Source organism: Osmerus eperlanus, chromosome 1, assembly GCF_963692335.1.
Source record: "Osmerus eperlanus chromosome 1, fOsmEpe2.1, whole genome shotgun sequence".
Taxonomy (NCBI): Eukaryota; Metazoa; Chordata; class Actinopteri; order Osmeriformes; family Osmeridae; genus Osmerus; species Osmerus eperlanus.
The window spans coordinates 15,419,689-15,480,636 of NC_085018.1; the positions used below are offsets into that span (position 1 = coordinate 15,419,689).

Below are 60,948 nucleotides of genomic sequence, written 5' to 3' on the forward strand. Positions count from 1 at the left end.
GACCTCTATTGCTGCTGTCCACTCCTCGGAATCTCTACTCTTTGTAGTTGGAGACAAGGTAAGCATTGTCTTAAAATCAACATATTAAACTATAAACTTTATTTGTGTATAATTTTGTCGGATGGGTTATGAAGACATGGAATCCCATACAGTTTACACAATCATCAAACACTGTAAAAATCAGTTTCCTGTCTTATTGTGTGACAGATGATCCAGGTGCCTCAGCGAGGCCCAGGGTGCCAGCATTTCCTTACCTGTGCCATGTGCCTGACAGCCCCCAAGTTCATGGGGTGCGGCTGGTGCTCTGGAGAGTGCTCTTGGGAGAGTGAGTGTCGAGGTCGCTGGAGGAATGAGTCCTGTCCTCCGGGTATCACTGGGGTGAGATGTGCTGGATTGTTTTTAATTCAAACGTTGTTCTTGTTCCTGTCTAGTAAAGTTCCTTCTCTGATTTATCTGGAGTAGTTCTTCCCAAGGACAGCACCTCACGATGGTCAGACCGAGCTCACGGTTTGTGGCTGGGAGTTCCGGTCACCCCAGCGTCCTACCATAAGCTCCAGAACCCACCAGGTGAGACTGGGACAGACAGGCTGCGCCGTGCTTTCTCAGAAGAGCAACAGCACACAGTGAGTACATCAGAGGTCATACCGTAGATACCAGATAAAAACACCCTTGGTTAGGTCCTGAGATCAAATGTATTTGGGAATGTATTTTCTTAACAATAGCTATATTTTTCCAAAGATGAACTTGGAGGAGATATGAAGATACTCTGGAGTTGGACTAATTTAATCTTCATGATTTTAGTTCCTCGTTATTGTTAGGAAAGATAGTCTGGCTAAATGAAGCATTTTGATCTTCCAGGTATAAGTAATGCAGCAAAAAGGCTTAACATTCCTTTTGGTTTTATTTTGAATCATGAATCATTTGCTTTTGCTTTCACTTCACCTTAGCCTGGTGTGTAAGATCCGCTCCGGGGAGATTGAGCTGTCCAAGCCAGTCAACGTCACTGTGGAAGTACATGAGGGCAAGGTGGAGGGGCGTTATTCCATTGACGGAAAAGCGGAGATGCCTGGATTTACATTTGTGGTAATGGGGTTGACACTCAATTAACTGCCTTAATCAAGGCAACCTTTTTGAAAAGTGCAACATAAATATACCTGGTGATATCAGTGGAACACAGCGTTGTTAAATACATACCTATACTTTGCAACTTCTTGAAGTTGACGTGGAATCTCTTTGCTCCCTTTATCAGATTCCCAACATCACTGAGATCCAGCCTAATTATGGTCCCCGTGTTGGGGGAACCCTCATCACTGTCACTGGTCCTCACTTGGACGCTGGGAGTTCCAGGAAGGTTACTCTGAATGGAGAACCCTGTCCCATAAGGAGGTGGGCTATTACTATTACATCATTTACCATATTCCACGCCCTACCGATTTAATTAGAGGGTTTGAAAAATGTCCCAAGGGGAGAGATTTGTCCTGTGTAGATCCAGGCTTGTCCCAACATGTGTTACCACAGACATCGTACAAAGAGTATGAGGCTGCTCAGTCTTCCAGTGAACCCTTCAGTCAAAGAAGGTGCTGTTAATGGAAATGTTTTCATGAGCAGATCACTGCTGTACTGCTCTTTGTCAACGGTTTTGTGGTAATCCATACCAAACATTCCTTTTTTATGTTCACATCTATATAGTATGTTATTCATTGTGTAAGTCATCCTCTTACACCTCCACTCTCCTTGACTAATCTGCAGTTTCACCGTGCCTCGAGGCAATGTGTCCTCCATCATCTGTCTGTCCCAGCCCATCTCAGAGGTCAGGGATGTCCCTCTCAGCGTCTTCATTGACAAGTCCCCAGTTCTCACCACCAAGGTGTTCTACTACAGGGAGAACCCAGAGATCACAGCTGTCCTGCCAGACTGCAGCTTTGACAGGTAGGTCTAATCATCCATCTACTGAAGCTGCCCTTCACTAGCTAAAGAGGATAGCACTAAACTTGGGTGTTCTATGTTGAGCTGTTAAACACAATACTCCGTATCCTTTTGTACTTTGTTCTGTGAACTCCAGGGGGTCAAAGATAATCATTGAAGGGAAGAACCTGGACTCTGTCTACCGCACCATCATCCGTTTCAAACCCAATGAGAGTCACCTGAAGCCTGTGATGACGGTGACAACTGTATCTCTTTTTTGACACAAATATGACACAGATATCAAAATTAGCGCTAGCAAGGAATTACTTTAACGTGGCAACAGCCCGCAAATCCCTCTCAAAGGGATCATTGGGTATTTGCACCTAGTATGCGTCCAGTTTGTTATTGTTTTAACATATCAACTATATTATGACATGCACATATTGTAAGTACACCCACATTTCCAATCCTATGCTTACAACTTTAATTTTGTTCCAGGAGTGTAAAGGCAAATCAAAGCCCACAGAGATGGAGTGTACCAGCCCTGCCTTTCCCAGGGATGAGCCAGAGGAGGGGGAGCTTTCCTTTGACATGGATGGGGCTGTTCAACTCTGGAACAGAGAATTCTCCTATCATCCCTATGGAAAACCCATACCGTTTGAAACAGAGGGGCATGTGCTTAGTTTGTACCCTGGGCAAGATGAAGTTTCACTGCATGTAAGGCCACCTGTGCTATTGCAAGGGTATAGTTAGCACCATAAGTCCTTGGACAGTAACACATTTTTTATTTGCGTTACTTTATGACTTTCTGTCATTTAGCCAACTAAGAGCACATACTGTCCAAGAGTAATTTAGAGCAGCTGAATGTTTAAAGACAATCCTTAAAGTATATGAAACAAAGGATTATTGCGTTATTCTTTATGACGTTAAAATATAAACAATGTTTATGACTTTTGAAGCTTTCAACTCCCAAATGAAAGCTGACAATCTGCACTCTCATTGTACAGACCCTCAATACAATTAAAGGCAGCATTATACATCTTTAGATAGCATGCCCATACATCTTTTTATTCACAGCATCAAAAACTCAACCTTGTGAGTTCCTGCATGACCATCACCATGACAGTGGGAGGAGTTGACTGCGGTGCCAAAGTCCTGGACAATGAGATCACCTGCAGGATCCCCAAAAATATGACCATCCCTAGTGAAGGGCTGGCTGTGAAGGTTAGTATAACCATGGAAGGATTTCCAGTAAAGAAAATGTAATATGACCTATCTGCCAGATTATGATTCTATAATTGGGACATTTCAGTTGAAAAGGAAACATCATTCGTAGGCCTCCTTGCTGCAATCAGGGCTGAACTGACTCAAACTCTCTTATCTCCTGCAGATCAGCATCAACGGGGATGTTCACAACGTAGGGTCAGTTGTCCTGGTCAGCAACCACTACATGGCGGGCATTGTTCTGGGGATCCTGGGAGCCTTGGTGGCAGGAGCTGTGCTGGCCTTTGTTGTCATGAAACACCTGAGGAAGAAGAAGAAAGGTGGGGTTTTCTCTGGACTCTGGGTAGAGTAGTTTGCACAACCTCAAACAGGATGTAAGCTTAACTAGCTCTTTAAACTAGGTAATCCGTAACCCCCCCCCCCCACCTCCAACCCCCCAAATACACACACACACACACACTCACACACACACACTCAGACACCATACAAATATATTCACAGCCCAGGATAGTTCTAATGAGAAAATTTTCTGCTATGGTTGATGATTGAAAGCTGTTGTGAAACCTCTCAGCTTCTATGGTGGAGACCCGCCTGGCCCATAACTCTAACCGCTCTGGAACCAGCAGCGTGGAGCTGTCACCAGTAGGGGACTACAGAAGAGGTGACACACTGGCAGGATAGAAAAAATATTATAATTTACGTTCTAAATATATTCCATCTCAATGAAAGTGGATACCATTTGAAAATGTTACAAAACTGAACACACTTCATTTTAGTGGTTCCAATCCTAGGATCTGTCATTCCAGTGATGTCTCAGAGCCCCTCCACCACCCTGGGGGTCCCGGTGGTGTTTCCCAGTATGGGCTACACTGCTGGCAGCATGGACCCCAGCCTCACCCCCCTCATGACCCCAGAGAAGATCTCCATCACCAGCTTCAGGCCAGAGCTCCTGGAGGAGGTGAAGGACGTGCTGATCCCAGCTGAAATGCTCATCGTCCAGCATCACCAGATCATTGGAAAGGGTGAGTCTCAGCTCCATCGCAGGCTGTGAGGAAAACAGATGGGAAAAAAAGAGTCTCTCTATAAATCATGATATGTTTTTCACTGTTCTTTTCATCTCTCCCATCAGGTCATTTTGGCACGGTTTACCATGGCTACTTCACAGACCACAACAACAGAGAAATCCACTGTGCTGTTAAATCATTAAACAGTGAGCATATCACACCCTGATGACAATGATTTACAATGTTCTTGAGCTTGTGTCCCAGGCTATGGACACTAGTTTATATGACCGTTGGGTAAACATGAACCAAACCACTTACTGAGGAAACAGTAGTTACCCTTTTGAGTTTGCAACTATGATCCACATACACACACATCAAATACTGCATGTGTGTGTGTTACCAGGAATAACAGATGTGGAGGAAGTGGAGCAGTTCCTGAAGGAGGGTATCCTGATGAAGGGGTTCCACCACACCAACGTGCTGTCTCTGCTGGGCATCCTGCTGCCTAAGGAGGGGCTCCCCCTGGTGGTGCTTCCCTACATGAAGCACGGGGACCTGCGCCACTTCATACGCTGTGAGAGGAGGGTAAAAAAGTGCCTCCAGTACAATTTTAAACATATGTTTGAATACAAAAGTGCAAGGTTTGACTTAATCAGAGCAATAGGGCTTGGAATTTGTAAAAAAAAAAAGAACAATCGTAGTAATGGGTGGTTCCGACATTGAACTCTGATCTTTACCACAGCACAACACATGGGTTATTTGGCGATATACCACAGCCTTTCATGGTTTAATGCTTTAATATCTACCGAATATTTGACATGTTGCTCAATATTCTTGCACTAGAACCCCACGGTGAAGGACTTGATTGGCTTTGGCCTCCAGGTGACCAAGGGGATGGAGTACCTGGCGCAGAAGAAGTTTGTGCACAGAGATCTGGCAGCACGGAACTGCATGTGAGTGCAAAAGTTGGTCATCACCACATGAAACAGCATTCAGCAGTTAGTTATTTGCCACTGGTTGAATACAATTATATATGCCACATATTATCATCAATTGAGTTGTGTTGTCAATGTTCAAGTCTATATGTAAAGGGCTGAGATGGTCTTTGGTCGGTAGGTGTGACCATAGATATATATAAAGACTAGATGTCTTACGACGGAGTCTAGAACGTCCGCACATGGCGGCCATCTTGCTACAGTCAACTCGCTCACCCATAACATTGTGTTGATGCTACATGTACTTTTTAAATGACCATAACTTGCTCAATTTTCAACCGATTTTTCAACGGTTTGGTTTGTTATCAATGTCAGAGATGTCGTTATGCCACTGCATACTTATGAATAATTATGTTATTTTTTTAAAAATAGAATAGAAGTATGCAGTGGCATAACGACATCTCTGATGTTGATAACAAACCAAACCGTTTCAAAATCGAGCAAGTTATGGTCATTTAAAAAGTACATGTAAGCATCAACACAATGTTATGGGTGAGCGAGTTGACTATGGCAATATGGCCGCCATGTGCGGACGTTCGACTCCGTTGTCCGGCAACGCGGACGAGACATCTACCCGTTATATATATCTATGGGTGTAACACTAATCTCTCTGCTGCCCTTCAGGCTGGATGAGTCATACACAGTGAAGGTAGCAGACTTTGGCATGGCCAGAGATGTCTTTGATAAGGAGTACTACAGTGTTCAAGATCACAGGAAGGCCAAGCTACCAGTCAAGTGGATGGCAATTGAAAGCCTGCAGACACAGAAATTCACCTCCAAATCAGATGTGGTGTGTAACTCAATCAAGAAGATTTTGGGGGGAAAATACAGCATTGTATATCATTGCAATATATTTTCCTTATGTGTGTGTTGTTGCAGTGGTCATTTGGTGTCATGATGTGGGAAATGCTCACCAGAGGAGCCAGCCCTTACCCTGAGGTGGACCCATATGACATCACACACTACTTACTGAAGGGCAGGAGGCTGCCCCAACCACAGTATTGTCCTGACCCCCTGTAAGTAGGGCTAAAGATGACTATTAATTACCTTTTAGCCTGTACACACTTTGTTCCAGCTCGATAAAGTATTATAAAAAGATATTTCAGAATATATGTATTGGATGAATGTACACAATTCTCATTTAATACAGTAGTTGTTCCGGAAACAGAATGTTAGAACATACACGCACAGGCATGCGCGCACACACACAACACACACACACACACACACACACACGCACACACACACACACACACAAAGAGTAGCATTAATACCAGTGAGTCAGCATGTTTTTCCCATCTCAGTATCAATGATAAATCCTACAGTGTCTTGCCCAATAACACAGGAAAGATAGATGATCCATTAGAAATGAGAAGTGGATACTTGAAGCCTAAACTAAAATATTAATACAATCATTAACAATATAAATACACTTAAATGACAAACACTTATAACTACAAGCAAACTGCATAAAAGTGTAAAAAAACGTATGTATGTACTGATCCTAATGAGTCAAACCTGCGCTTGGCTTGGATGTAATTCCTGTCTGTGCAGCACAGCAGCTTTTCCTAATGCCTTGGGGCCTCCAGAAGTAGCCAAGCCTGCCACCATATTAGGTCGTTTTTTCTCCACTGGAAACAGATGGCACTGTGAATCGATTGGTTTTATTGTTGAGATGCAGCGAGCATACCATAGCTGAAAAGTATAGAGTATACTTAAATCTAATTTAAATGCATTAAACGAGACCTCAATACATTTTAATTACACATGTATCTTTTTCTACACAATTGGAAGTGTACTTTACTGATGTGGTAAATTAACATACATAATGACAACTTTAATATAAGTAAGTACAGTATGTTTGTACTTATTCTGTAGTTATACTTTAAGTGTAGTATTTATTTTGCTCAGGTAATTGTAGGTAAAAGTGGAAACAAACATGTTCCAAAATATTAATTAACTCCCTTTGTTATTTCACATAACTACATAATTCAATTTTCTTTGCTAGCTTACAAATCTCTTCCCCCTTTCCAGGTATGCAATTATGCTAGAGTGCTGGGACCCTGACCCAGAGAGCAGGCCCAGCTTTACTACTTTGGTTGCTGCTGTTCTTACCATATTGTCTGGCCTCGAGGGAGAACACTACATTAGCCTCAAGGTTACCTACGTTAACCTGGACCAGCCCCGGCCCTACCCAGCCCTCACCGAGTCTCCTGACGTGTCAGAGTCTTCTGCAACTGAAGACTCTGGCTCCATCTCCTCATGAGAAGACACCTGCAGGTGTAGAACGGTGCTGTAGCTCAATAAGGTTTGAACCAGTTCTAGAGTTACTGGGCAGTTGTTGTCAATGTTTGTGAGTATGTGCAGCCAAAGCATTGTGGCAGTTGGGCAGCAGTACAGCTTCATTGTAGCTTGGTGTTTCAATCTGCACTAGGCTTTTATGAAGAGCAGGAACTCATTTCATAGTGTCCTCAAAACCATGAATATATTGAATGTGCTGTCTCTATGTTTTCTCTTAATTCTCTTGAGATGTAGTGATTGATTTCTGTATATTTTGGATCATAAGAAATGTACCTATATGTCTCCGTATCTGATATACTGTATGTATCTGACACCACACTGTTACATTATTGTATGCCCAGCACAATGTATTTTAGATTGACTTTAATAAATTAAGATATTTATTTGTTCATAGACTTGTCATTGTGAGAGTGGAGTAAATTATTTATGTAAAAGCGTTTTGTTTTACAATTTCACATTTAGTTGACAGGGTTTAACCAAAATGACTAAACTGGGGCTCGGTTATGAAGCGAGCCTTCCACTAGAGGCCAGTGCCTTATTAGGTTTTTCACTTACAGTATGATTGGCTTAAGATACCAACCAAGGCAGTCCTAAACCCATGGTACGTGACTCCAATGTTTTCTGTAGATAATCTTATCTAATATTTTCTATGTGTTATGCCGCTAGTCTTCAACATGCAAAGCATCCCAATGGTATTAGGTTAAACCTAATCAGTCTTTATTCTGAGGTTACAATCTCAACCCATAGGTAGGAAGAGACTGGCACCATACATAAAAACCCTCCTAGACTTAAAAAGAGGATGCTGACCTTTTAAAAAAAGTATCAAAGTTTTGAAAACATTGTTTTTAGGAAGCTCAGAAGTCATACAGTACACAACAATCCCACTTCCCCCGTAAATAAATCCCAGACAAATAAAACCAGAGGGAAATACACATCATAATGTTCCATGCTGCCAAAAACAAAAGTGAATTCTCACATGGTGGGAGCCTTTGATTCATATATATATAGAGGGAGAGATAGATAGAGAGAGAGCTTTCCCATTGTCAAAGTATACGAGAACATCCCGTAGGGCAAAAGCCAGTTTCACAGGAGTGGCAGGAAGAGAAGATCTCCCTACAGAAGCTCTCTGCCTGTTCTGATGCTGCTACCCCTGTGAACTCAAGTCCCAATTCTTACCTGTATGGCTCTCCCTCTTGATCTTTCTCTTGGAACCTGAGTCACGTTAATGCTGTCTCTCTGAATGTTCCTTTATTTTGTTGCGGTTAGCCTCAAGTAGGGCACAGTCATGAGTGCCTCCTATGTGGAAACAGTAATGCAGGAAAGGTACTTGCATTGTACTAAATAATACACATAAATATTAAAAAGTGTCAATGTTTATGTTTAGTATACCTCTGTGAGATGTTGATAGCTTTGGTAATGGTATCATGATGATGATAATTGCAACAGTTATTTTGTTGTTTGAATCCCTTTGTAATTTACCTTCCTATAACTTTGTCCAGATCATTATACCATTCATGTTCTGGTGTTGTGGTGTTGAAGCAGTGTATGTCAGTGATGTAGTCTGCCTGTTGACAGTGTTGATCTGAAGCATCCATCAGAAGCGCAGGCCCCTGACAGAACATGCCCAGCTATGCTGACTGGGGCCCGGCCAGATGAGAAGAATGCACACTGTTGTTAGGTCTCTGTCAGAGTTCTTTATGTGTAGGAAAAACTTTACTCCCCAGAGAGATCCAGCCTGCATCTTTAATATAAGCCATGAATAATTGACAGATATTTTTTGAAAGGGGAGCAGAAAAATCAAAATCTTTTCTCTCCAGACGGTGTTGACCGTGGATTGGAGATTCACTTTGACAAGCTGATATTGGTCCATTGTCTAGGAAGACAGACTTGAAGTTTTGCGATGTTAAAAGCTATTGATTTCACAGCAACATGCCAGAGTTGTTTCACCCATGCGGCGTTGAGGTCAAGAAATACTGTTTTGTTTTGTGAGATGTTGGGGAAAACATGTGGAAAGATGTAAAGAATCCGGAAAAAATTAATGGTCTCTTCCACCTTATGTATTGAAAAAACGGAAATGTGTGCCTTCAATGCCGATTCAAAGAGAGTCAAATTAAAACGGTCAAAGTGTCACCCAACACCTCAACATCTCTTCTAATTTATTTGTCTTGGATTTACAGTAATCTCTGACTTAAGCTCTGTCTACATCCAAGATGGAGGATTGGGACAAATGATTTCCTGCCAACATTAATCTTTATCAAGTCTGGTAGGGACTGCACACTTGTCCCTGGGTAGTAGTAGATTGTAAACAATACTGTGGAGGACTATTCAGGTGTGTTCTCACCTCAGCTGGAGCTTGGGGGGTGTTAAATCAGTGGTGTTGGACTTGCTGTAGACGAGCCCAGGGAACTTACTTACCTTACTGTCAAGGGATCTGTGCTGTTGGACAGAGATAGAAGCTGAACAGTTGGTAGACAGAGGGCACTCACCTTGCACTCAGCTGACCTGAGTTTTACAAATAAATGAAATATCTAGACAAAACTTCCAGATGCTCATGCTCTCTTTATGGAAAAACAAATACATTTTCTAAAATATTTAAATACTCCAAACGTAATTACTTTTGTGAGATGGATCTTTGTGATTAGAACATTCTTCAAGGGAGTCAGATGGCTGAGCGGTTAGGGAATCAGGCTATAAATCAGAAGGTTGTGGGTTTGAGTCCTGGCCGTGCCAAATTATGTTGTGTTCTTGGGCAAGGCACTTCACCCTACTTGCCTCGATGGGAATGTCCCTGTACTTACTGTAAGTCGCTCTGGATGTGTGTCTGCTAAATGCCTAAATGAATGTCTTCATTACAGGACTTGTGATAAAGAATAAGTACAGTTGTCCTTCAGAACTTCTAGACATAGGAACTGAAACAGAAAGAAATATGGAATATTGTGCTTTGGAAATACACTATCGATCCCTAAAACATTGAATTTCCTTGAGAAACTAAAGTATTGAAGCACAGATCATGTAAACAATACTAAAATGACTATGAATGAAATCAACACAAATCTGTCCCACTTGACCTAAAACTATAGTGGGACATGACATTTTCATTTTATACCACAGCAATGGCTTGTGTCCAGATGAATCAATGTTAGTAGTTGTGGTTTCTCATCCTAACCTGGTCCTGACTGAGATTACATATACATTTCTTTGATCAGCTCCCTGGACATTTTGATCAAGCATTCTCATTATGGAAGTCAGTGGTCCCAATGATTGAATACGATCACTGAAACATGAAGTATTATGCAACAACAACAATCAACAAAGAGAAAAACTAGAAGAGCTTTTGTTGTACGTCTCCACAAAATATATTTTTTGGCATTCATGAGGAACCTATATTTTGCGAATGAATTGTAACAGGTTTAGACTGTTACTTTTAAGGGGAGGGATTTTGCTTGTTTAGACAAGAACAGATACCCTCCTGGTAATTTATCTTTAATTTTGCACCAAGCACATCTTCATGGCCTAATGCTAGGATGAATGCCTTCGGACCATGCAAATGATTCAATGGCCTCTTCATTCTTCTACATCGTGGTCATACTGCACACAAATGATTTATGAATCCAATTAGTACAAGATTTAACATGAAATCCCTGTTTTAATAATATACAACCTTTTAATTTAGTAAAAGTCTTACAAAACCTTCAAGCCAATCAGCAAGGTACTATTATCCTGAATAATTGGGAAATGAATGGTGTTCATTTGGGAAAAACACAGAATCTCAGTCATCGAGAAGGACATCCATATAGTTTGAGCACTCTACCAGTAGACTACCAACAAAAGGAAAAGTTATGAACCTGAAAACAAGTACCTGCAAGGATTCAACGTTCAAGCCTCACACAGTTCCTTTCCCAATTACTTATTAATGTGAGAAAATGATTGTTTTATGTTATGGTCTGCGATATCTTACAGGTTGGAATAGAGAACACAATTTTCCACAATATCCAAAGTATAATTTTCGCATCAGTGCCAATGGGCTGTATTTGTGGATTATGTTAAGAAATGTCTGCACATCAGCTGAACTATTGGATCTGGGTTTGTTACAGCTATTTGCATGTAGACAGTTAGTGTATGAAGCCACATTACATTATGCTAAAGTCAGCGAGTAGATGCGATTTTGGAGGCATTGGGCCTTTTTATGATGTCCAAGGCTCGTGTTTGTCTCCCGTTGAGACAATTTATATCTGAGATGGACTGCTGTTAGATTTAGGAAATTGCTGCTCAAGCAAGCACATTTATCATCAAGTCTCTGTGTTAATTTATTTTAGTGCTGAGTTAGTTGACAACTACAGAAATCAACATAACTCATGTATATGGGACTGGACTGCCTCTTCAACACCCTCCTCTTACTCATCATGATCAATGACCCACCACCAGGCAAACAGAGACCAGTGTAATATAGTATTGCAACATTCTTTAGGGTTTCAGCAACATCATGCTGACATTTTCTCTCCCTCTGCATCAAAATCCATTTTTAACCATGGTATCTGGCCTCGCTGCTGCTTGTCAAGTGCCCCGGCCTCCTGTCAGATTGTGGGCTTGCACAGAGGTATAATAGCTCTTACTGCTGTTATGTGGATGTAGATGTGTTGGAGCTGCCCACCTGTCCTCGACCATCTGTGGAGTAGCAGCACTGGGTGACCGTTACATAAGGCATTCAAACCATCACATCCCACCCTCATTACTACCGTATGGCAAGTCCCTCGAAATCATACATCGCAGCATGATTTTATATGTAAAGTCCTACTTTTCACAAACATTTGATGTGTTTAAGCTTTAGGCCGTTAAGGTAAGAGTGACAGTATTTCCGCACACAATTTGAACGTTCAAATGCCTGTGTTAGAGAGGGTGGGAGAAATTGAGAGACGTTTTTGTACATTTGCATAATATACATTATGTTATGTAAATCTCTTTATCCTTGTAATGCAGACCTTTGGTAAAATATTCTCTCCCGATCTTCTAAATATCACATGAGAGTTGAGGAGGTATATAGAAAAGTAGTCAACAACATTATAAAAACAAACAAATACTGTACATATAGTCACCTCAATAAACTGGAGCCTGAAACAGTCCTTCCACAGAAACACTGAAGATAGAGTAGGTCAAAACACAAAATTAGGTCTGGCTTATGGGTTTAATAATTGACAGAAAAGAAAGCAGAGAAACATATTGCTGGCACAATAAGGAAAATGAGGAGACAACATTATTTTAATGTGAACACTAGATGACAGACATTTAGATGGGCTTGCAATGTGGTTGGGTCCAGGACTACTGCAGCACAGTGCCTGCCTGACACACTGGCATGCAGCAGTCATGTCCAGAGCTTTGGAACAGCCAGGGAGCTGTGCCTGGCAAAGCACCCTTAGAGCCCTCTGATACTCTCGCTTCAGTGAACGCAGGAGGGTTTTGTGTAACCTCTGGCCAATAGCTCTCAGTAGAAACAAAACGAATATACTATATTTGTAACAATTACATTTGAATTCCTTCAATTAAGCCACGTGGTAGTGATCCAGCTCTTCCTCTGAAAGATACATTAACCTATTATACATGTGTCAGTGCTTGGCTGAATGATTTGGGACAGCCACATTTTCCATCTGTCTTTGAAAACAAGGATATCAGGTCACGGTTAGGGTTGGTATTATATAGGACATGTACCACTGGTTTCTCTTGCATGGACGGGTCTATTTTGCAAGGACAGGTGATTATCTAAATAAGAACCCAACCAAAACAAGCCCTAGTTGTAATTCTGGTAATGAGAGGCATGTGGGTGGAGGCTTTACTGTAGGACACTGTGTCATGCAATTTATCAGGGCAGAAGCTAAGACCTTTAAAGATTTATGCATGGCCTTTGAACAGAAGGCCAAACATCCACTTCTCTTAAAAAGATCAATTATGATTAATGACTTACCTAGTTAAAGGCTTTTCTACTTCCAACCTGGGCGCCAGTTGTATATTATAACGATTAACAATAAAAGACAATACCGTATGTATGACTGCCAAGTTAAAAACAGGCGAGGTCATATCACAGGTGAAATGAGTTACATGTTAGAGCCCGTTCTGTCTCTCCCTGTTCTGATGAGGCTGGCTCTCCCTGTCTCAGTGTCAATCTCCCCTAACGGAGCTAAATGTTCCAGCTCCATTGACACCTCGCACCAAACGCTCTCACCTCTCATTTCCCACTGAACATCCCCTGTCAATCACACAGCCCATGAGGAGGCAGAGAGAAGCTCAGGCTGCCAATAGCACCTCAGTGTAATCCCTGATCTCACCCACGTGTTGCTCTGAAACTCAGACAGGAACCAATAGGAGTCAAGTGGAATTTCACACACCTAAACAATGTGGAGTTGTCATGTCATTGACAACCATGCATAGTTTGTTTGGATTTTTGAGATGTTAGCAAAACAGAAATAGTAGCAAGGAAATCATCATAACCCTATACACCCTCCACTATTTCCAAAATGCCTTGTTACCTATTCCAGAATTAATACGTAGCATCTGGTATGTAATACTAAAATGTAATACAGAAAATGATTTTCTAAAGCAGGTCAAATGAAAGCATTTGAACAATATTTGCTTGCAGAATAAAGGAATCTCTTACCTTTTCCATTACTCTAACTGTATTCTAGGAAACAACTAAATTGCTCAAACTTGGATGATGAAGTAATTTAACTGAATCTGATGCTGCATACAAGGTTCACAAATACATGGATTACATCTATTTCTCATCAGTCCTAAGAATAATTCAACATTTTGACATTTCTAACCACAATTACCAACTAATGAAAATCTAATCATGTTTGTGTCAGCATACACCATTCAAATAAGGTATTCCCCAGACATTGCATCAATCATTTAATTAAACACATTTCTGGGCATAATCAGATCTAATTGCATAGATCTAAAACATCCTCAGCCCTCTATTTTGATTACTGACGGCTCCTCCTCGTTCAGCAGTTATGGAAATAATGGTTATAGTAATGTAAACAGATGGAGTGTGATTGTTTTCTAGAAAGTAAGACATAAGTGTCACTGCATGGAGAGTCATATCATGTGACTATGTATGGAACAGCCCAGCGTATGCAGGGGGGGTTTCGGGGGGTCTGACCCCCCTAATTAAGACTTGGACCCCCCCAAAAGAGGTCAAAACAACAGGTTGGGGGAATTGATACACGCCCTGGAGAAGAAGTTGACCCCCCGATTGTCATTTTATAATTCGCACTCTGAGCGTTGTAAAAATGGATATGTGCTTGTGTGCTCAGGGGTAGAACTGCACTGAACTGCATGGTGAGTGTTGTTGTGCAGATCATAGATTTCTTATTAGAGTTTTCCTGGGTTTGTTAAAGGAAATGATACGTTGGGGGCAATTAGATGTTACAGTATTTTGAAACAGCATTGTTGAACTTGTGAACCACTAGCGAATGCAAAGCTTGTGTCACGCCCTCCACTTCCACTTCCTCCTAGTGGGGGCCAGTCTCTCCCCTGTCTGTGTGGTTCCAGGCTCCGGTATTCCAGTCTGTCTTTTCCATCTTACCTGTCAACCCTACACACCTGCCATCCATCACTTCATCAACCCAAGAGTATTTCAACCCTGGTGTTCCCTCCGCTCACCGCCAGATTGTCTGCTATGACTACACAGTCCATCCTGGTCTGGTCATTCGACTTAGACCTAATTTGCCTATTGAAATGGGAGTAACTTCTTTTTTGGTTCAGAGATTCTCCAGCTCCAGCTACCCTACCCTGCCTGCCTGGTCGCTCTGCCTGTCCTGCCTGCCCTTCCTTGTCCACCTGGTCTGTCTGTTCACAAAAAAAACCTGAACCTCAACGCTGTGTGTCTCGGCTTGTGTCGTGCGTTTGGGTCCACTAGCCAGCCCTAACAGCTTTATCCAAATAGAATGATTACCACCCATTAAGAGCAAACACATGTAACATTATACATTACAACCCTATAACAAATGTCATTTACACAACTTTCATTTTTCCTGGTTATACATGTATCATCATACAAGCTGTGCTCAGGTAGGTAGGATCTGGAAATCCCCTTAGTCTGTTGGACAATGCTATTTTAAGACAAAGATATATCAAATAATGCAAATGTATCTAATCAGTGGGTATTCCGATGTTTGCCAAGACATCAGTCTCTGTGGGATTTATAAAGACATTCCTATGAGAAACTGTTCCACAAACACATCCAGACAAGATAAGCTCTTTGTGGGAAATGTAGGCTTGGTTGGCAGATCACATTTTGGAATGAGGGTGCTGGTTGTCTCCTGTCCCTAAAGAACAGCACACTGTGAGAAATCGCCTGGACTTGGTTGGACACCCAAGTCTCGAGGGGAGGTCTGTAAATACACGGTGTCTGCCTGAATATGTTATCAGTTAAAAAGTTATTCATACCACTGTATTCACCAAGATGAAACATGTTTTGCATCCATAGGAGGATGAGATTTGTATCACAGTGTGCAGGATATATATTCTTGCTGTGGGCCTATTATTCTTCCAATCAAATTATGCGAACTGATATGGAAATGTTATATTCAAATAATGAGTGTTTTTTTTCTCAGGATGACCCAAAAAAAGGAAATGCTGAAACAGCATCCTCAGATTGAACGTTGTAAAGTTCAGCACCATGGACAGCACCACCCATGCAAAGCAAAAGCGAGTGTAGGGAATTTGTTATTGAGAACCGGGTTTTAAAACTGCCCTGCAGATATTTTATGGATGCACAAAGACATTTAATGTGCTTTCCATAGACTTGACTCATCTGCATATGCCACTACTAAATGTATTACATTTCCTTCCCAGTGCTTTTATTGATGCACTCTGACAGCCCAGACAAACAGTGACTGTGTCCTAATTTATAACCTCTTCACCCCTTATTCACCACTCCTTCATACAGATGGTGTTCTTTTGGAGACAGAAAAATTGTCATAGTTGATGATTGTTAACATGAGAAAATATGTAAGAAAGGCAACAGCAACCCTGAATGAAAAAAATTGAAAAGCACAGTAAAAATAACATCGTTTTGCGAACCGTATATATTATATACCGTATATATATAACAGTATATAGTAGAACCATACATAGTCATCATGGAAAAATAATAATCTACTGCTTTTTTCATTCATCAAGTACAATGTTTTAGCAATGTTGACATGTCCCAATCCCACGCCTAGATCCCATACCTCATTCGCAGTGTACAAGAGCACTGTTTTTTTTGGACTGAAAGTTTCTTTCAATTCTAAGTGCCTTCAAAGCCATTCTAACCTGTTTAATCATGAATCAATTGAAAACAATGTGTGCTGACATAATGATACAGCCACACCCTCACTGTGATAGAGCATATGATTGGTGGGAGTTCAGTATTGTAGGGGTACTGTTCATCTAGGCAAACAGAATATAGGTCGTCTCCAAATGTCCAAAGCTGTCACTGTGGTACAATGGAGATGTCAAGACTTGCCTTGTTAGTTGTATGTGTTTGGGAGCACACACACAGTGGTCCACAGCAAACCATATGACAGGCCTCTAATGAATCCCAACCATGTTCCCTTTCTCTGGGACCAGGAGTCAGGCAGTAACAGAACCCAGATGAGCATCCTGGTGAAACGAGCAAGAAGCCTGAATGAAATGTCTTACCTGGATGTTATCAGGCTACTGTGTACACTGAAGTGACATAATCAGTTGTCACGCTACGACTGTCTAAGCTGCAATGAACGCAAACCCCTTGTTTACTGTTTACTACTTGTTTACAGCTATGGGCAGTTAGTCAGGCAGCTGAAATGTAAGAAATGTTATCAACTAGAATAATGATGAACATGTATTTAGTAAAAAAGGCTATGTAAAACATTCAATATCGCAAAGCAACATCTGTTGACTAAATAGTGAGCTTTTTGATCTAATCCTCCTCACGACCTCCTTAAGCATACAGATGAGACTGGAAGAAGAAAGACTGGAAGAAGAAGAGAGTTCATTCCATGCTGCCATCTCTGAAAAACACCTTCTCCCCCTGCCTTCTGCACATTATCTCTCTTCGTGAGCACCATGGTGAGAAAAGGATGCAACAGCCCAGTTCATGTGACAGAGGGGTCACCATGAGTGTTGCTGTGGAGATTTTATGCAAAATCACAATATGAGTGGCTGTACAGTAAATGTCCTTGATTACATAAATCTATTACACGACTCTAGCCTTCCCTGCACAACACGATTTGTTTGTCTCTCAACATGCCCTTATTGCGGTGTGCCTGTTGCCAAGGTAACTGCTGTTTTCACATTGAGGATGTGTAGGTTGCCAAAAGAGTGCCAGAATTCGGTTCAATATGGATAAACCAATTCCTTAAATTGTATACATTGCATCATAGTTTGTTAAAATGAATGCACTAGCTTTTCACTTGCAGCATGAGCATGAATTTGGTTGATTTATTTTTACTGGTGGGATTTCTCCTTAAAACTTATCAAAATGGTGCTCTGGCTTATGTGAGAGGAATAAATGTTGTGAATAATGGATTAGGATCAGCATGAAGAGAGATATTGTGTGCCTGGACAATTTCAACTGCAGGCAAAATCACACCTTTTTTCAAATGTTTATGTTACATAAGCTTTATTTGGCAATTTTTCACACAAGTACATTTATATTTACATTTATTCATTTAGCAGACGCTTTTATCCAAAGTGACTTCCAAGAGAGAGCTTTACAAAGTGCATAGGTCACTGATCATAACAACAAGATAGCCAAAAAACATTGCGAGTAGCCAAAACATGAAGCACACATTTACATTTATTCATTTAGCAGACGCTTTTATCCAAAGCGACTTCCAAGAGAGAGCTTTACAAAGTGCATAGGTCACTGATCATAACAACAAGATAGCCAAAAAAACATCGCGAGTAGCCAAAACATGAAGCACACATTGTGAACAACCAAAGTAAGTGCCAAAGGGAAGAACCATAAGAGCATGTAGTTAAACAAGTTACAATTAAACAACATGAACCGCTATAAGTGCAAGTGTACCTGTGGAAAAAAGCAAGCAACAATAATAAAAACAATATATCACAGCGAGTACAAAAATTTAAATCAGTTACCACTAACCACAAGAGCAACAAGTCTCTAAGCAAGAGTCATTGTGATCCTTGAGGAAACTAACATCGGGTCAGGCGAACCATTCCTAAGTACCGTTGTACTCCCGGAACAAGTGCGTCTTGAGCCTTTTCTTGAAGGTGGAGAGACAGTCAGTGTCTCTGATGGACACATTGTGAACAACCAAAGTAAGTGCCAAAGGGAAGAACCATAAGAGCATGTAGTTAAACAAGTTACAATTAAACAACATGAACCGCTATAAGTGCAAGTGTACCTGTGGAAAAAGCAAGCAACAATAATAAAAACAATATATCACAGCGAGTACAAAAATTTAAATCAGTTACCACTAACCACAAGAGCAACAAGTCTCTAAGCAATAGTCATTGTGATCCTTGAGGAAACTAACATCGGGTCAAGCGAACCATTCCTAAGTACCGTTGTACTCCCGGAACAAGTGCGTCTTGAGCCTTTTCTTGAAGGTGGAGAGACAGTCAGTGTCTCTGATGGAGGTGGGGAGTTGATTCCACCACTGGGGGGCCAGACAGGAGAAGAGCTTGTGTTGGGACCGGGCGGTCTTGAGCGGTGGGACCACCAGGCGGTTGTCTGAAGAAGACCGTAGGTGACGGGTGGGGGTGTAAGGCTGCAGGAGAGACTTGATGTAGACGGGTGCAGTCCCGTTCACTGCTCGGAAGGTCAATACCAGGGTCTTGAATCTGATACGGGCCATGATAGGTAGCCAGTGGAGAGAGATGAGGAGCGGGGTAACATGGGAGCGTCTGGGTAGATTGTAGACCAGGCGGGCCGCTGCGTTCTGAATCCTCTGAAGAGGACGGGTTGCACATGCTGGGAGACCAGCGAGCAGCGAGTTGCAATAGTCCAACTTGGAGAGGACAAGTGCTTGGACTAGCAGCTGGGTGGAGTGCTCAGACAGGTATCTCCTGATCTTCCGGATGTTGTAGAGGGTGAATCTACACGACCGGGAGACCGCAGCAATGTGGGCCGTGAGGGAGATGCTCAGGCTTGCAGCTGTATGAAAGTATTCAGCTACAATATACATATTGAATTTACTTTGGAGACTTATCAGACAATTGCAGAAAAACAATAATGGCATATCAACTAGGCATTATACTGTTGGTTAATTATTCCCATCCTAGATTAAAAGACAAATAAATGGGGGCTATCTACCCTACCCAGCTGAAAGGAAAACAAACTGAATCTTATTAAATATCTTTGCTGATGCAGCTGTCAATCATACTCTGATCAGAAAGTCGTGGACTAGGGCCTATGGACCAAACCAACATCAAAGTGCTCCTTACCATCAGCAGAGCAGTGATTCACTGAATTATTCAGATCATTCAGGCCAGTTTAAACATTAATGGGCGAGTGGGAGTACCTCTTGGCACTTCCCAAGGGAATGACACAGCTGAGGGGACGCTCTAATTGCTAACTCCTGTCCAGCAGAAGTCTTTAATGAAAGAGAGTAGAGAAAGTTGTGGAGCTTACCTAGAGATCACGCTGCCTGACCTCGGGAGAGTGCAGGAATGAGGAGGTCAGACTGTACAAGTCACACTGAACTTGCCATACAGTAGGCATCATCAGTTAACAGAGCATGGGGCACTAAGAAGGCAGTGACTGCATTTTGATCTCACTATTAAAAAGCAAAGGCAGGATCTTACATACTATTTGTGTACAAATTATTCCAGAGCTAAAGTTACAGAAACTATAAAAAACATAACTTATGACAGAAGTTGGATCCTACAATGCTTCAATGCTACAATGATAGCTATAAACATAATCCATTTCTTAGCTGAACAAAGTGTTCACTACCACATAGAGTACATTTGTTTCATGCTTTTTAGGGGAAGATATCCTCAGTGCTTTTAAGCCTGGATAGACGAGGAAACAGGAGGTAATACCGCTTTAGGGAAATCATAAAAAAGAAAATATTTTTACCCATGAAATATTTAAATGAGACAGGAGCACCAAAGTAGTGGGAGCATACTTGAGGAGAAGCAGGAGTGCACAGGTCCCTGTCTAATCACACTGCTCATTGCAGATCTCATGCAGACATCAGGGGAATTGGCTGCTGGTTTTCATTGGGTTGTGTATTACATCAGTGTATAATCTATTCCCCCTTCAATCAAAACAGATTGCCCACATATTCATCGCAGACAGTAAGTGATGGTTGTAATTATAAAATATTTATTTCAGTTGGTTCACAATTAATATAGAAATGTCTATGTTGCTAAAAGGTAGTAGTTGTTCACATTGACTCAGCCGTACTCTGTATATTTTAAACATTTTATCAACTTCCTGGTGGATAACAAACATTTAATCAAGTCTCTCTTCAGACTCTTTTCCATGGTGCTCTGTGTTGCTCAAAAGAACCACCACCCTAACATCCTGCAACACAAAAGGTTGCAACACCACTATCATATCCAGCAACATCCCCATTAGCAACACTACCACCACATCACCATCACTGACACCACCATAATCACCACTGCATAACACTGCTATTACCATGATCACCACCACATTAACTACCGTCCATACAACCACAATAAATACCAGCATAACAACCATCCCCATCACCTTTCTGCAACTACCACCTAACCCATCACTCCTCACCGCCTAACACAGTACTTACTGTACCAACCTCCCCACCACCTCTCCATCCATGGATCTATCCATGCATCACAATTCAACCCTCCCCCACTGCTCTCTGCTCACTTCTGAGCTCACACACGTCAGCCATTGCCATGGCAGTGAGTGAGAAGTATCCCATTTACAGAGCGCACACTGCGGGGAGGGAGGTGGTCAACTTCCTCCCAATCCTCATCCTCATCTCTGCAGGCTTCAGCCTGCCTCTCGGGTCAGGGTGTAGTAGCCACTTTATTATGCAGTTCGAAAGGAGGGCTCTCAGGATCTGAGGATATCATCATTGTCTAGGGGACACTCCATGGCAGTAAATCACACTAGATTCTAAAGGTTATTCAGCTAAGGCACTTGAGGCTCTTGACTATGCATGTGCTAAGGGAGAGACACATTGGTAAACAGACATCCCATATATTGTACAGTATGCTGTGGTGTACTACAACACAAACTAGTTTGGCTTTTCAGTTGTGTGATTTGCTATATGCAGAGTTTGGTTTTCATCTAGACTAGAGTTTTCAGTCTAAGCCCAGTTCACAGGCCAAAAAGAGACTTATTCATGGTGATCAACTATTCTGTAAGAAGTTCTGTGTTCTGTCTTAGTAACTAAAGATAACTTAAGGTACAGTTGAGCAAACAGATGATTGGATAGTTGGTCGCATTCTCATGTCTTCATAATTCCAAGGACGAAAAAAAACTACTTCTCAACGTATTTACATGCATTTGCCCTGTCTTTCACCTATCAAAAGATATCCCACATTCACATTCACACTCTTCTATTCAGCACATACAATACACCAGAAACAAAAGTTCAGGGCATGAGTGCTTTCATACTGTCATGGTTTGGAACTGGTCAGGTTACATCTCCTTAACAATGCAGTAGTTTGTGGTCCTGCAGTGTGTACTTTACGAACAGTTCTAGCTGAAAAACAATACATTTGAATACATTATGGTTATCAGTTTGGAACATGCACCTGGAATAATGGAGGCATTGGACACTGGTTAAGTAGTCATGCATATGTTAATCTGGGATTTAGGGCGCGTTAAGCATTATTGTCAAAATGTTTCTCCAAAAGAAGGAAATCAGAGTTCCTGTTCCAAGCAAATGGACTGTACCATGTCTGCTGCCAAGAATACCCTGATATTTTAATGAAGCGCAAAAAAGGATTAAATTCAGAACAACAAATCAAATGTGAAATCAAATTGAGCCATGCAATTTTGTAACTATTGTCCATTGTCTTTATATAGGCTGGATGTGTAGCTGTGTTTTTCCACTGCCTTCTCATAACTATGGCAACCCAATACAGAGACTAGAGAAGAGTCTGGGTCTGTAGTGAGAGATATATAGAGAAAGAGAGAGAGAAGTGGAGAAAGAAAGAGACAGTCCATCTTCCTAGTCAATGGAAAGGCTCTTATCTCAACAATCTCCCTTATCTCCCTGCAGACGATCTACCCACGAGCTAACGTCAACAGCATCTCACCACCTACCAGCTGCTTGTAATGCAGACAGTGTGTGGGGAGCAGCGAGCAGTGGGGATGCTGGGCCAGTGTATTTCACATATCCACTTTTGCCTTTAAGTCAATCAATTCTTTACTTGCCACCCAGTTATTGTCCAGGGGTCACACAACTCCTCTCGTTGTTGTCTGTTGGTTCCAACCCTGACGCTGCTTGTTGTTGTTGTTCATCCAGATGCCTGCTGGTGTGACCCTCTGCACCTGCGTCACTCATTCTTCCTCTGGGTATCCCTCCAAGGTTTCCTCAACACTATACTCTGCTTGTTGAGAGATGTAATAAGATTCAACCGTTGATGCAGATCTGAGCTCATGTGGGGAGCAGGGGGTCCCAAAGCCCAATGAGGTTGCTCCTCAAAGTACCAGTGACATTTCTGCTATAATACCCCCAGCATGTCACTCTCCTCTGGGACTGTTGGGAGGAGGTCTGTCTGAGCCCCAAGCCAGGTTCCCAGTGCCATTGCTTGCATGGTTGTTTGTCTTGGTAGGTCACCTGAATTTGGTTGACATGGTTGACATTCTGCAGTTAGTTACTTTTAATAACTAATTAATAAATAAAATTACTTTTAATCGTTTATTGTATTATTTTGCAGAATTGCTTTTGCCATTAGTTCTGTTCTACTGTGTCTTTAATGTTTGCAAGTCTGTTTTACTGTGTGTTATTTCTCCATTTAATCAGTTTATCATCAATATTTCATGCTCCTTTTCTAGTGTTAGAATGCTCCTCTATGAGAAGATTCATGTAATTTGTTCACACAATCGCAAAATCTATGAACACTAGAAACAGTGAAGAAATGAATCTATGCCATGTTATAAAAGGGTGGTGGAGATGTTCACTTTTGCAGCTGGAAAGCCTGGGGCCTGTATTCCATGGTCGATGGCCAATCTGCGAGGAAACATAATGGATGGATGACTCGTCTAGTCCTCCTGTAGTTGTACAATTCAATTCAACGCTTTTATGTGGATTGTACTGTAAAGTACTGTGTTTGTATAGTACAGCAAAAAGTCTGCATGTAACAATAATACTGTTAGGACTAGTATTGAGTTGATCTATTCATCTTTCTACATTCATTTCAGAAATTCATCCTCTTTTACAGTGTAGTTCCATACCTCCACAGGGGAATGCATTTTAATATGGCCAAAGGGCAATGTATTGCAATCCATTTGAGACATTATAATAACACAAATAGTACGTTGTGTTTATACACCGTAACACTTTTCCAGATGCTCATAAATAAAGAGAGAGAGAGAGAGTGAGAGAGAGAGGAAAGAGAGCAAGACAGTAAGAATGAGAAAGAGAGTTAGAGAGAGAGATAGAGAGAGAGTTAGAGAGAGATTCAATGATGGATGATGTTGAACTGGAGCGTGTGAGATAACATTCCCTCTCTGGTCTAAACAGTCTGCATTATGAATGGTTTTGTTCTGCACACGCGTAGGTTGTTGATCCGAACATCCTGAGCGATTTCCATCTGTACCAAAACCAGGACCTGAGAGACAGACGTTTTTTCGTTCATGACTGCACTCTTCAGTGGAAGGCACACTATAAAGTTTTAATAACCTTCAGGTTGATTCATTTGTTTATGTTTATGTCCTGCACACTAGCAGTGGTTCATTTGGAGGGGCATAGTTCACAGGTTCACACAGTAGAATTGTATTTTGTGAATTAAAAAAACTCAGTATTGGATTGTCAGGATGCAACCATTTCTTAAATCTCTTTTGAATTTAATTTGTATTCAAATACAATGTATAAAACCCTGGTTCCTGGTGTTTAAGGGCATGAGACCACACTCACAATATTTTCCTTTTGTTCTCTTCCTGAAGCAGCTGTGCTGTTTGTGTGTGTGTGTGTGTGTGTGTGTGTGTGTGAGAGAGAGAGAGAGAGAGAGAGAGTGAGTGTGCACACACACACACACACAGCGTGAGCAAGACAGAGAGAAAGCAAAAGAGAGAGAAAGAGTGAGAGGGACAGCCACAAGGCCTGTTTGCCAGTGGGGAGTATGTTAAGGTCCAGCAGATCCCTGTGGGATGTTATTGTGACAGTCACTGCTCTCCCATGGCTGTACTACCAGGCCTCTGTGTAGTAACTCCCTCAGGCTATCAGTCACTGGGTGTCTCTGGGTGTCTATCACTGCTTTACTACGCCCATGAAGGAATAGTCACAGGGATGCTGTTGGATGGCTTCATGTGGTTACAGTATACAAGAACATGTCTGTGCTTCCTGGCTACACAGGACAAGGATAACCATAATCAGTGTCACTGGATGTGAATCCCTACACACAGATGAGGTACTGTATGGTCTAAATAAAGGTGTAAATGTGAGCATTTGGAAGACAACAATCTATTTAAATATACAGTATTATGAATATATCAGTATACTCAGCATAAGATTCATGCAGAAAATTAATTTGTTGATAGCCCGCTACAGTATGCTTGTTGTAACCTTCTACATTCCCTGGCTTAGCCTTACATCTCACAGGCCTAAGGCATGGCACCCTCGCTGGGAAATACACAGCTCAATATATCATGCTCCAAGCTAATGTAGTTCTGTTTGAAATGGGCCAGACGAGGGTTTTTAAACATAGCATGAAAAGGTGGATGTGTTTGACTGAGAGCTGAGAGGAAGGCACAGGATCTGCTTATCCTGTGTGATCCTTTTGCCCCTCTGTCCATACGCTGGAGAAACATAAGAAATATGGATGATTGTGGTGTGAATATGCCATTAGGTCAGAGGAATTCTATGAGTTGTGTGTGTGGGCAAGTTTGCGACTTAGTCTAGGAGACCCTAGAGACTTAGTCTTGTTTTCTTATTTTGATTCCTCAACTGCTCCCTATGGGAATTGGATGTGCTGAGTAATGAAGTTTTGTCGATGTGCGAGCAGGACTGCATCACAGACAATCTGATTGGTATTTGTAGATATCACTTTGCAGGTGGAAGATCCACTTCATGTCGCTATTGTGGAGTGAATACCAGAGGAATGAAAGATGCCAATTCATTTTGAATTCATTATCTCAGAGAAATTGCATTGCACTGCTTTTCTTTTGTTGAGTGCCTGCATCCAAAAGCTGGAGTTGGCGGACAGAATTGGATGGGGTGGGGGAGAAAGGGATTTTTACTTGTGAAATTGGATTTACTTTCTTAGTTCAGACGTTACCTTCAATATATTCAATATTATGAGCTCACACAAAGTGGCATTTGCACTACACAATACTATACAGAAAAAAAAATGTATTTAAAAAATATTTACCATTTATGATGTGTATGTATGACATCATTATATCACTGTGAAAATAGATTTGATATAAGTACTTTGGTATACATTATATTTGCAGTAACGTTTTAGGACTTTATTTTTTCAAAAATTTGAAATGTATGTAAAACATGTCAAGGCTCCTGTCCTTATTACCATCAATAATTCTGAATGGAGCCAGAATACCTCCAGTAATCACTGTGGGTGTTGACAGTGCATGTTGGGAATGAGAGATGGTGTTGAACATGTGCTGAAGCATGAGGAGGATGTGGAAGATGATGACGATGAGATGCTGATCCAGCCAGTCCTCGCTCCCAGCTCCTTCGCTGTCACCCGTATGCTGGGCCTTATGAGCCCAGGAGATACCAAGCCTGTCAGTAATCACCTCAGCACACTGAAATATTCATGGCTCTGTCTTCAAGTAAAAACAGCTGAAAAATCCAGTTTTCCACCACAGCTTCATTAAATGAACAAGTGACAAAAGGAGTGGGGGTGGCAGTGGAGAGAGGAAGAGAGGGACAGAGAAAGGGAATAAAGAAAGAGAAAGCTATTGCGCTGACGGCGCATCGTGTAGTATCCTTCCACTCAGAGCAATGGTTGGTAATTAAAAGAAGAGTGGCTGGTCCTAAGGTCAGATCTCTGGCATTCTCTCTAAGCTTCCCCCCTCAGCCAGCACCCTCCCTCAGAGATGTCAGAGACCCATGGGAGGGGGGACTCATAATTGCAGCTTCTGTTCAGTAGCACCCTGGAATGCTGCAAAGACCTGGTGTCTCTACCTTTCCATGACTCCAGGGGTAATAGAGCTGTGATAATAGAGCTTCCAAGAAAGGGAAAAAAAGTGTGCAAAGTCTTGACAAAACAAGGTAGAGAAATGACTGATAAAGATACTGTATCTAAAAACACAATTGAAAGTGTCCAAAGAAAGGTACTGTAAAGGTGTTCTCTAAAATCCTTTTGAATCTTCGAAGACATTGCAAGCTCAATTCCTCCTTTAAAATATAGACCTTAGTATCTTAGAATAGAGTTAGGGAACGCATGTTCCATTAAAGCTAAGTAAGTGTTTCAAATAAAGAGTGAAATGATAATCAGATTGTGGGAGGGTAAAGGAACGGTCACGTTCAAGTAGGCAAAGTATTTAACAGCATTATTCTCTCCCTGCCCTCCCCCCCTCTTCTTTCTTCCCCATCCTTCTCGCTCTCTCTCTGCGTTTTCATTTGCCCGCTAGACTCTATGCGGCACATTGCACTCACCCCTTGTATCAACTGTACATGGGTAGTTTGCTGCATGTAAGTATGTATGCAATACACCCAAGCACTTTTAGCCCAGCCAAAGGTAATTGACAGTATCAAGCTAATTATTTTGACTCCACATAAATCTTAGGTTTTAAATTATGGAGGTTTGTTTAACAAAAATGCAATGCATAATGATGTAGGGGCATAATGATGTGGTTGTTAAAAAGATGTCCTTTCTGAATCGAAAATACCACTACCGTTGAATTTGAAATGTTCAACATTTTCAACCACATTACTAATGCTAATCAACGATGACTGGCAAATGTGAGCCATTTTGGTAAACATGGATTTAACATTTTCCGGGGGAAGATGATTATGCAGCCATGTTGTGATAGTGTTTGACAGCCCACAAAAAACAGGAGAGTTGTTTAGTTCAGTTCTCCAGGTTTCCATGGTTGCATCAATAGAGAACTGTCATCTTATCAGTGAACACTGCACAGCTGAAGCTATACGCTATTTCCTGTTTACAAATTCAGTGCCACCTGTGATGATTATGACATACATCCAAGGTGTAAGACAGACAGATATCTAAGACTAAATGTTGTGCAAAAGGGAATGTCATATATAATTCAGCTGATGCACTTTAAACTATTTATATTTTACCTTTCGATGGTTACATTCACTTTAAATTAGATGGACTCTTCAAAATGACATGGATTTAAACTGACAATACAATACCAGTAAATACAAGCGTTGGGAGTTTTTTGATTTGCCATTAAAGAGGAGAGTAATGAATAAACCATGTTAGCGGACGATTTCATTGGGTCCACTGCTTCCACGCTATACTGTCAATGCTAACATTCTTTTGTTTTAAACCCACTCCTTCAATCTGAATATTTTTACCTTTGGCAAATAGTTCACAATAAGTGTCTCTTTTGTTGTCAAATCAATCAGAAATAGTTATCATGTAGTGTAATTCTGAGTCACACTTCATCTCAGATACCTGTTCAAGTCTTTTAAAATTCCTGTCAACAATTTAGAGCTGACATTCACTTTGTTAATGATGTTAAGAACATTTATTCAGGAAGCAACTGAACACTTGAAACTGGCTTAGAAAATATGTTGAAAAAGGGATGTGGGTGCTGTCATCAGTCCATGAACACATCTCAAACAATGATTCTGAGGAAGACAGAAGTTGTTGCTTAGACGAAGATATAGTATGACTTGACTTATAGATCGGACAGAACATAATCACAAACAAGAAGTACACTGTAGCTTGCAACATTGAAGAGGAACATTTTTCACAGTTTATCTAATCATCCATGTGTCTCTGTAGCTGATGTATGGTGATCATTTTACTGCCTACTTACAGCCTAGCATCACCTAGGTGGGTGCTTCACATTGAAAGAGGTGAGATATCCCCCTCTGTGCTTTGAGCAAGTCTGGAAAGGCACCAAATAAATGTGATATCATGAAGGTATAATTATTATTATCACTGTTATTATCATTTGTTTAATACATTTGGACTTTTTCTCTATTGTCCCACCAGGAACCAGGGCATGATTGTAGATACATTTTGGTAGGAGGAAGATTCACTTGATGTTGGCACAGTAGAGTGAAAATAGTTCCTGGCTTGTGTGCAGCGGGATGGCATCTGGTGATTGGCTCATTACCACATGCCTGACCTGCTCCTTGCTCCAGGACCTATAAATGGTTGCCACCCACCCAACATCAGGCATCGCTTCAGGGCCCAACTCCCCAAATGGGACCCACAGGTTACTGCTCTTGTTCCTCACTGTTGTTGACCCACTTGTTTGTGTGAACCCTCATATTTGGCTAAAGCCCTTGAGGAAGCCTCTTGTGAACCTGGCCTGTGTTATTGGTTCACTGCTCAGAGGCCACATCTTTGGGCAAATACATTTTTATAAGCATTATTTGAACTTGGTAAAGCATAATTGGACAATCATACTGTGTAATGGCTCTCCACAAATGCTCATCAAGACACTTTTCAATCTAAAAGTCATGAAGCATGGCATCTATTTTGTTCTGCTGCATTGACAAATTGAAACCGGCTGCATTTAGAAAAAATCAAACTGAATTTCTTTACTTTTCAATCTGTCACTTGCTATTTCTCCTCTCCATCCTCCGGGAATGTGGCTGCCCAGTCAGACTGCAGCGAGGGGACATGTTCTCTTTCCATCACATGGGCTGTCAGTAGTCTTGTTTGTGACAGATATTCAGAATCTCCAACCAAGAGACAGAAACCTTTAGGAAGTGAATGTTAAACACCGAAGCAGCTTCAGGGCGTGTCGACATGTCGACATGACCACAGCTGGTTCTTTGTCCCCCTTCCCTGCAGACACTGTCTCGGGCTCAGCCTGACTCTGTAAACTTTGAGGTATTTCACAGTAGGCTCATACTCCTGTCTACTACTATTACAGTCTGTTTAAGAGCCAGATAAGAACTCCACTGATGTTAAAATACTGTAGTGCACAATCGGGCTCTCTTTGTTTTCACCTCTGTTGGTGTTTATAGCTTTGGAGATTCAGATTGGCCAGCTATGGGTAAATTTTCCTCAGAGGAAATGACTTTTGATGTATATTATGTGATATTTTGTATGTGTTTTGGCTCATTATTACCATCTTGTGTGTAATGAGGACTCTTGTTATCACCATTAGTATTATCAATATCATTGAAGCAGCCTGAAGCTTTCTGTTTCACTGAAGATGGATATTCATCCTCACATTTTTAAATCTCAGAGGTTTAGACAAAATGATCTTACTGTCATATTTCTGGTAATCCAGAAATAGCACATGGAGTCTTGACAAGTATTGTACCCATGTACAGTACATTTGAAGAGATGTGTAAAGAAAGAGACCAAATATTGAACGGTATGCAAGCTCTGGCACTTGGCTGTATGCCTGTCATTTTGAAGGCCAGTAAGACCTCCATCTTTATGTTCAATACAGACACAACATATTGATTGTAATTCAAAGAGATTTGATGAATAGCAATGTCCACTTTGATTCAAATATTTTATACAGTATTTTACAACAAAATGAAACCCTTAGGCTTGATTTGTGAACTGACGTCCTCAACCAAAAACATCACTGCCCTTAGTTAAAAAAAAAACATAAACAGTAGCCATACAGGATTCTAAATTCTCTAAAAGCCATTTGTAGGTTTACCTATAGAGGGAAAAAGGCCCTACCTCATGTGTTTATATGTGTGTGAGAGTGACTTTAGTAGCATACGTTCTTGTGTGCATGTGAAAGATTGAGAGACTGAACTGGAATTACTTCAACCTGATAGCGTAAGCAGAGCCAGAGGAAGCCAGAGAACAGTGGGAGGCCATCACATGTGGGGGGGAACTCTTTTACAAGATTTCATTAAGTAGGCAAAACCAACCGCAATGGCTTCATGCCTCTGCATTTAAGCAAAACAACATCTATCATTAAATGTAGTGCAGAACAGTCCACTAAGCCATAACCAATTTACCAACTAATTAAAAAATTATTGCTAGCCAAGAATGACAACAAAAACTAACACCATAGCTTGCCACCATACTTAGCAACAGGAAATGAAAACAACTGTATTGTTTGTCTCCACAAAAGAAGTGACATTTCAGGACTGGTCAGCTAGCCATATCAATGCATTTTTACTCGTTAGTAGGTTGCCTTGTGACCAATCCAATATCAGTAAATATTGTAACTTGTTAAACAATTTTTATGCAGTTTTTGAAGGTCAAGAAATTCCAGGGGAAGCACTGAATACCAAAGGTTTCTCCATTTCTGACAAAGGAATCGACGTGCAACTCAAAACTCCACAGATTCTACTCCAGCTAAGTCTAGAATAGGCTTCCAAGGTCTAGCTCTGACAGTGCAGTGCGATCAGCTGACTATTGTGCTCAATAAGCCAAGGAACCAGGGTCCATCTCTTCCAAGACGGCATCAATGGTGCTGAAGTAGTCTCCACAGCTCTCCATGCTGATGAGCTGTCTTACCCCACACATCAATGATATGAGGTGGTATGAATCGTTGCTGATTTGTTGGCTTGCTGCATTGCAGTTGTTGGTGGATGCGGTCCAGAGCTCAGCAAACAGGCTTTATTCAAAAGGGGTCAGTCCCTTTTTCTCTTCTTAAACAGTTTGAATGATGTGTTCAGAAGCAGTAATGTTGTACTGCATGTCCAATAAAAAAAAATGCTTAGTTCTTTCATCTACCGGAGATGGCCTTTACTGTCAGTGCTGATCCATAGGCCAGAGTGCTGCTTGCTTCTGTCCTTTAGATCTTCAGGATGACTGTAAGTGTGCTTTTGCTCTCTTTAGAAGTTACAGGTTTTTGCAAAACCTTGTTTGACCCAATAGTGTTAATCTAATATTGCAATAATCCAAAGGTGAAATATGAATCAACATTGACACATAATGAACATCAAGCCCGTACTAGGTACTCTAACCTGATACCATGTACTTACACAGTAATGTATATTTTCTAAATGCGGATTGGATATTTCAGCCAATTCCCAATGTAATCTCTCTAACCTTCAGCCTATGAAATGTTTGCTATTTTAACGCATACAATTTAATTGTAATTCAATAACAAAAGTTTTCTTGTAACTGGTTATTCTGAAACGCTCATATAGAAGTCTTGATCTTCAAGCAGATAAGCATAGTATTAGCATTCAGAGATTTCTTAAAAATAAGGATGGAATTATTTATCCTCTTCTGCTATGGATGTTTAGTTTAGGTATTTACATAAGAGGCTTATATTTGTCTGTGTCATGGTTTCAAATCCATGGAAATACCTTTCCAGGAAGAACACTTGTAGAAAACCCTGTTCTAACCTAACTTTGTGGTTCTTCATAAAGAACTGTAGTCTGATAAAGGAAGTAGAAGAGAGAAATAAAGAAAGCGCACATGGGAGAAGCAGTATTTTTGTTTAATTTATGTTAGGGTCATGTACAAAATACAGCTAAATGTGTTAAATACTGCACATATCCATATTTGACTAAAATGTTGTTTTTCTATGAAAGTGAGCTGGTAAATTATAAAAGCTCTGCATAATGATCTGACCTCATGCTGATCTGGCTGCAAAAGCCTTTACAGTAAGCAGGCATTAAGTGTCACAAGCACACCACAGAATATAGAATACACCAGATCAAACATGGTATCAATTATATTGCTGTAAGATACTGTAAGTATGCCTTTGAAACTATTTGGGTTTCAATATTTTGGTCAGCATAATTTCTGTGCTCATGAAGCAAGCTGTTCTTTTCAAACAACTTGCCAGTGATGTTAGATTTACAGTATGTGTGCATAACTTGAGGCTCTAAATAATGTGATCAGGAAAGCTTTTCTTTGTCATCCCTTTGTAATGTATAAATACTGAAAAATAACCCTGTGATTGCTTGTTGCCATAGAAACCCAACACTGGATCACCATGGTGATGCTTCAAGGCCATTAGTGCCATTGTGATGTCACACATTTATGTCAGGCAGCTCAATTTATAAAAGCATCCCAGTACATGGTAACAGAGGCTATTACATGGCATGGCAGCACAAATTATGGCACAAACTGTAGGCATGATATAGAAATATTAGACAAACAAAGGAACATCTGACCACAAGCTTTCATATTGTAGTGCACCTGACTTAATAATGGTTGGCAGTGAGGACTTCATGGAAAATGTGGCTATTGTAATTGACCCTGGATCAGGCTATACCAGAGCGGGATTTTCTGGAACTGAGAGGCCAAAAGCTGTGACAAAATCACTTGTTCAAATGAAAATGATGGACCAATGTTATTTTGGATTACAAATTCCCGGCAAGGGCTCAGATAACCTCAGTCTCAAGAGTCCAGTCACCAATGGAATTATTACTGACTGGGATTGCACAGAAAAGCTTTGGAGTCACATCATTTATGAAAAGCTGCAGGTGTGCCCCAAAGAGCATGGCATTCTGGTCACCGATCCTGCATTCTCACCCATCTCCAACAGAGAGAAAATAGCTGAGCTTCTCTTTGAGAAGTTTTCTGCCCCAGCCATGTATGTTAACTACCAGCCAGTGTTATCCATGTACTCTGCTGGACTAGTCACTGGTTTAATAGTGGACTCAGGTGCTAGTAGGACCTCAGTTTCTCCTGTCTGCAATGGGTACTGTTTACCTCATGCCACCTTTCACATGGACCTCGCTGGGCAGGCTATATCAGACTATCTCAGTAAGCTGATTAAAGATCTTGGCTGTGGCTACATTTCCTGTGTGGAGGAGATGAAGAAGAGCTGCTACATTTCCCAGAATTATGAGACAGAGCTGAGGGGAGAACTGAGACGCCAACCACTAGACTATCAGCTCCCAGATGGCACCACTTTCAGCCTGGGGGACGAACGCTTCCTCTGCCCTGAGATCCTCTTCTGCCCCTCCATTGCTGGGGTGTCCAAGCCCGGGGTGCACGTCATGGCAATGAACAGCTTGCAGAAGTGCAACCCTGAGTGGCGGGATGCCTTGATGACCAACGTAGTGTTGTGTGGAGGCTCCTCCCTGTTCAGTGGGCTAACAGAGCGTCTGCAGATGGAGATGGAGAAGTTGGCCCCGAGGGATTCCGGGGTCAGAGTGATGTCAGGTCCCCATCAGGAATGTTCCTCCTGGGTGGGGGGCTCCATCATCACTTGCCTCAGCAGCTTCCAGCCCATGTGGGTGAAGAGGCAAGAGTACGAGGAGGAGGGCTCTGCTGTGGTGCGCAAGAGATGCTTCTAGAACTGAAAGATGCCTACTTTTCACTGCAGAGTATGCTAGGAGATTTGGGATGTGATATTATCTGCAACAAATGCTAATTTGAAAAATAAATGCATATTCATACTGTCATTGTATTGCAGAGTCTCATCTGGATCACAGGAGATCTCAAAGTTCTCTTAGTAGATGCTAACAGACAAAACCAAAGTGTCTGTAAGACAAAAGGGAAATTTAGTGGTGACATAGGATCTCCTTGCTTAAGGAATCTTGTCTGATGAACATCTATTCTCCTCTTGCAACATAGGAAGACCGTTCTGTATACATTTTCTCTCTCATGCTTCATCCATAATCTATGTGGACATTTAGAACTTCGGGGGTTTGGTTAAATCACAAAATGTAGAGCATGACTTAATTCCCACCAAAATTCGAAGCGGCAAACAGTCTGCTTCTCTGTCTGCTATATTAGATTTCCATGTAAGTGAAGGATGCAAACAATTTCACAAACAAACAAAAATCCTAAATTTATGTTTGGAGTTGAATCCTGACACTTCCTTGACTTAAGGGATCGAGGTTGAGGTTATTCTAACATCATGTCTCTCAACATTAATGGGGATGTAGAGAATATCGTACTATTTAAAACATGGTTATAAGAATGTCTTATGGGGGCGCATCCCCGAACTCATTAGTGGCACAAAATCCACTCAACTTCCACACCTGTATCGAACGATTCACCAATGCAAACTGCGTCGGTTTACTGAATTGCCACACCCATAGATAGTTGTCAGATGAACCCATTCTCATTCACCCTCTCTCATCCCCCACTCTCTCGTGTAGCCTGCCTCATAGATTTAATGTGCGCACTGTACTCCCGCCCTCTTCGATCACCAAACCGAGCTCGACGCGCAAGGCACAACAGATGGTAGGCAGGAGCGCTGGAATTTACGCGTGTTGATTTAGCTAGAGAAAGTACTTCGTGAACTTCAGAGGACTGTTTGGTGCGTACGAAGCCAGAGAAGGAGGACGTCCAAAAGTCTGTGGATTCTTTGCTGAAATTTGCTGTGAAGGTAGGTGCACTGTGTTGCCGATTTTCCATAGTTTAGTATTCTAGATTGGAAAAAATAATATTTTTGGTTAGCTACCATAATCATTCAGAAGCCTGGAAGTTTATACCTATTTTTATTTAATAATTCTGACATTTCAAAAGAACGACAGGTTATCACAACAGTAACACAAAAATTATGTGTTTCATGAATGCCATTAATAATTATTAATCAAGTAGTTGTAAAACTCGCGTGCACGAGATTTCCCTTCGCCGTTGGGCATTTGTGACAGGCCCATTTTAATTGAAAATGAAAGAGGCTGTGATCTTAGCGTTCCATGAGTGCACACCACAATTACAGTTATATAATATTGCAGTGTCAAGGACGAAAGCTGCGCAATTAATTTGTGTCTTAATAGTTTGTGATTATAAATACATTTCGTTAATAAGTTACTGATACGTAGGGAGTGCGCCAACATGTTGATTGCCTAGAGACCGTCTAATTAAGGGGGTGCTGCTAGAAACCGTAGAAACTTGACAATGCTTGATAACTACATGTTTCTACGTCAATAGTGCAGATGGTGCGCATACAGAATTGTACATACAATGTTCAATAAATCCACAAGGTTGGCATGGAACCGTATTAAAGTTGTCGAACTGATTTCTACAATCTGTTTAGAGCTGGGTAGGAAATCGTAGTGGACATAGCGCATGCAGTAACAGTTGTAAAGGCAAGGATAGAGTATAATCTGTGTGTATGGATCTTCTCCTCTGTGAATAGTTACAGGTGAAGTGCTCAGGGCAGAACTCAAGTCAATTTGTTGCAACAAAATAATATTATTCACATTGTCTCCAAAAAGCCATGGATATAGTCATCATGTATGTTTTGTATTCAAAGTGTTAAAAAAAAAGAGATAATGACAATTTTCGACGTCAACCGCATTATCAGATATAGTTTTTATTCTAATAATATTCTGCCTACAGTAATATTATGCACAGGAAAGGTGCCATTACCACTATGATCATCTACAATATTAAATCCTAAGAAGGAGAAGTTAAGGTAGGTATATCCAATTAATTAGGCACACCATGAATATAAGCAGAATTGTTTGCAGTTTGCCAGCTGGCTGTAAAAAACGATTTGACTGTAGCCTGTGAAACAAGGTGGTGTGAATGCTCAATGAACTTCAGGTGTGACTCTTTTATAGCTCCAGAGGAAGGTTAGACTAACAATCAAAGCCAATATAAACTATTATGACCAATATGTGTGACACAACATTTGTTTTTGTCTTTTAAAATAATACATAATATCCTTGATATCATTTAATAGTTAAAATGTGAAATATCCTCAGCGTCTTTAGAACTTTCCGTCAGAATTGTTTTTATTATTGCATTATCTGTAGGCCTGTATCATTATTGAGTTACACATCCTGTACACATCACTGCATTGTGGATCCTTCTGCACATTGGTGTCATTCATACGTCTCCAAGCTTAGTCCTCTGGGCTCTGAGGAAGCGTGCCCACTGCCGCAGTGGAAGCAAGCTGCATTCAGTGCGTGTCCTCTGCATTACCAGAAGGGGTCCAGATCTAGACCCCAGGTGGCCCAGAGCAGCAGCCACTGAAGAGAAGAGGAGACTAACACATTATTTCACAGTTTGTCAACAATTAGATCCTCAGGGAATGTGGCTTCCACTTTGTATTGCATCTGTTCATGCTGTGCAAGTCACTTGCATGTGTCTAAGTGTGTTTGAGGTGTAGATTAGTTAATGAAGTAGTTTGGCTGCTTAAACTTGGCATAACAATGATGTCTTCATTATTACATCTGTATAAACATACCTTCCATGTCAGTATCCAGGAGAAGGAGAGATAAAGAGGTCCTAATTCTATTATTATAGCCATTATCAACTTGGAGATGTTATTGTATATGGATTGAGTTTGTTGTGTGTGAGCTTGTTTAGCAACTCAGAAGGTTGCCTGTCTGATGGAAAGGTCATCTACCCCCGTCCCCCCAGCAACAATGAGTTACATGTCTTGACACCAAGTGTTGACTTTGGCAGTGTGGTGAGATGAGATCAATATTGGAGTGCTGTAGAGGCTCTCAGAGTGGTATTTCCAGTGATTGACGTTTGATGGATGGAACTGTTGTGAGCATTAGGGCTTATACTGCCATTGACTATGCCATTTAATTATTAAATTAAGATACTACATATAATGAGTTTGAAAGTTTTACATAGGAGGATAAGATTTCTCTAGAAGTGTACACAAATGAAGACTATAAACTGTAGTGTTTAATGTGTTCAATATTGTTGTAATGTAACATTTTGAAGACGGTGATACTCATCCATTTCTGTAGCATATTCAGTTTAAAACTGTTTGCCAAGCTTGGACTTACAAAATTGGCTTCAAACAACTCAATTGGCATTATTGGCTTCTGCTTCAGCTGATGTTAGGTGCTCATTAGTGCAGAGTGACAAATGGCATCCCAGTCTGACACTTAATTATTTAACATGTCAGTAAATGTCATCCACTCTGAGTGGACATAGTGTATACTTCATCTCATATCAGTCTGCATTATTTGAGGCATGACTGAAGGATGCTTACAAGTGTACTAGTTTAACTTTGCTCACTTTCTGTCCCTTCAATCTTTATCCTAATATCATCAGGTACTTTGTTCAGCTGGATCCCTCATCAAGACTTTGACACTGGTCCCGTTTTTCTAAATCCCAATACTCCTTCTTGTGTGGGGGAGTGCTGGAGGGTATAAGCTTGCAAGCTTTCTAGAGAAAGATTGATTCCATCTTCTGGAGTGAAGCCTGTAGAAAAGACAATGAGGAGAACGTCATTGAGGAACAACCAGGAAAGAGCAAGAGACCTCTATGCTCTTAAAGCTCCTCTAGACTGAAAGGGTTACTGGTGGCACCAAGAGGCTTCAAAGAGCCACCCCGGCCAGCATCCACAAATAGCAAATTTAAAGGGGAATTTTTAATGGAAATGGATTAATATTTTACCTCAGCATTGATTCATGCTGCCACTGTAGACATTTTCATCTTCCAGTGAGTCGCTTATGCAAAGAGGAGTGGTGACGTTGGCGTCGTCTTCGTCTGGTGCATCCTATCATCTCCACTCTCCATCAGACATACTGGTGTACTGCATTGCCATCCTAATGGAAGCTTCTCAAAGCCTACCAAACACACAAAAAATGATATATAGAGTTATTTGTAAACCTTTGTGATAATAGCCACCTGAAAGGGTTCTCAAACAGAGTCAGGTTGTTCCTGATAAAACCTTTTCAGCTACCTAAGATGCTGTTTGGAACTGTACACAAATTGAAAGCTTTCTATATGGGACAATAAGGAGCTGAAAAGTAACCTTTGTAACCCTCTATAGGATTTATTATTTTGATGACATTTCAAATTACGTTTTTGAAAAAGAGAACATTTTAACAAACTAGCCTCAGTCAGTGCAGCAATTGCAAATACTGTGGCATTTGTAAGATGTTGAGTTCATCTAAAAGGAACCTTCACTGACTGACAAGGATATATACATAAAAATGTCTATATAAGTTACTGTCACTCTCCATCAAGTTTTTGGGTGGAAATCCTATCAACAGATGGATCCATTTAATCTAGTCTCTGTAGGAGGTGCAGGCTGTTCTGTACTGTAACTGCAAGTCTTGCAGGTGAGGAACGGGAAAATCCATTTTGATTAAAGTTACATGATGGAGACACACATGATTTGCATGACAGCTTAGGACTTGCTCATTGAGAAAGAGCCTCTTCTTAAATTAGCCAGGTCTGTGACAGCAGGCAGAGATGGTGTCTGAACTGACCCTGGACCAGTGGTTGAGGCTGCCCTTGTGTCCTCCTGGTGTGGATGGACACCTTTACCTCAGCTCACTAGTCTTGCTAATTCTCTCTTAGGTACAGTGGATACATTGCTCTGGACTGTTTGAGCCGGAGGTTGAAGGGATCTCATCTTCTCCCTAACTCACTCTGGGTGGCTTTGAAATCTAGGTATGTGTATAGGATTAGAGTTCTGTGTAATTGTCCTTCTCAGTAGACTTCCTCCTCTATTTGGTGAGATGTCTAGTTGTGTGGTCAAACACTGGGCAGATGAGATGACCTACATGGCCTTTCGAAAGGAAGAGGTTTAGAGTAGGTATGATAGACTGAAATGATATCTCTACATAGATAATATTCTGTGGGACGGAATTACATTTACATTTAGTCATTTTTAGTAGACGCTCTTATCCAGAGCGACTTACAGTAAGTACAGGAATATTCCCCCAGAGGCAAGTAGGGTGAAGTGCCTTGCCCAAGGACACAACATAATTTCTCACAGCTGGGAATCGAACCGGCAACCTTCTGATTACTAGCCCGATTCCCTAACCGCTCAGCCACCTGACTCCCTGAATTAGAGGCAACAAACTGAGGATTGCTCAAAAAAGAGGATTGCTCTCTACTGTAATATTTAAAGCTGTTGTTATTATTCTGCTTTTGTACTGTAAGCTCCAGTGTAAAAATTTGATAATGCATGAATTATTTATTCCTTCTGTCTGAAAAGCAAACCCTCTGATTCAAAGAGAGGACAGCAAGAGTGAGCTGTGCCTAATTTTAGCTCCATACAGCACAACGTACATCCCCCTCTCTAAACCAAATGATGGTGCTCTGTGCATTCAGTGGGAACTCCACTGTACTATGATGCCATTGAAGGACTTTGTAACCAAGGCAACACACAACAGGCACAGATAACGGTCAGATTATTGGTTGAAGTGTGAAGAGGAAGCTTTTCAAAGTTAATTTTAAACCAGAGGCTATATATTATTCCTGACTTGATTCATTCACAATAGCTTCACTTATGTTGCCTAAGTGAATACTGATTATGAAAAGTAATTCAGTCAATATAAACAGCAACAGTGCTTTATTTTAACAGTGAAGTATTTAACCACGTACTGTAAGCCAAATGCTATGTTAGAATGTATGGTACCAGTTGCGTTTTGCTGTGGTATGGAATCTCAGTCAGTCTATATAACAATCGAGAACCGGAGATGATCACAGTGTTGAGAGGCAGGTGGGGGTGGATGCCTCCATTAACAGCAAGGATTCACACCTCAGTCATTCATCTCACCACCTCCCACCACACTGACCCCTGTTACATATTCTGAATCACCTTGCTCCATTTGCTCTGCCTGCTTCCTGCATGTGTTATGTGAGTGTATCAGCACTGAGCACCATGAGAGCTGATTAACTGTATTACTGCTTAGACTGTAACAAACCTGCGGAATGGATGATCATATTTAGATTCAGACTGTTACTATTGACTGGAGCGAGGCCCTTAGAGGTGGGCTTTGTCATCAGTGTGGGAGGAAGGAAGCATCGGCTCAACTTTGTGGTGGATAGTAGCTTCTGTAGAGCACAGTCAGCTCTCCCAGGCCCATTAACATGCACTGCATAGGGCATCCGTGTTGGCTCAGAACACTGACCCCACGGGTCTTCACTGCTGTGGCCTTAATTCTCTCAACTCACACATTGGTCCTTCTATCTTTTGATTTAGGTTTAAATGAGTCTGACTCATTGTTGGTGTGCCGCAGTTATTGTGCCAGCACTGCCTTCGATAATCTTCATACAGTTATAAGCCAAAGTAGGAGATACAAAACGAAGGATTGGGCAGTGGTATGAGGAGGTTATTTGTCATTTGTTAGTTCTTCATGAATGTTATTGGACGCATCATAGGATATGGGGAGGTCTGCTGCTATTTTATTGAAGTCTACATGGTTCGGAATGACTTCTGTTTTACCAGCCCCCACCTCCCAAAATAATCCAGTAGCCTTGCACAGTCCTGTGGGTTCATGATATAATGATCTTGTCTTTGACCCCTTGGGGATTACCCCTTATCGGAAATCATATCTGATTTTCAAGATGAAGACATACTTAGCTTTCTCTATTTTGATGCTCAAAAGAAGAACTTCTAAGTTTGACATGAAAATAGTTTTTAGAGCATAGAGGAACTCACTTTAGCAGGCCTCTCTTTGCTAAGAACTGCAGATTGGCTCACATGACTCAGTGGAGCACAGGGCCATGGAGGGGCTGGCGCTCCCCTTGCCTGTCCCCTTGCCTGTCCCCCTGGCTGTCCCCCTGGTGGTCCCCATGACTGTCCCTTGGAGCAAGACAAAAGTGATCCCACTGTGTGTGTGAGACACGCCTCAAAGCCCAGAATGATGTCAGCAGTGTGCAGGAAATATGCTAAACATGGGGACAGGGTTTAGTTGGCTCTGAAGGGGAGCAGGTGGGCTGCAAAACACTGGTGGGCAGCCGCTGAAATCCTTCCCCCATGACTTAGGGCCATATGCAGAGCAGCTGACAACCCCTCCCACTGGCTGCTCCTGATCCATGTCTCAACAAATGAGATACGCCCCTGTTGCTTTGTCTTTAATAAATGCTCTGGTCAGTAAACAACTACTGTATGCTTGATTAATTACAATGCATGTTAAATGTTGCACATGCTATACTTTGGCTTCACAGTTAACTATGCAGTCACTACTTTGACAGAGTTCAAGTTTTTGTCAATCAATGTAATTGAGGTGTGATGTTGGGGTCATACTTTTAAAAGCTTGTTGTCCTTGGTCTGTTTTTTGATCCTGTGGGTTGTCCCTTATGAAGAAATAAAAAAATGTGAATGTCACACCATCAGCATTTTAACCTTCTGGCATGACTTGCACCTGAAATCATTTGGGTATAAAATGTTTAAAAGCCCCTGTCACTCCAATGTATTTATATATTTGGCTTTCTTAGCACTTGGCAGTGGTTTTCCATGCTGTGCCTGGTCTAATTAAGGTGTCTCCAACAGTTTAGTGATGGATCATTTGCTCATAGGCTATTTAGAGGAATTGGTTTGAGGAGACTGCTGGGCTGGCACTTATCTGCCCACCAGCTTAATACAATGTTTATTCACTATCAGGTATTTATTTCAGCATTTTTAACCCCGGTGTAAAACTATAATAATGACATTAAGTAAATCTGGATTTCAATATCACTGGACTGCAAAGTGTTTTTGCCTGCTGTACATGCTGAGCAGAATTGCTGGTACTATAGTGGTCATGTGAGGATCTATTCTTCATGGGTGGACAGGGTGCACTTAGGAAATACATCAACATGAGACTTATCCCTAATAATACTGATTGAAACCAGTTCTTAACTTATTTTTTGTGTGTTGCAGAGTATTTTAAAATAAATCATAGAATTTGCTCTCTGACTACACACCAAAAGATTTGGATTAATCTGTGTGTCTATTTGTCCTCCTAATTCAAATCGTCACACATTTAATGAGCTCTTCTGGTGTCTTGTATGTTGTAAAAAATAACTGATCTCCTCAACTAGATGAAAATACTTGCAAGACTTTTAAGATTAAGTTATAGAAACTGACCAAATCAGTCTTTGATTTCCTTTTGACGAGGGAAGACTAACAACCACTTCAATAAGACCATTTCCATTCAAAGCTTGCAAGATGTCTGGATGTTAATGTCCATCAGGGGGAATCACTGGTTAACAACAAGGTTTCCTTTCATCAGGGCTGTTAGTCTAGATTCACAGATTTTTTTAATATTTTATTATCAATATTTCATCCATATATGCATCTCAGACCTGGAGCTGATTCTGGACTGTGTAAAGGTAAGGGTATACGTTTGACAGTCTCTGTGCAGTAAGTTAAACATTTCACTGCGGTAATCTGTCTTGCTTACTCAGTACTTTCCTCAGATCCCATAAGCTACTACAGAAGACTCTTGACAGATCTGGACAACCAACAGACTATCCAGCAGAGCTAAGGAAACTCTCAATATCTTAGCCTCATGGTGATGCTTGTATCGCTGGAATTTGGGTTGATAAAGTGTAGTCAGAGTTCAGTGGCAGATTACACCTTACATTGTTTATTTCATAGGGATCAATGGCAGTACAATTAATATACTACAGTTCTTTCTGTACACTATGTGATAATATAAACGGGCAGATGGGTGAGCGGTTAGGGAATTGAGGTAGTAATCAGAAGGTTGCCGGTTTGATTCCGGCTGTGCAAAATGACGTTGTGTCCTTGGGCAAGGAACTTCACCCTACTAGCCTCGGGGGGAATGTCCCTGTACTTACTGTAAATCGCTCTGGATAAGAGCGTCAGCTAAATGACAAAAGCACATTAATTTGAACACATCACAGAAAGGGACCAGCCGGTCTGATGACACTGTCCTTAGATTCATCACACATTCAGAAATGTATTCATCACTATTTAATAATTTTTTGTCCAACAGACTTCAGACAAAACCCCACAGATTCTCCTTGATTTAAACATCAGGCTGTGGGCTCAGTCCCCTCAACCCCCTCTGTCAAAGGCATCTTCACACTCTCAACTTCCTATTTCCAGCTCAGTGGAGGAATGATGTGAGAGGCTCCTTTCTCCCTGGTGTAGTATAGAGTTGTTCTAACAGAATGTGAGGGGGAAATGAAAGGGGAAGCGAGGCAGCAGAATGTGCTGTGCAGAGAAGAGAGACAGAGGAATGATGAGAGCATTAGTCCAACTCTATTTACTCCAAATAGAGGCGAAGAATACACAAGATTGAGAAAGGACTAGGAAATAGGGACGAAAGATTTTGTTTTGTTGGAGAGTTGAGAAGACAACATAAGTATATGCGTGCAGAGATATACACACGAGAGCTACATTTGTCTCCTCACCAGAGAAATGATGTCAATCACAGACAGACGGATTATTGTGTAAGCACTTTTTCCAGTAATGAGACCTCAGCGAGTTTAAAAATAACTTTTTTGTTTTATCATACAAATAAAACTTAAAAATTATAATAATAGGCATAGAAGAGAAAAAAGGAAAATTTGTATATTTGTATTTTTTCCTTCAAATTAGTACTTCACACAATCTTTCAAGGCTTCATAAATGTTCTTTCTTAAATTTACAGCTTTTCATTTGCCTCTCTTACGCACTTTCAACAATGTAGTCAGCGCTCTGAAAGGACTTAAATTAGTGTAGGGTGGACATTAAAACTGAGTCTGCTATTATTTATCTTAGGCATGAGAAGAAAATATTTCATGTAATGTCGATTTTATGTCTAGCAATTAAAGTACGTGGAGCTGAAGCAGCATGAAGGAATAGAAAAATGTGATTCGATGTGCACATGGCTCTCGTTATAGTGGAGGGAGAAGAGGACTTGGCCCAGCGGATGCTATCTTCTCTCATAAACTAGAGACATATTTATCACTGCCCAGAGAAGCTCTTTCCATCATGTACAGGATCGTAGTGAGAGGAAATCTGATAAAATGTGTGATACTATCATGTTGTAAACCTGAACATAAAACTATTACAGTTGGTCTTGGGTGTTCATGGCATTGTTGTGGTTAAGGGTAGCCTAAGTGTAAAATGTTGCTAGTATGTTGTGAGCGTCTGTGTGGATCTGTGTGTACATTGTCCCTCCAGGATTGTCTGGCAGGCAGAGTCAAACTGAAGACACAGGAGAGCAATTTTTGGAGAGTGTCAGATGCAACTCACCTGGGCCTAAGTTAACCCAGTCATGCTCGTTAATCGCTCAGCTTCCCAGGGCTAGCCTTCACCATGAATAATTTGCTCTGATGTCGAGCTCCCCTGGAAGAGAGCTATGTTTTCAAATAATTAGCTGTCCAAAATGTGCTCCTATCACCTCACATAGAAATCTACTATATACACCCACACATTCTCACCTCTCATCTGACTTTACTGTACTCTAGGTATAACAGGTAACCTTGACAGACACATAGGTTCATGATTTCAGACAGGAGGGACATTTGTGAAGCTAAAATTAGCTTGCCTATACCTAGTCCATGCAAATCTAAAAGGACATATATAGTACATCTCTTCACTCTTTGCCAGCATGCACGCTAGGTAGTGAACTCTAACACACACAGGACACACACTCCCTCAGGAGGGATTTTCTGGGTCTGTTTAATCAACACAGGTTTACATTTGTAGCAGTATGGATGACAGAATGCTCTCTACATCTAGCAGTTCTCATATCTACACCAGATGAGTCACTTTAGTCTGCAGTGTTCTCTAGAAGATAGCCTTTGTTACATACATTTGATACATAGAGCATACACTATATGTTCTTTGCAATAGAAGCATCTCCATAAAACATAATTGGAAAGCTTGTTTCAGATAACTTTGCTGAACAGATTGCTCATGGAAATTAACTTTCCACAATTCATTCGGTTTCCGTGACCCAATTACTAAGGCCATGCCATGTTAAAAGTAAAAGTTGGAGTAAGGGATATTTTTTCTTTTGTTCTCTAGCAGCTTACAAACTGTAGAACAATGAGCTGTGGGTGCAAGTCTAAGGTTATCTCCTCCAATCGTCTTCTATATAAAGATAAAACAGTATGATTAACACTGTTGACAGGGGACAACAAGCCCTAAAGGGAGGTTCCTTCCTATGCTGCACAAGGGTTGGTAGGAGAACAGAAAATGTCCCGAGGGGTCTGGAAATAATATTGGGACGGTGAAGCTGATGGGATGCAGTCGTCCCTCACCAGCTAGATTGGGCAGGGGGGAGGGGGAGAGAGAGAGAGCGTGCGCTCATCTCAGCTCTAAGGAAGTGAGTGATGATGTCGTTGTGGCGGAGCTGTAAAAGGAGGAAGCGTGCGAGCTGAGGTAGCAGTTCCACAGGCTGCAGTGCTCTCATGCTCCAGGGATCTGTCAACTACATCTGAGAGGCTGCAATAATTGATAGAGAACACCTCCTATGTTATCCTTTCATTATTTCTCACTGTGGCTCGTTTTTCCCGCAACGACAGCAGTTATCTGTGGCCTGTTAAAAAAGGTCCACTGTACATGTACATGTACCTCCTGGTACTCTGTTACTTTTCGTTTGGAATGATAGTAGACTGTGTGGAAGGTTAGCCCGAGGTTTATTCACTGTTTATGATAAGTCATAGAGAATAAATCTCAAGAGGCCGGATGATTGCTGTGATCAAAAGGACACAGGATTAGTTAAGGAATTGAGAAGGATACTATCAGTTGTTGCTGAGACTAGTGTAAGTTGTTACTGGTCCAATCAATAATACCAGCAAGTCACTGCAAGTTGAATTGCATGAGACCACAATAGTGGATGAGTCAGTGGGAGTGAGAAATCTGGACGGAATAGCAACAACTGATCTCAATAGACAGAGAGAAGATGCTAGAGAAACCAACCTCTAAATATTCCCCATCATGGACCTTGAATCAGCCATATAATTCATTCTGGTGCTTTGCAAAACTGTCAGGCTTAGATGATTGTTGACATGCGCTGTCTGGTAACCAAATGAGGGATGTAATGAATTCATTAGAGTCGGAGTGCCTGTGGCTGGAGGAAGGAACAGACAGGAGGTACGGGCCCTGGGTCTGAGACTGGAGAGGGATGGGAATTATGACACAGGGAGAGCCAACTTCTGGAGCTCAATGTCTACTGCTGAGCAATGACACGGAACAACACTCTTGCTCCCAGTTTGAGCACAAGAGACATAACGACACAGGCCCAAAGTGGCTCAGACTGGCAGCCGTGAAAAATGAAGCCTACAGTATTACGTCCCCTCTTTTCCATTTCTCAGACGTCGTTCTAATCCTCCTTCTCGCAGATTGGTGATTGATGCCTGTTCTCCTCACTCGCCTATTCCCAATCCAGCCTTGTTATCCCTCTCCTCGCTCCTCATTACAGACTTCACTTTCCACTCTCCAGATTACTTCCTCACAAATGTAACCAACTTATTGCACTAAAAGGCTTTTGAACAGGGCACACAATTGTATCCCTGCACAATTCCAAACAAGACATTTCCTCTTTAAGTCACAGTTTGAAAGTCATTATTCTTTTGAGGTTCGGTGATGAGGTGCTGTGACAATAGTACAGAATAGAGTAAATAACTCACAGCGTTAGCACTTATTTTTCCTTTACTACTTTGCATCCATACTTCTTAGCTTTCCAAAGGAATCATTTAAAAATGACATCATATCACGAAAAATATTGTAACCTGGAAATTATTGCCAAGTATCTGTAGACAACGATTCACAGAGTCAAATTATTATCGGACCTTGAATATCCTTGCCTACCCTGTTTACAGTAAATATTTAAGTGCATAGGTCTTGAATTCTTTTGGCCCTCATTTGCTTCTTGTCATCCATAAAGGTTCAATATTGCATTCATATTTTTGCTGTCACACAACACGACTCAACTTATTTACATATTGGAATGGATCGTGTCTTATAACCTTCAGAGCAGAACAGCAGACTGCAGTCATTTGCTTTTTTATTGCCTTTACCAAATATGATTTAGATCTCATGCCCTCAATGTTGTGATCACATATTCTGGGCTCCTGTTCTTAGACATTGAGAAGAGTGCTGAGTTGGAAATCTACTGGTAGAATGACTCTCCGCTCTGATCCTTCCCTCACATTAAGATGTTGTAGGACAGATGAATGGATGGGTTGCAGGTAGGTTAGATATGTTGTCCTGATCTGTCATCACTTTACAGTTACTGTGGCTGAAGAGACAGCAGTAGAGCTTATATAACAGGCCCTGTATGAGAGGGGGTCATGGGCCATCCAGTGGAAACCACAAAGTTGTCTGAAAATTTCATATTTATTTGTTTACTTCTTCACAAATAGTCGGAACATTTAAAAGAGGTTGCCGGGGGCAACCTTTGACTGTGTCTATTTTCCCTCTGACACAAGTGACATTAAGCCCATACTTATAGCAGCTATTAGGCCTGGTCCTGTCTTCCAGTTTAAGTAAACTACAGCCAACTCTTCAGTCTGTCTCCACACCGGCAATTTTCCTGCAATTATCACTTGTTACTTGTTAATTTGGGAGAAATCAAGACAATGCATGCAGTCAGCGCTCCTCAATGTGTTGCAGCCAGTCTGCACTGGATGTTTGTTCTCTTTTATTCTCTTCTGTACACCATGTTAAAAAACCTCCATGGCACACTATTATTGTTATTGACATATTGTATTGACTGCTGCCAATCTTTATACACAAAGTTTATCTCTTGTACTTCAAGTCAGGCTTGCTGATTTTAAGAATGTCCATACTCTCTCAAAGCATAAAGAGATCACAGAGGTTGCATTAATGGGTGTAATATATGGTACTCATAGCCTTTCATTCTATGACCTCTGTCCCCTGGAGTGGGAGACAGGCAAAGACAAACATTTGTGATTAGAGCAACCTTCTCTCAATGGGCTGTCCTAAGCCTTCATGGTTGTCTCCCTGGACCCATGTTGACATTATAATTTTCTCAGCTGCTAGCAGAGCGTTATTAGAGTCCTGAGCAATCCTTAGGGATAAACAAGATGAATAAAAAAGAAAGAATGTCAGAGATGTTTAAGTGCCCTGCAATGTTCCTGAGAGGTAGCTGCTCAAATGATCATGAATCAGAGAGAGAGAGAGGCTGGACAAAAATGAGAGTTAGAAAAAGGGAAAGAGACAAAGAGAGAAAATGAAAAGTTAAGCTGTCATTTGCATGAACACTCCCAGAAGAGGGGCATGGATAGAACACTTGCCACAGCAGCCTGGGTTCGATTCTAGCCCGGGCCATCGGCTGCATGTCTTCCTTCTCTCTCTCCCCTTCCTTTCCTGTCCATCTCAAACTGTTAGAAAAGCACAAAACTCTAAAAAAACACATCTTTACAACAACAACAAACTCCCAGAGGAATGGAAGTGTAAGTTTGATGTATGCTTTGTATAGTCAATAGACAATTCAAAATATGCAACAGTCTGCCATGGCACAGATGGCATGCAAATGTAACATCCCAAACAGACATACAGACAGAAAGACAGGATACTGATATTTTCATTCTGTATTGCTCAGATCATGCCAACAGGTAAATAATCCCTCTTACGGCAGTGTTTAACAGTCTCAGCATGGCGTATGGACATAATCATTGTATTTAACTGAATCCCTGCTTATTTGGATACAAGAGCTATGGGATTTAAACACTGATTTCAATAGAAAAGAGAAAAATCTAATGTTCTCGTCACCTCGTCTAGATGGAGACAGTTTGCTGCCTCGTAACAACCCAAGCTCTTTGCTGTTATGGGATCATAACTCTTAGCTGCATCTACAGAAACCCATCAGGGCTCTCATAGACCACCCTTGGCAGGCTTGTTGGCTCAGCCTGCTAACACAGAGTGCTCCAAAGCATCTACCACAATCCATATTTTCTCCCCATAGAAAGATTATGGTTGGAACTAGCACTCAAAAAGCTTGGCTAGAACGGTGGGCAGTTCAAATATTCCATTAAATTGCATAAATTACTTAAGGTCAGTGCCTTGTAGCTGTGGTCTCCTTAAAAGAATGACAAGTAAAATGACATATTCTTAAAGGAAGCACACTAACATCTCTGAACATTACCATGAAAAACCCTTTTTTGTATATAACTTGCTCTGCCCTTTCCCCATACAGTATGTCCTTCCCCCGTCATGTCTTGTAGCCATTTCCTGAATGAAATTCTCTGTCTGAACGTCTACTCCTCGCACATTACTGAAAGATTTTCACACAGTTCTACCCAGCTTGTCTGCCAGACGAGCACCACATCAGCGTCATCTGTAAGATCTCCTCTGCTGGAGGTTCTCTCAGCAGAGTTTGACTGAGCTGTGTGTTGACTGATGCAGAGAGTGGGCAAAGGCCATCCCCTTGCTCTGGCCACACAACACACCTTCAACAGAGCATTTCAGATGTGTTCGCCTGCCTCTGTCACACAGAGGCAGCTCATTGAATTTCTACTCAGTTCGTAAGACTGTGTGGAACAGATTGCAGTCATGCAGATTTCGTCGTCTGGGCTGATGTACATGTGAACATCTCTCACACAGACTGTCAACCCGGATGAATGTACTCATGCGTTGTCACATGCCACATCAGTGGTGTGGATCTCTCTGAACAATTTAACATCTTTGCCAATGATAACCAATAGTCAGCCGTCCTCCCCTTCTGCCCCTGCAACAACTGATTCACCACAAGCTTTGTAAACCCAATGAGGAAAAAACAAACTACCCTCACAAACATAACATTACAGCAATTAGGATGGTCATAAAATCCCAATTCTCAGCAGTTCAGTTGTATAGGTTGTGGGCTAATTTCACTCAGCGCTGAAAGAAAGAGAGTAGCTCTGCAATTAGGTGCATAAGTGTGATGCAGAGCTCATAAAGTACTTTAATTTGCCTTAGTGTGCTTGGTGGCTCGGGCCATAATCGCTCACTCTCCTATTTCATTGGAAATGCTTCACTTGTTGCTTTGGCAGCCTTACTGGGTAAGACTTACTTGACAGTCCTACCCAACTTTACATTTAGTCATTTAGCAGACGCTCTTATCCAGAGCGACTTACAGTAAGTACAGGGACATTCTCCCCAAGGCAAGTAGGGTGAAGTGCCTTGCCCAAGGACACAACGTCATTAGGCACGGAAGGGAATCGAACCGGTGACCTTCTGATTACTAGCCCGATTCTCTAACCGCTCAGCCACCTGACTCCCAACACTGCAGCACTTCTCACCACACCTCCCCTGGTTCTACATCCCCCAGCTATCCTGTTTGACATTGGATCTGGTTTTAACAATAAGTCTTGCGGCTATGCTCATATAACTGATCTGGGCTGTTGGACTGTGTTGTTTGTTAATGCAGGATTATGAAATGCTTGTTACTCTAGTGATACTGTATTGTTACTGTTGATATTGTATTACTGGGTGTTGATGTTGAAAATAGTAATATACTTTTGTATCAGGTCCATTTCAGAGTTTAAAGGACATAACCATACATAATGTAGTCTGGTAAAGGTGACCTCAGTGAAGGAATGAATTATGTTGATGGACAGCTCTCTCTTTTTCTCTCTCTTTTTCCAGGGTAGGAGTGGCCATGCCATTTGGCTGTTTAACAATCGGAGAAAAGAAGGATTACAGTAATCCTTCTGAGGTGACAGATAAATATGACCTGGGACAGATTGTTAAATCGTAAGTATGCTGCTGGCTGAAGCACAATGTAGTCTCTGCCCTCTGGGACCTCCATCTTACACTCTCACCAAGCTTGGTGTGACAGTGTGATAAGGTTTCTTAAGATTAATCTCACCAAAAAATACAGTGACACTATTATCATGGCCATAATGATAAAAGGGTAACTCACTTTGTACACTTTTGCCCTTTTCTTCAGAGAGGAGTTCTGTGAGATCTTCAGGGCCAAGGATAAGAACACACTGAAAATGTACACGTGCAAAAAGTTCCTGAAAAAGGATGGCAGGAAAGTTCGGAAGGCTGCAAAAAATGAGATCCTCATTTTGAAGATGTGAGTCTGTTTTTATCCTCCACAAAGCTCCACTGTATTACTGTGAGGGTTGAAAAAGGTAAAAAACTGCTTTGTTTCGACTACTTTATTCTCTAAGATACGGTGTGGCTACTGTAAATATCAATAGAAAAAGAGGAGATGTTTTATTTTTTATTTTTTTATTAAAAGTTAAATGCAATGATAATTTTGCTTGATGATCACACAAGTAGCGTTTTCTAGAATACCGTTGATCTCAGACGTTTTTCTTCTGTTGAAGTTTTTACTTATCAGCCTGCAGAATCTTTTTTTTATCATTACCTCTCTCTTCAGTAGAATCTCTATTAACAGAAACTGTTCCCTTTCAAACAGTTTGTTACACACATTAGCACCACAAAGACACAAAGTGAAAAGGAAAAAGAGTGCAATGGAAGATGAACCTGACATTGCTTGAATAATTTGACTGCCGTCTTGCTATCACAGTGACTTGACTGCTTGTTTCTTAACTGGTTCAGTCACTGGTCTTGGTCATGGTCAGATGCTGTATACAGTGCTGATGTGTGGTTGTCCAGGCACACACATGCACTCATAAAAATATATACCACTTACAGTCCTCCTCTTTACATGGCTGGTTTCTCTGTTAACCCTGCCTTTACTGGACTTTACATTACATTACATTTACATTTATTCATTTAGCAGAGACTTTTATCCAAAGCGACTTCCAAGAGAGAGCTTTACAAAAATGCATAGGTCAATGATCATAAACAACAAGATAGCCTCAAAAACATTGCGGGTAGCCAAAACATGAAGCATACATTGTAAAAAGCAAATAAGTGCCAATGGGAAGAAACATAAGAGCATGTAGTTAAACAAGTTACAATTTAAACATGAACCTCAAAAGTGCAAGAGTGTACCTGTAGGAAAGCAAGCAACAATAATATAATTCACAGCGAGTACAAGAAGTTAAATCAGTTACAACTAACCAACAAGTGCAACAAGTCCCTCAATAAGTGTCATTGAGTCATTGTCTTCCAGCACACAGCAAACTATCTTTATGCTGCTCACGAGAGCAGCAATAAAAGTTTAAAAAAATTAAACCTGTTTAACTTTAGTTTAGACATTGATACTGTATCTCAGGTTTTCATGCCAAACTGACTAGGTTATGTTTATTGATACAGTTATTTCCCCTGGCCTCATTTCATGATGACTTGCTTGACCATTGAAGTGTAAATTATTCATGAGCATTAATGCAGCAGTGTACCGTATCTGTGTATCTGTTTGAATGATTGCAGCCCCCTTTGATTCACCTTGTAATTCCCCTGACTGCCTTCTACCCCTGTGGTCTGCTCTCTCCAGGGTGAAGCACCCAAATATTCTCCAGCTGGTGGACGTCTATGAGACCAGAAAAGAGTACTTTCTCTTCCTTGAACTGTGAGTTCAAACCTCTGATTGTAGACGATTGCGCTCCTCCTGTGTTTGCGGCTGCAAAGGCCTATGTTGATTATGCACTCATGGGGAATGAGCTGCCGTACTGTAGCCTGAGGCCCTGTAGATATGAGCACAGCTCTGAACTCCCCTTTTGCAACCTTCATTTGGTATTCAGATAGGATTCATGGCTGACTGTTCCATATTCTCATCAATGTGTGTTCTTGGGGATTTGATGCATTCCAAGGGATACGTTAAATGAAGGAAGCTCATCTCAATGATTGCATTGGTCTGTAGGTTTTGATATTGGGTATATGAAAATGATCAGAGATCAGAGGACAGACATAGGAAATCATTTCATTATAACGCTTAAGTGGATTTGTAATTTTGTTCTGTTCAGAAAGTCTTACCTCTTGGCAAGGTTTTAATTGCATAGGAACAAAAGCAAAGAATCTTCTTAAATATAAAAATGTGTCATGGTATGTTCAAGGTGACATGCATTTCAAATAGGCTTTTGTAAAGAAATGGTTAAAAAGGAGTAGAAGTAGATCTTTCAGAGAACACCAACACCATACATGATGTCTGGAATCCTCCCCGTAGTGCAACTGGCCGAGAGGTTTTTGATTGGATCCTGGACCAGGGCTACTACTCAGAGCGCGACACCAGCAATGTGGTTCGCCAGGTCTTGGAAGCCGTGGCCTACCTGCACTCGCTGCACATTGTCCACAGGAACCTGAAGGTAACACACAGAGCAAAAGGGGATACTGCTGTGTACTGCAGCAGCTACAACTGTTGTGTACCATGCAGAGACCAGGATCATGTTTTACTATTATGATTTTCATTTTGATATCCTTAGACATCAGCCATAAACTGTAGACATGGGGTTCTTTTGAGCACATTTATTACAATGCAATTAACATAGTGGCTGATTCAGCTGGACACAGCACCAATTCAGCATTTTTGGGCTGATTTTTGAGACTGTAATTTTCTGCCATTTTTGGGGGAAAGATGTCAGAAGGATTTGACTGCTTCAATATTTATCTCAGTTATAAAATAACAAAGTCTTCTTCATGTTTTGATTAAATACATAATTCAATTTTATTATTAAATATATGCAAAATGTATAGCAAAAAAGGATCAAACTGGTGTTGTACATCTTCCCAGCTGGAGAACCTAGTGTACTTCAACCGCCTGAAGCACTCTAAAATAGTCATCAGCGACTTCCATCTCGCCAAGCTGGAGAATGGACTGATCAAAGACCCCTGTGGGACACCAGAATACCTGGGTAAGGAACAGACTGAAGGAGAGAGAGCACAGCACACTATGATCCTATTAACTAAAGTATCTGTGAAAGCCTTTTGGGTGTGGTGTGTTTGAGTGTTCAGGCGAGCTTTTTCTGGAGGTCCACTGTAGCACACAAGCACCTGCAGAGTGTTATGTCTTATGCCACCTGCAGAGTGTTATGTCTTGGCTGTGTTTCTGTCCTTCCAGCTCCAGAAGTGGTTGGTAGACAGAGATATGGCAGACCTGTAGACTGCTGGGCCATGGGAGTCATCATGTACATACTGTAAGTGCTTATATACACTGCTACATGTACATACTGTAAGTGCTTATATGCACTGCTACATTAACATACTGTAAGTGCTTATATACACTGCTACATGTACAATATCCAAGGATTTGGGTTTTTGGGTGCAGGTTAAACAATTCAACCTCACAACAGACTTATGGCATAACCCTGCATAATTTTACAAACTACCTAAATGCAATTTTACATACCAGCGAAATGCATGTTTTATGAACACAAATAACAAATGAAAATGGGAACCCCTTTGCGTTTTTCATGTGTTGCAACCTCTTTTAACTTGCAACTCCCAGGTTGTCAGGCAACCCTCCATTCTACGATGAAACTGATGATGATGATTTTGAGAACCATGACAAGAACCTGTTCAGGAAGATCCTGGCGGGAGATTATGAGTTTGACTCTCCATACTGGGATGACATCTCAGACTCAGGTACTTTTAAGATGAAATGAATACACAAGAGATAACGTTACAATATGGTGACAGCTCCCTGGGTAAACATTTCAAATTAGAGTATCTCCCCTGCAGCTGTTTCGTTAAGTCTTCTTGAATCAATTCATATACATTTTCGTATGGAAAAAGAATAATATGTTTTCCTTGTTATTTTGTTCTTCAGCTAAGAGTCTAGTAGCCCGTCTGATGGAGGTGGATCAGGACCTGAGGCTCACTGCTCAAGAGGCCATCAATCATGAATGGTTTGTTCAATCTGTCTCAATCATATTCCATAATGATCTCTTTTATTACTAATATTATTGTCAGTTTGAGAAATGTCTCATAGTGACTTAAAGTATGATGACAAATCACATTTTGGTCTCAGGATTTCCGGAAATGCAGCTTCAGATAAAAACATTAAGGACAATGTTTGTGCACAAATAGAAAAAAACTTTGCTAAAGCTAAATGGAAGGTAAGCCTATTTTATCTGTGACTAATCAGTTTTAGACCTTGTGAATCTGAAATTAAATACGCACAATAAATGGTGCAAATATAACTACACGATTGTGGAAGCTGTTAGCCAACAATGCCGAGTCGAGTACAGGAAGAGAGTCTGTCCTCAGACTCTAAACACCTCCTTCCACAGAAAGCTGTTCGTGTCACCACCATCATGAAGAGACTGCGAGCACCTGAGCAGAGCGACTCCGGGGCAGCAAGCCCCGCTGCAGCCGTCAGCCCTGCAGACGGAGCCCCCGCTCCCACCCAGGCTGACCCCACCGGGACTGCAGCCACAGTCCCAGAGGGTGAGTCTGCTGCTGGCCCAGAGGTCCCTGCAGGTGTGGAGACCAGCCAGGCAACAGCCGAGGCTGCAGCCGAAGTGTGTGTCCCAGCCACTGAACCCGAGCAGGCGATCCCAGCCCCGGAGGAAGCTGACCCTTCATTGCGGTGTAATGGAGAGGCTCCTCCTCCTCTCCAACCGGCAGCTGAGGCTGGAGACGAGCAGAGCTAAGCGCTGGTCCTCTGTCCCTCCTTGTGACATCCACTAACCCTTGCACACTGTATATTAGCTGCTAGCATGGTGACACTGACTCTGCTTCTCTTTCACTTGCAGCATCTGTATCGTCTCACAGAGCCTGTGTGCTATCTTTCCTGAGTGTTGAATTGTATTGGCTTTCCTTTTCCATGTCTTTTTCCGAACAATCCTCCCGCTTTAATATGGCTTTTTATGTCTTGATACTAGCACATCTTCTTCCATATGTTCTATGAGAACCAGATTTACTGTAGGCCTATAATATAGCTTACAGCTCAAATGTTCTCTCTGAACTACACCCTTTAGTGATAAAAGGGGTAAGACGTTATTGTGCCAAAAGAGCTTAGATCTTTTTTAATGAGACAAGTTTGTGAACTTTTTCCACAGTCCTACTCATACAGTATTTATTTACCATGGCAGTCAATACAGTAATGAACAGCTTTGCTCTTGTGCTGTAATGTTGACTATCCACAGTATTACAGTAAAAACACATTAATCTTTTCTTTCCTTTTCATCAAAGTATCCTAAAGAAGGTTAATGTATTTTTAATAGCAGTAGCCTATATGTTGTGCAACTGTAGGCAGTTGTAGGGTTTCTGCTGATGCTAGTTATGGTTACTGGGGTATGCAAGCCCGGTGCTTGTGATAGGCAGCTTCCCACTCTTTGCTCCTTTGCCAGCTTTCTGCTCAGGAAAGAACCTCATGGCTGTCAGTGTAAAGATTCTGTATATAGAGACCTTTGTAGAAGTAGCTGAAACAGCATGCATTCTAAGGTTTTGCTGGTTATTTTGCATTTGTAAGCACTTGGTTGACAACAATCGTTTACTGGCCTTTTGACAGGAGACCTAAAGGTATTTTTCTCCGCCAACCGATGTCTGTTGTGCGTAGTCCGTGCTCCACATGGTGAGCTGTTTTGAAAGCACTTTTTTTTTTCAAACAGCCTTCACAGTTCCATGTACGTTTTGTCATTCATACTTTATATACATCACAGAGTGCCACTAATGTAAATGTAAGTGATATGAAACTAGTCATGACCTTGTTACATATTAGTTACTATGCATCAAAGATTTATTTTGTAGCTCATTCCTATATTGATTTAATAAAATGCCTCATGACATGTATACTTTTATCCATCATTTATCAATGTGTTTCTCACTCATATTTTTGTGTTGCTTATTCTTTTTTAAACCTCAATGTCCAAATCAAGTACAATACTTAGTTCCAGTATATATCGAGCCTTATCTAGGCATATATATATATACACACACACATATATATATATAAATATATAGCCTTCATGTCACATGGGGTACACTAGGATTGTGTAATCATAACTATTGCTAAATAGTAAGCCATTCATTAGACATTGCTGTTTTAAAAACATCTAGAACTCTCATATTTATGTATGTTTTTAAATTTATTTTATTTATATTTGTTTGTTTATAACCAGAGTGCGAATTATACAATGACAATCGGGGGGGGGGCAACTTCTTCTCCAGGGAGTGTATCATCCCCCCCAACCTGTTGTTTTTACCTCTTTTGGGGGGTCCAAGTCTTAATTAGGGGGGTCAAGCCCCCCCGTAATTCGAACCCTGTTTATAACTGATTGCATTCTATCCTAATAATAATAATCTACAGAATAATAACAAATTGTCCTATCTCTGTCACTTTATTGTCCCCTTTCATTTCAATAATGAGGTATTTTTCTGTAATAACTCTAAATTAAGCAATATTCAATTTGCTGCTGAAACTGTGATTTATATACTGGTGTCCTGTACACAGTGGACGTTTCTGTAATTGAAAGCCTTTACTGTAGTCCTTGACAACCATTAATCCTCTGTCTAGATGGTCACTTAACAAACACACTGTCAAAGATGGAGAGCTTGGATCATAATTGTCATGCTTGTGACCTGAGTTCTTCTGTGCCGCCCTAAGTGCACCTTATGTGCAGAAGGTAGCTCCTCTCATGTAACGGTAAATGTACTGTCTGTTGACAGTTCCTGTAAGAGATGCACACCATAATTGGATAAATGTGGTTTATAAGTGCCCTCATTGTTATTTGTCTTATTATACCTATTTACTCTTGGTTTTAGGATATTTATTATACGTTTCTGTGGAGGTATTATTTGATGTAAAAAAATGTTGGTCAAATAGGTTGTTTTGTTGTCCATTGTATGACACCCATTTGAAAAATATGCCTGTGAATGGTCTGATGTTTTATTGATATTTAACATACATCTTTAATTTGTTCAAATGTGTTGATTTTTTACAGAGAAAAATATTAATGTGAATAGACCATTTTGTGTGATTCATTGTCTAACTAAAGACCGTAAATAAAAACTGTTAAACTATTTTAAAGCAATGCTTTTCTCAGTGCATACTGTACCACTAATAGTTAGAAGGAAATGTCTGTTGGTTTTGCCATGCATCTGGTGTATTTCTAAATGTGGTCACCAGGACCCATGGTCAACTGTAGGTCCTGTCTAATTTGTAAGCTCTGTACTGTACTCCTTGACTGAGGTAATGACTTTGATGCTAATAAAAATCGACTCACCTGTTTACTCGTGTCTCAGTCCTTGTGAACATACTGTTTGCCATTGTGTGTCAGTGTTACAGGGGGCTAGGCTAGTGTACCCAATTGCACGACACCAAACACAGGTTGAGACTCGAAAGGGCATTTATAGAGGAAAGGAAGGGCAAGGAATCACGGGCATTAGGCAGGGTGGTGCTGGCAGCGGGCTGACCGGCAGATAGAGCCCCAGGGAAACCGTGGTGGAAATACTACTAGTTGATGAGCTGATGGACTGCAGGTGTGGAGGCTGATGTAATGGTGGAAATTCAAGCGGCACTGTGTAGATCTGAGTAGTCAAGAGATGTGGGTTTATTACAATTTATTTTGCTTATACAGATCATGATTTAACAAAGTACTTTGTGATCATTCATAACGAAGGAGGTGCTAGCCACAGGTCGTTCGCCAGAGTGATACAGAACAACCCTAAAACCCTGCCTTATATAAACTTTAGATCAAATGGTATTCTATAAGGTCAATCCATCAATGTAACCAAGTCTATGATTGGCTAACTCAATTCAGTGACAGTTTGAAACAATACATCTCTGTACCATTTGTCCCACAGTCCTTAGATGTGGCCTCTCTCCCAAACCAGTAGATAGTAAAACCACAGGAGTTCACCAGTCAAATGGTCAACTGTCCTTTGTGTGGGCACTTCAAACAAGTATTTGATTAACCCCACCCAATGCAACAGGAAGGGTCAGAGCAGCAGATCACAATAACAATACAGTTGAATCCACATTGTCTCCAGACCAGCTGTCTCTTCCCCCCAGGTGTCATAAACTGCAAATGGCATCTCTACCAAATGGAGTTGACTCTTAATCAACTTTAGACTTCCGTTAAAACACATTCCTCATATATGAAACACACACATTATAACTGTATTCCAAAATTTACACGACACTGATCAGGGGGGGACCTGGACTGGACCGTTACCGGGGACTACGCCCATACACACAACACACAGAGAGACCGACAGGAAACACAGGGGAGTTGAAAGAGAACACAAGGAAAGACACTGAGGACTGTGATGCTGTGTATCTCATACTGTCAACAGACACTATCAACTCTAGCTTTCCATGTCATGGGTGTTTTGGCCTAATTTAGCCTCCTCTTAATGATAATGTGTGAAGGTGCCACAATAGAGTGGCCAGTGGAACTGCAGAGGATTCCATTGGCTGGAGTTCCTCCCAGTCGTAGACACTGTGGACAATTTTGATATTCCATAAAAAAACGTTTTAGGGATGAGACTTTTAGTTTCCAGTCCCTTCCAACCACTGCAACCAGTACCACCAAGACTGAGACTGGTGTTTTAAAACGTCCCCACGCAATCATTTGAGCCCTTGCATGTGCTGTAAAACAAGGCTATCATTTATTGTCCAGAAACTACTGTACTTTACAAGGACTTAGAGTGAGGTGGACCAGCATGATGGATTCAGTTCAATTTAAGTGTCCTCCCCTCATAATACAAACTCAAACTTCCCATTTACTGCGTAAATTGCAATTTCTGCTTCCCATGAAATTGGAGTCCATCAGTCATCATTAACATGACAAGCCCCTTCCCAGAGGGACAGACATTATGAAGATGAATGACTGCCTGCAGTTTGATTCATTTCTTTGTGAAAGGTGCAAAGTAAAACAAAACATGTCACAAAAATCTTTTCAACACAGCAATCTATCTAGCCACCTGCTGGGTGAAATGATTAAGTGCAATAAGCACAATATTGCTATTTAGAGCGTGTACATTTACATTTAATTTAAAAGTCCTACATCTTTGAGTTTTAAATTATGTATTTTGAAAGAAGCACAATACCAAGGGAAAAGGAGGGAGAATCATCTTAATTTAAAGAACACTGTTCAGTCAGTCATCAAACTGCAACACTCACTATAGCCGGCAAGTGGCAGTGTTGCCCTCTCTTTGCAAGACAGCAGAGTTTGGTATTTCACCTTCCATGCTTACTTCCCACTAATTGAACTTTTTTAATACAACAGAGGCATTTGCTTTCTGTTCCAGGTTTGAGGACAAATGATCATATTCATGTAGTAGAGTGGGTGAGACTGGGAAAGTGGTCAATGACTGAAGGTTTACCAATGGATGCCTGAGAACAATGGACCAGCTACATGAGATCCCCCCCTTCTGCCTCTCACTGGTTCAGCTTCTATTTGTCCTCGTCCCAACAATGCTGTTTGTGTCCAGGAACTGCTGGGAGCTGTGAGAGATGTGGAGGAGATTGTAAATAGTCACAGAATGTCCTGTCTGGCCACGACTGACCAGAGACCTTGATCAGACTGACTGATAGTGAGGAGCTGTATGTCAGACAAATTCCTCTATTGTTAAGTCACTTGAATAAGGTCATGAAGCGTAGATTTAAGTCTAGTTGTCTTTGGTCGGTCTTGTTGCAACGGATAATATAATACATGCATACTGTATTTCTGATATGGCACGCAAAACGACATCCATTTGTTGGAATTGACAAAATGTCAAAATGTGTCCTGGAATCAAAACCCTGAAATATTTTGTAATAACAGACAGCTTTCTGACCTTTACTGAGTCATTTGGGAGAGGCAGTCGCCTGATTGTGATCTTACATATCAAATTAACTCTCCCACTAGCAGGAAATCTGACCGTGGTTGTCAGTGTCTCACTATTC

At 41.2% G+C, this 60,948-nt stretch overlaps 3 protein-coding genes across 4 annotated transcripts in view; all 3 read left to right on the top strand.

Annotated features, from left to right (window-relative positions):
* mst1rb (macrophage stimulating 1 receptor b) overlaps positions 1–7,810 on the top strand; it is a 12,399-nt gene extending 4,589 nt beyond the window's left edge. For both annotated transcript variants that reach the window (XM_062472327.1, XM_062472421.1), the window contains exons 4-21: positions 1–58; positions 208–378; positions 463–623; positions 948–1,083; positions 1,250–1,386; positions 1,750–1,929; positions 2,063–2,162; positions 2,404–2,622; positions 2,983–3,129; positions 3,296–3,449; positions 3,701–3,790; positions 3,936–4,151; positions 4,259–4,339; positions 4,537–4,718; positions 4,977–5,086; positions 5,753–5,918; positions 6,008–6,144; positions 7,163–7,810. The exon at positions 1–58 is cut by the window's left edge and continues 65 nt beyond it. In XM_062472327.1, coding sequence (XP_062328311.1) covers positions 1–58; positions 208–378; positions 463–623; positions 948–1,083; positions 1,250–1,386; positions 1,750–1,929; positions 2,063–2,162; positions 2,404–2,622; positions 2,983–3,129; positions 3,296–3,449; positions 3,701–3,790; positions 3,936–4,151; positions 4,259–4,339; positions 4,537–4,718; positions 4,977–5,086; positions 5,753–5,918; positions 6,008–6,144; positions 7,163–7,394 — 2,677 coding nt within the window. In that variant the 3' untranslated portion in view covers positions 7,395–7,810. The remainder of the gene's footprint in view (positions 59–207; positions 379–462; positions 624–947; positions 1,084–1,249; positions 1,387–1,749; positions 1,930–2,062; positions 2,163–2,403; positions 2,623–2,982; positions 3,130–3,295; positions 3,450–3,700; positions 3,791–3,935; positions 4,152–4,258; positions 4,340–4,536; positions 4,719–4,976; positions 5,087–5,752; positions 5,919–6,007; positions 6,145–7,162) is intronic.
* A 24,997-nt stretch (positions 7,811–32,807) lies between these two features.
* On the top strand, positions 32,808–33,999 carry LOC134028741 (actin-3-like). Its single transcript, XM_062472551.1, has one exon. It carries the CDS (start codon positions 32,848–32,850, stop codon positions 33,940–33,942), a length of 1,095 nt encoding a protein of 364 aa, XP_062328535.1. The 5' UTR covers positions 32,808–32,847; the 3' UTR covers positions 33,943–33,999.
* Positions 34,000–34,787: 788 nt separating this feature from the next.
* On the top strand, positions 34,788–57,783 carry camkvb (CaM kinase-like vesicle-associated b). The gene is made up of 11 exons (XM_062463166.1): positions 34,788–34,982; positions 50,847–50,954; positions 51,151–51,282; positions 52,615–52,689; positions 53,284–53,422; positions 53,848–53,968; positions 54,175–54,250; positions 54,562–54,698; positions 54,883–54,961; positions 55,084–55,171; positions 55,346–57,783. The coding sequence occupies exons 2-11, from the start codon at positions 50,860–50,862 to the stop codon at positions 55,706–55,708; spliced, it is 1,305 nt and encodes a 434-aa protein (XP_062319150.1). The 5' UTR covers positions 34,788–34,982; positions 50,847–50,859; the 3' UTR covers positions 55,709–57,783.
* The last annotated feature ends 3,165 nt before the right edge of the window (positions 57,784–60,948 follow it).

What these genes read in the sequence shown, in the direction of transcription:
- camkvb (XM_062463166.1), top strand. Translation starts at nt 50,860, where the DNA reads ATGCCATTTGGCTGTTTAACAATCGGAGAAAAGAAGGATTACAGTAAT. An exon ending in GAGATCCTCATTTTGAAGAT is followed by an intron (nt 51,283 to 52,614) that starts GTGAGTCTGTTT and finishes TGCTCTCTCCAG; the next exon opens with GGTGAAGCACCCAAATATTC. An exon ending in TTGCTAAAGCTAAATGGAAG is followed by an intron (nt 55,172 to 55,345) that starts GTAAGCCTATTT and finishes CTCCTTCCACAG; the next exon opens with AAAGCTGTTCGTGTCACCAC.
- LOC134028741 (XM_062472551.1), top strand. Translation starts at nt 32,848, where the DNA reads ATGGTTGGCAGTGAGGACTTCATGGAAAATGTGGCTATTGTAATTGAC.